This window comes from Caretta caretta, chromosome 13 (genome assembly GCF_965140235.1).
Source record: "Caretta caretta isolate rCarCar2 chromosome 13, rCarCar1.hap1, whole genome shotgun sequence".
NCBI classification, from domain to species: domain Eukaryota; kingdom Metazoa; phylum Chordata; order Testudines; family Cheloniidae; genus Caretta; species Caretta caretta.
The window spans coordinates 33747665-33819582 of NC_134218.1; the positions used below are offsets into that span (position 1 = coordinate 33747665).

The 71918-nt window shown below is 42.9% G+C and overlaps 4 protein-coding genes and 3 pseudogenes across 4 annotated transcripts in view; 6 read left to right on the plus strand and 1 right to left on the minus strand.

The window, feature by feature from the left end:
* The first annotated feature begins 7654 nt into the window (after positions 1-7654).
* LOC125622489 (olfactory receptor 226-like) lies at positions 7655-11711 on the plus strand (annotated as a pseudogene).
* A 6395-nt stretch (positions 11712-18106) lies between these two features.
* Positions 18107-19053, plus strand: LOC125622490 (olfactory receptor 6Y1-like; annotated as a pseudogene).
* Positions 19054-36149: 17096 nt separating this feature from the next.
* LOC125622623 (olfactory receptor 9S13-like) lies at positions 36150-37082 on the plus strand. Its single transcript, XM_048820749.2, has one exon. It carries the CDS (start codon positions 36150-36152, stop codon positions 37080-37082), a length of 933 nt encoding a protein of 310 aa, XP_048676706.2.
* Positions 37083-42412: 5330 nt separating this feature from the next.
* On the minus strand, positions 42413-43360 carry LOC125622613 (olfactory receptor OR9H1-like; annotated as a pseudogene).
* Positions 43361-51078: 7718 nt separating this feature from the next.
* Positions 51079-52023, plus strand: LOC125622619 (olfactory receptor OR9H1). Its single transcript, XM_048820743.2, has one exon. It carries the CDS (start codon positions 51079-51081, stop codon positions 52021-52023), a length of 945 nt encoding a protein of 314 aa, XP_048676700.2.
* An 8206-nt stretch (positions 52024-60229) lies between these two features.
* On the plus strand, positions 60230-61174 carry LOC125622617 (olfactory receptor OR9H1-like). Its single transcript, XM_048820741.2, has one exon. It carries the CDS (start codon positions 60230-60232, stop codon positions 61172-61174), a length of 945 nt encoding a protein of 314 aa, XP_048676698.2.
* Positions 61175-70346: 9172 nt separating this feature from the next.
* Positions 70347-71918, plus strand: part of LOC125622491 (olfactory receptor 6B1-like) — a 2276-nt gene continuing 704 nt past the window's right edge. Inside the window, 2 exon segments of the mRNA XM_075119005.1 lie at positions 70347-70395; positions 71654-71918. The exon segment at positions 71654-71918 is cut by the window's right edge and continues 236 nt beyond it. Of these exon segments, the coding sequence (XP_074975106.1) occupies positions 70347-70395; positions 71654-71918 (314 nt within the window).

The following is a 71918-nucleotide window of genomic DNA, read 5'->3' on the forward strand; positions in this document are numbered from 1 at the left end:
AAAAAGAGGCGAAATCAGGACTTTTGACTAAAACTGTGTTACTCTGGATTTAAAACTGTTTAAAGGAAAGCAGAATCAAGTCCTTTGTCCATACTCTGCTTATGCTTGTTTACACCATGGTGTGTGAAAGCAGACTCAAGCCCACTGATTGTTGTTTACATCCCTGACTGTCCCTCTTCGTATGCCTTGTTTTTGTATGTTGCACACCTTTCTGTGTCTTGCTCTGTGTTTGGGCAATGCATAATTTTGGATGCTACCATAATGTAAGACTGGGATTTTCAAAGGTGCCTATGGGAGTTAGGTGCTGAAACCCTTTGAAATTCAATGGTAGTAGGATACCTGTCTTCAATAGACTACTTTAAAAGTTCCAGCATAAATATTTATAGTAGTTTCTCATGCAGTGTCTCTCTACAGGAATGTGGAAATGTCACCATTGCCAGATGCTCTGGAGGAAAACATAAGAATAACAGTTGCTTAGGGATTTGCAAAGGAAGTTAAGGAAATTAGATGCCCAATTCCATCTGGGTGCCTAACTCCCTTAAGCTCCTTTGAAATTCCCAGCCTTTTAAAGTTGGACTCATTTCAGAGTTGAACATAGAATCATAGAATATCAGGGTTGGAAGGGACCTCAGAAGGTCATCTAGTCCAACCCCCTGCTCAAAGCAGGACCAATCCCCAACTAAATCATCCCAGCCAGGGCTTTGTCAAGCCTGACCTTATATCTAAGGGAGGAGATTCCACCACCTCCCAAGGTAACGCATTCCAGTGTTTCACCACCCTCCTAGTGAAAAAGATTTTCCTAATATCCAACCTAAACCTCCCCCACTGCAACTTGAGACCATTACTCCTTGTTCTGTCATCAGCTACCACTGAGAACAGTCTAGATCCATCCTCTTTGGAACCCCCTTTCAGGTAGTTGAAAGCAGATATCAAATCCCCCCTCATTCTTCTCTTCCACAGACTAAACAATCCCAGTTCCCTCAGCCTCTCCTCATAAGTCATGTGTTCCAGTCCCCTCATAATTTTTGTTGCCCTCTGCTGGACTCTTTCCAATTTTTCCACATCCTTCTTGTAGTGTGGGGCCCAAAACTGGACACAGTACTCTGGATGAGGCCTCACCAATGTCGAATAGAGGGGAATGATCACGTCCCTTGATCTGCTGGCAATGCCCCTACATATACATCCCAAAATGCCATTGGCCTTTTTGTCAACAAGGGCACACTGTTGACTCATATCCAGCTTCTCATCCACTGTAACCCCTAGGTCCTTTTCTGCAGAACTGCTGCCGAGCCATTCGGTCCCCTGTCTGTAGCGGTGCATGGGATTCTTGCGTCCTAAGTGCAGGACTCTGCACTTGTCCTTGTTGAACCTCATCAGATTTCTTTTGGCCCAATCCTCTAATTTGTCTAGGTCCCTCTGTATCCTATCCCTACCCTCCAGCATATCTACCTCTCCTCCCAGTTTAGTGTCATCTACAAACCTGCTGAGGGTGCAATCCACACCATGCTCCAGATCATTAATGAATATATTGAACAAAACCGGCCCCAGGACCGACCCTTGGGGCACTCCACTTGATACCGGCTGCCAACTAGACATGGAGCCATTGATCACTAAAACATGGGACCTGTTGTAATAATTAGGCTTACAAATTTACCCTAATTGTGAGCCCAACTGTAAAATGTATGTGAAAAATCATAAGATGTCACAATAATCTCTAATAACGATGGGAAAAGGTATAAATATGGGAATCAGAAAAACCGAATTAGTCCAAACAAAGTTTTCCTGTTATAACTAAAAAAACAAAACAAAAAAGAGTTGTCCATCAGATGCAACTGATGAAGTGGATTATATCCCATGAAATCTTATGTTCAAATAAATTTGTTAGTCTCTAAGGTGAAACAGGACCATGCTTTAATAATAGCAGAAAAAACAACAACAGCTCCAACCCATCTCAACTCATTTCTTCTCTTCCCTCCCCTCAGCAAGGACAGTTATCTCTATCTTTTGATACCACCTGGAGTCTGTCAAACAAGGGTTTTTTTTCAGCTTCTAAAAGCTCTCTCCAGCTCAAGGGAAAGGGAACAAGGGATTGTGTTTCAATTAAAGGTTTATTTAATACTTTACATGTCAAAGGCTTTAACTGTTTCTCCTCCTTTTCTGTACCTTTCATAAAAGGTCAAAGTAGTTTTTAATGACATGTTTGACATGTCACTGAGCAGGCTGAGGTCTCTGTGTATCAAACCTTGTTTAACATGTTTAATGTTGGACAGTGACTGAGTTATGTTAACACCTTTGGCCCATTTATTCCATTTAAATTAATACAGCAGACTCCTTAAGATCCAAAATGAGGCTCATACACCTACATCATGTTGCCATTTAGACACAACAAGAAAACAGAAAAAAATCCATCAGTAGATGACCTTGGTGTTGTGACTTCTTGGGAAGGATATCCATCTATCAATCCACCACCCCAAGGTTTTAAGGCTGAGATTTTCAAAGGAGTGGAAGGGAGGGAGGGCCCAACTCAACAATGAAATAGACTTAGGCACCTAGGGCCAGATATATAAAGGTATTTAGCTGCCTGACTCCCAAATTCATGGGAGTTAGGCACCTAGGGCTAGATTCACAAAGGGACTTAGTCACCTAACAGCCACTTTAGGTGCCTAATTCCCATATTTAGGCACCATTGGTATTCACAAAACCCCTGCTCAGATGCCACTGAACTCTGTAGATGCCTAACATCACTTGATGCATAAATGTTTGCAGTAAAATTTCCCAAGTACCTACATTTCTGCCTCTGGACATGCTCATTGCTGCATGCTAGTTGTCCAAGTGCCTGGAGGCCCAGTGTGTTACATGACCAGGGGAGAACACAGGTTTCCTCTACCCATCTTGCCCTGATGTTCTAGGTGTGCTCTGAGGATGCCTAAGTCCACACCTAGCAGCAGCCTTGCCTCATAAGTTTTAGCCCAGTGGCCAGGGTGCTCCCCGTGACAGATATTACAATCACATGCAATATCTTTGGGGGAACATATGGCATTACGTTTATGTGTCACAGCAGGGCAGAGATTGTATGGACATTGGGTTCTACCCCATGGGGGTGGGTTACTGAAGCTGCTTCAGGGAGTGGGTAAGGAGAATCACGCACATTGTAAACACCTCCAGAGAGATGCCACCAAGAGAGGTGATTGCATATGCTGGTTTGAGCTGTATTTCCAGACATGAGGAAACCAAACAAAAAGCTATTAACTTTAAAAGGCTGCATTTAAACTGACTCAGGGCCTTCTTTCTGGTCCAGCAAATGGACAGGACCCTTTGTCCTACCCAGTGCCCAACAGTTGCAGAAGGATTGGAAAGACTTTGGTCTGCTAGGGCCCAATAAAAGTGATGGATGACTCCTGGTATGTTTCATGTGGGTTTATTTTTTATTGTAGTCTCTCTGTAATGCTTTTGCCTTCAGAATAAAGGTGCTTGCTTAGAAAAAGCTGTGTGGTAACTGGCAATACACCATTCAGAGCCCTCAGAGAGAAAGCAAATCACTGGCTATGGCAGCTTGGAAGACTGGGGATATCACAGGGGAAGGCAGGGAGCTGTTCAGCCTTAAAAACTCCTGGTCAGAAGGTAGAGGGACAAGGGTCATGACCAGAGACAGTGGGCAGATGGGGCCTGACTGGGAACTTGTGGAGGGGACAATACCGTTGCAGTTCCCCTGAAACTGACATTCATCTGGGAGACCACTGGTTCAAGGTTCACCTCTTCTTGATGGAGAGAAGGGATTTGTTGGTGGCTCAGCCACCTACTAGATGAGTGTGCTAAGCACTAGGCTAAGGGATAATCTGACGTGCAGCTCCCTCAATTGCAACTGTTGAAACTGTTCCACTTTGGCTAAATAATTTGTCACTGTGCCAGCAAGCGAGCGAGAGAGAGACTGCAAACATGAGATCAACTCTGTAGCCTGGTGGTTGGAGCACTCTCCTGGGCTGTGGGAGACCAAGGATCCAGTCCTTCTGCTGTTAATTATCCACAGTGGAACAGCTTCCACAGAAGGGACTGGTGGCCCCATGTCAGAATAGCCCCTAGCCCAAAGGTTAGTGCCCTTTATTCTCCTCCTGACTTCATGTAAAAATGGCACAGGTGCCTAACTCCGGGAGATGGTTCACAGCTGAGAATCCCAAGCAGAGAGAGGTGCCTCCCTGCAGCCCGGATTTAGACATCACAATTCCTGAGTGGTGCAGGGCTTAGCACCCACCCCACTCCTTGGCATCTCCCATAGGCTAGGTTAGACGGCTCCCTGCCTAGCATACCGGCTTTTGTGGATCCCATTCTGAGTTGCTTCTCTCTCCCCCTTTGTTGTAGAGGGAAGCTGGGTACCCAACTCAGTCTTTCTGCATCCCAGTAATTTTCAAGGCATCTACATTCCTTTGTGAATCTAGCTGCAGGTGCCTATTTCCAGCTTTTGGGATCTAAATCCTTTGAAAACCTGGCCATTAGGCATTTTTGAAAATTTTGCCTTAAGTCTACAGGATACTCTCTCTCTGTGTACAGTCAGATTTTCAAGGAACGTAAATTTCAATGGGAGTTGGGCACCTAAATCCCTTAATCACCTTTGAAATTCCCAGACCTAATCATGGAGCCATCCTTTCAACCACAACATCTATTTACCCTTCCTCCTTGGTTTCTCTTTTTTTTATACTTCTCTCATTGTTGCGAGGCGGGTGACTCGCTAGCATGGCGCCTCCTGTCGGTCATCCTGGGAATTAGCTCTGCTGCCCCGGAGCACCCTCTGTAGGCCAATGTTCCACTTGCCACTAGCTCCCATGTCCCTACCGGGCCCTGGTGCCCCTCTACAGCAGGGTTCTGCCCCCTGCAGTAACCTCTCAGCTCTGGGTCTCCCCTCCCCGGGGAACCCCCAACCCCCTATCCCCACCTCACCTCAATCTGTGCCTACTGCCAGTCACCATATAGCCCCCGCTCACTGGGGACAGACTGCAGTGTACAAGCCATTCATCATAGGCAAAGGGGGGTTTGGACCTGCTGCCTTTGCCTAACCCCTGGGCTGCAGCCTCTGCAACCCCAGTACCCGGTTTGGCCTTTGACAAGACCTGCAAGCTAGGGACTTGCCAGGTGGGAGCTCCCCTGCTCCTCTCACCTTTCCTTAGCTCTGCTCGGTTGTCTGCACCCTCAGCTCCCAGGCAGCTAGGTCCTTCTCCCTCTGAAACTAGAGGGAGAGTGTGTCTAGCTCCTGGCTCATAGCCCTTTTATCAGGGCCAGATGAGGTCTGATTGGGGAGTGGCCCAGCTGTGGCTTCTTCCCCAATCAGCCTAGCTTTTAGTCTACAGCTCCAGCCCTCTTCCGGGGGTTAGCTGTAATGCTTTCCAGACCAGGGAGTGGGTGACCACCCCGCTACACTCATCTAATTGTCTGTCCACACTTCTGTTATCCAACTGGTATTCATTTGTCTGCCCACTGTCCGTCTACCTCTGTATTGCACACCTGCCCACAATCACATTATTCTTTCTTGAATTCATTTCAACTGCTACTCATCAGTTCTCTCATAAGCTGTTTTTCCCCTCATTATTCCCTAAAGTAGTACCTAGATGCTCCACGCAAGATCAACTCACAATTTTCCAGGTGCTGTATATACAGAACAAGAGTTCGTGGAGAGTATATAATCTAAATAGACAAGGCAGACAAAGGGTCAGAGGGAAAAAAAACCTGCTGACGGTAACACAGCAGATCAGTGAGAGAACCTAGGATAGAACATCAGTCTTCCAATACGTGACCTCATCCACTAGATCACACTAGCCATCAGAGGCTGATTTCTCTGGACTGATTAACATTATGGCTAGGAGGGTGAGATGATATTTGTTTATCTCGTGTGATTGCTTCCATTGGGAGAGTGATGACAATTTACAGACCAAGTCTCACAGGACAGAGAAGGGATGATAATGTGCCAGTTACACCTGCATCAGAATGAGGCAAAGAACACAGCCAGTTCTTTACATTTTCTCTGCACTTTAAACACACCAAGGTATGCAAAGCCATTGGGAAGAAGAGTCATATCTGTAAGGGCAAGTCAATTTTTATTCTAATTGTTATCTTTATAAGCCAGGTGGTGTTTTCCCATAGAATACTGAGTAGTGTTTTACAGAATAAGTAGTGGAGCTGATGAAAAGTATTTAATCAAAATGTGTCTTCTTTCTCGACACTTCTCTATTTATGGGAACTCTTTATGGGAAAGTTGCCAACTTTGATAGCCTTCTTACAAAACTTTCCAAAAGATATCACATTCCAGGAGGTGTAAGGGAAGCATTTTAGAAAAGTATAAATAGATTACATGTATACACGGAGAATGCCTAGTTACTAGGATGCTGAGTGCATTAAAATAGAGATTAGACAGTGCGAGGAATAATGGGGAGAGAGATAGAGATTTTGATGATGATGACTGTACAGTCTGTAGATCTATATCTATCTATCTTATAGAGGTCTTTCTTAAATTTCTTATTTTGTATAAATTAGTTAAGAGATGCAATTAAAAGATCAGTTAAAATACAGTTAGCTCAGATTCTTCAAATGAAATCAAATGAATTTTGATAGTTTATTTGAGAAGTTTCATAGCGATCACAGCAAGACAATCCACTCTTTTCAGTACATGTCACATAACGGCGGTCCAGCCCAAGCCCAAACATCTACACAGCTATTTTTAGTGCCATAGCATGATCCAGTGTCTGCAGTTCCAAACTCTGAAACTCGCTGCTGCAGGTTTGGTGGGGGGGAGGAGGTTTGGGTTTTTTTTTTTTTTTGCTATGTAAACATACCTACTGAATCCAACTAGCAACTTGATTGACTGAATAATGACTGAGTAGAAGGTTGGTACAGGTATCCAATGCAAGGTAATATTTTGGCTCCTTGCATTCCTTTACTCCCTCATTCCCTGGATGCAAATCTGTCTTGTATATTAATTTTAGTAACTCCTAGAGTACAGCTTGTTCTGGTCTCCATTGTAGTAGGCTCTGTACAAACACATAGGCAATTATCATTGTTGTTTTTAATCAAACATTTATGCTACAATAGTTTCTAGAGACTATCCCTTTTTTCAGTTCAAATCTTTAAGTAATGACCTGTGTACTGATTTCATCATTATTACATACTGAAGTCATGTATTCTTCACCAGTGTCAACATAAGCACAGAGGACACCCAGTATTATTAGTAGAGTTGCTTTTCAAATATGCATAAGGGCCAGATTCTCAAAGGTATTTAGGGACCTAAAGATGCAGGTAGGCACCGAGTGGGGTTTTAAAAACCACGTAAGCAGGTTAGGTGCCAAACTCACTTTGGTAATTTAGGAACGCAAATGCTATTGAATGTCAATGAAATTTTAAATAGTAGTCACTGAACCACTTTTGAAAATATCACTGATTAGCATTAACATTATCTGTAGTGTGAAAAGGATTGCCAATAAAATTAAAAAAAGACTGAGAGAGAGAGAGAGATAAGTACGGAATTAGATCGGCAGATAGATTGATCGGTTGATAGATGTGTGTGTAAGGGGATAGATTGATCGATCAATAGATAACATACCGATAATCACTAGTAGTATATATGTTGTTGTTCTGATTATACGTTTATTTATTACCGAGCTGGCTGTCAGACATGGAGATGAGAAATCAAACCCGTGCCACAGAATTCATTCTCCTAAGGTTCCCCGTAGCCCCTCATCTGCAGCTCCTCTTCTTCATGAGCTTTCTCATTGCCTACGCCTTAGTAGTGCTGGAAAATGGCATCATCATTGTGATGATCCGGGTGAACTGACAACTCCACTGCCCTATGTACTTCTTTTTGAGTAACCTGTCCTTCCTGGAAATCTGGTATGTCACAGTCACCATGCCCAAGACTATGGTCAGCTTCATGTCGGAGAGCAAGGGCATTTCCTTCATAGGCTATATGATGCAGCTCTATTTCTTCCTTGGCTTGGGGAACACTGAGTTCATCCTCCTGGCCGTCATGGCCTATGACTGATATGTTGCCATCTGCAACCCACTTCGTTACCCTGCCATTGTGAGCCAGGCTCTATGTATCCGCATGGCAGCTGGGTCCTGGCTGTGTGGCTTCTTCATCTGTGCATGGAAGGTGTTTCTTATATCTCAGCTGACATACTGTGGTCCCAATGTCATCAACCATTTCTTCTGTGACGTGTCCCTCTCTTGAACTTAGCCTGCATAGACATGACCTGGGCAGCACTGGCAGATTTTGTCGCTGCCCTGTTTATCTTGCTGATTCTCCTTTCTGTAATAATCCTTTCCTATGCTTGTATCATCTCCACTATTCTCCACATCCCCTCCACATGGGGCTGCCAGAAAGCATTCTCCACTTGTGCATCGCACCTCATTGTGGTCGTTATCTTCTATGCTGCCAGCATTTTCATCTACGTCCAGCCCCAGGCCCTTCCATCCTACAACACCAACAACATTGTTTCTGCTCTCTATGCCATTGTTGTCCCACTCTTCAACCCCATCACCTACTGTCTGAGGAACAAGGAGGTCAAAGAGGCCCTGAAGAAGACTTTGATCAGCAAAGGAGTTCCTCTGCAGAAACATCCGCACACTTAGTTAGAAATGGAGGGCGTGGGAAAGGAAGAAAATGGAAAAAACAAAATTGAACTTGACACAGGAATCGCTGAGTGAAAATCTCTGGCCAGTGTTATGCCACAGGTCAAACTAGATGACCATGATGGTCCCTTCTGGCCTTAAAATCTCAGAATATATTAAAGCCTATTCGTATGAGCAGAACTTCAACTTGAGCATGGAGTGGCACAATCAAGTCTTTGTGCTCTCTTGGGACAAAACAACCAGAACCCATGTGCTATTCCTGTGTTGCTAGCCTACAATTACGATATAGATTGTTCCAACACCCTCTCCCCTTCCCAGCATCTCACAGTCTCTTAACCTCAGCTTCATTCTGCACCTGCCCCTTATATTTTCCTCCCAGACATTTTCCCTGCTCCATCCACCTCTTCCTTCTCCCTTCCCTTGTCTTTCCATTTCACTAATACCCTCCTAATTCAACCCACCCAACGGAGAAAGAAATGGTGGCACTCACATGGCGTTTGCCACCATCCCATTGATTTTTTTGCTTGTGTGTTCTTCAGATTCCAAGGGATTGGCTGCTATTCTGTGTTTGTGCAGAGCTGAGCACAATGGGGCCTTGATCTTGGCTGATCCCTGGATGCTACCATAATAAACACGATTAATGATAAGTAACAAAACAAAGCTTTTCTATTTTGGTCTAAATTTTCCAGTTTTTCAGCAAAAAACTCTGAAACTGGAAAATGTGTTTTGTTTGTTTTTTTAATATAAAAAACCTAGTTTTTCAGTTAAAAATAAGGTTTTTCCAAAAACAAATGGAAATTTTACCAGCTAAGTGATTTTACTGCAAATAATTGTAGAAAACTGAACATTTTCCAGTTTTTGGTTCTTTTTTCTTCAGCAAAGTCCACAAAATTTCACTATTTAAAAAAAATTCCAGTGAAAAATAACTGGCATTTCTCAACCACCTATAACAAGCAACATCATGCGGCCTGTATCATCAATCAGAGCTACCAAAGATGTCTCGTGCTTCAATATAAAATTTTCGCATTGTCTGCAGAGCACAAATTACCCATGGGAATTATTTTGTGAAACATGAATACGTACAAGCAAATGGCAAGCTGAAATCATATATAAATGTATTACGTAAATAATTCTTTGAAAAAATGGTTAATCTTTGTCATGGGTGCACAGGTTTGGTGCTCTGAAACAGCTGCCAATCAGTCTCAGTCAGGACCCTTTTCAGTGTGACAACCCCACAGGGTGCACTTTCACTAGGGTAAGCCTCCTTGGCTTCAGTGCCTCCTGGGACAGACCTTGGAGTGTTCAGCACCCCTGTTTCTTGCCATGGGCTCCTGCCAGTCAGTCCACCTGGGTAAGACACCTGGGGAAGACTTACATACCCCGAAAAAGGGCCATGCACCCCCAACTTCCAGTCAGCAATGAACCCCAGCCAGTACTGTAAAACAGAAGGTTTATTAGTTATCTGGAAAACAGTGTAGGGAAGTTCTTTGTTAGCACAAAAGCCACAAAGTTACAGTAAAGCCCATCTTGGGTAGACCCAGTGCCCTCTGGCTCCCCCCTAGAGCTCCCAAAACCAGGAGATGGATCCACTTCCAACAGCCCACCCTCAGTCATGTCCTTTGTTCCCAGGCAAAACTTGTCACCTGGCCTCCACCTCTCTCTCTCTCTTTGTTCTCCAACTCATTGTACCTGGCTGGCTTCTTGCAGAGGTTACCCCTTCCTCCCCGGCCATCAGTTGCTAAGTTACAGAATATGCGGCCATTGTCTGGGGTCCTGGCAGCTAGCCACACTCAGACCCAATCCTCGAGAGGTCTCTGCAAAGATCAAACACTGTTATCCCACTGCCTGGTTAATCGTGCAACACATGCATGAGGCATGCACACAATATTCATACAAATCATTAAGAAGATCCCCCCTCCCCTCCCCGCACTTCATCACAATCTCTAATTAATATTGGGACTTATTTTTCTGTTTATTTAAAAGTACCATCTGGACACATGAGAGACTTTATAATCAGTCTAGATGTGAGGTTTCATGGAGGTATTCTGGTTTTCAGGATAAGGCACTGCACTAAGAGTAGGAAAGTTAATGAAAATTGAGTTCCTATTCCTCTTGGGGATGCAAGGTTGCTATAGCCATGTCAGTCCCAGGATATTAGAAAGAAAAGGTGTGTGAGGTAATAGCTTTTAATGAACGAACTCCTTGTCTCTATCACCAACAGAAGTTGGTCAAATAAAATATATTACCCCCACCTTATTTCTCTTGGGCTCTTTTTAGAAAATTCCAGTCACTGTATTAAGTGGAATATTTTGTCTGGACCTCTAAGCAGAGGCAGGTGGATTTCAGAACCAGTTTACTTCAGTTGGGACCAGATAGGAAACAATATTTCATCTATGCAACCTGAGGGAATGATGGAGATCATCCAGCCTCAGGTTTTCCTCCCTGGATCACATCAGGAGGGGATTTATGAAGGTGTTCAGTGGTGGCCTAACACTCTTTCAATGGTAAAGCCTTCATTGTCCTTGATGGGAGCCAAGTTGGGCACATTTGAAATGCCATCTTTAGGCATGTGTCAAGGTTCCTTCCCCACTCTGAACTCTAGAGTACAGATGTGGGGACCTGCATGAAAAGCCCGCTCAGCTTATTTTTACCAGCTTAGCTTAAAACTTCCCCAAAGTACAAACTATTTTCCCTTTTTCCCTTGGACTTTATTGCTGCCACCACCAAGCGTCTAACAAATATATAACAGGGAAAGAGCCCACTTGGAAACGTCGTTCCCCCCAAAATCCTCCCCAAACCCTACACCCCCTTTCCTGGGGAAGGCTTGATAAAAATCCTCACCAATTTGCATAGGTGAACACAGACCCAAACCCTTGGATCTTAAGAACAATGAAAAGCATTCAGTTTCTGAAAAGAAGGATTTTAATAGAAGTAAAAAGTAAAAAAGAATCACCTCTGTAAAATCAGGATGGTAAATACCTTACAGGGTAATCAGATTCAAAACATAGAGAATCCCTCTAGGCAAAACCTTAAGTTACAAAAAGACACAAAACCAGGAATATACATTCCATTCAGCACAACTTATTTTATCAGCCATTTAAACAAAACAGAACCTAATGCATATCTAACTAGATTGCTTATTAAGTTCTAAGACTCCATTCCTTTTCTGTTCCCAGCAAAAGCATCACACAGAGAGAACCTTTGTTTCTCCCCCCCGCCTCCCGCTTTGAAAGTATCTTGTCTCCTCATTGGTCATTTTGGTCAGGTGCCAGCGAGGTTATCCTAGCTTCTTAACCCTTTACAGGTGAAAGGGTTTTTCCTCTGGCCAGGAGGGATTTAAAGGTGTTTACCCTTCTGTGGGCTTTGATGTGAGTGAGTCACGCACTGCAGCATTGTGGCAGTTATGGGAACAGAGCAACTCAATGATACCCAGTCAAATTTACTCACCAGGATAGGACATAACCAGTAGTGCAAAGGGAAATGTAGAGTTGCAGGACTCTGTCTCTCTGTCTGGCTGTCTGTTGTCATATATACTGCCCTGTCTATCCATGTAGGCTGAGATTTCAGTGCTACTGAAGGTATTAGATTGGCCTATTCTCACTAATTTAAATAAGAATTGGGTGTCTAAATGACCATGGTGGATTGACAATCTTCTCCTTAATGTGTCTATGAAGTCTATGCTTTGAGCAGGGGGTTGGACTAGATGACCTCTTCAGGTCTCTTCCAACCCTAATATTCTATGATTCTATCAGCTATTATTCATCTGTCTAACCATGTCATTCATTTTTCTGCCTCTCCTTCTGTCCACTAACTTTTCTAATAAACTCTAGCTAGCATCAGTATATTGGTCAAGGTATGCGTCTGTAATGTGTCCAGTCACTCTGTTTTCTAGGCACTGATTCCCTTCTCACTTACCTTGGTATAAATTAGGAATAACTCCATATGAGTCAATGAGTCTGAAACTTCTCTTGTTCACCTCAGAGTAAAGCAGGAGTAAATTCTTTGAAATAACTGGGGGTCCTTTTCCTCTCCCTCTGTAAATCAGGGGTAAGCTGTAGTGGAGTTAGAGCTGACTAAACATTTTTCATATTTTTTTCCACCAAGAAATGGGGTTTCATCAAAAATAAACTTTTTCAAATGAAAATGTCATTTCTGAATTTGTTTTTTTAAGTTTTTGTACAGGATATTCCTACATGAAACAATATTTGTTCAATTTCATTATGAACTGAACATTTTCATTTTGTTTCAATTTTGTACATTTTGGATTTTTTAATACCTACCTTTTTTTCTTTTTTAACTACTAGATCTATTTTTAGGTTTTGTTTTGTTTGTTTGTTACTTTTTCCTTTTATTTTTCTTCCCTTTTTCCACTTTGTAACTTATCAAAACTTCTGAAACTTTGGAAAAGTTTGGAAAAGCAATAGGAACCATGAGACTAGATAATGCCACCACTCTGTAACTTTTGCAAAGCTGAGGAAATTTTGAAGTCAGTGTAGTTACAGCATTGTGAAACTGAGTGAGCAGAGAGACAAGGTGGGTGGGGTAATATCTTTTATAGGACCAACTTCTGTAGGTGAAAGAGACAAACTTTTGTCTCTTTCACCAACAGAAGTTGGTCCAACAAAAGATATTACCTCACCCACCTTTTCTTTCTCATATCCTGGGACCAATATGGCTACAGCAACACTGCAAATGTTTGAGGAGAATCAGATCTTACTTATTTGATTTTAAGCTTATCACAGAAGCCTTCAGTGGTCCCTATTCTTGAGCTCATTGAGAAAACGCATAGAAAAAATGTGTTTGTTCTTTGGGTGTTTGCTTCCATTGGGATGCAGGTGTAATTTTCAGACCAGTTCTCAAGGGACACTGAAGGTAAATAAAGAGCCACATAAATACCTGTACCAGAATGCTTCCTGTAGGCGGAACTAAACTCTGCTCTTCATATCTTCTCTGCTATCCAGCTACTCCAAGTTCTATTAGGGCTGCGTACACAGAAGTGGTTTGAACTTTGCTCTGATAATATACAAGGTTAAGGCAAGGTTTCCTTCTATTGCAAAAGTGTATTTCTGAAGTGTTCCCCATTTTGTTTCTGAAATGTAAATCTGGATTAAACCTATACTGAAGTTATGTACGGATGTATTTATCCATACATAACTTTAAATAGGCTGGGATTCTCTAAAGGACCTCGGGAATTAAAGGCCTGCAAGCTGAGGAAAGCCTACGGAAGTTAGATGCCTAACTCACTTATATGTAGTGTTGTTGTAGCCATGTCGGTCACAAGGTATTAGAGAGACAAGGTGGGCGAGGTAATATTTTTATTAGACCAACTTCTATTGGGGAGAGAGACAAGCTTTTGAGTTTACACAGAGCTCTTCTGCAGGTCTGGAAAAGGTACTCTGAGCATTACAGCTAAATGCAAAGTGGAACAGATTGTTGGACATAAGTAATTAACATGTATTTCAAGGGACCCTTCAAGATGAAGTGGCCTGTTAACACCCCTCCAGTCATAGGGGGAGAAGGAAGTGGAAGCAGGAAAGGCCACCTGGGCAGGGTGGGGGGAGAGGGGGGCGCGCGTTGTTAGTTGGTTATAGATTGTTGTAAATCCAGTATCTGTATTCCGCCAATGATTTTCACTGTGTAGCATAGTTATGAGTTTAAGCTTCCGCTCATCTTTTGAAAAGACTGAATAGAGACACTAAATTTATGGCTTATTACATCAATCTATAACCCAGTAACCCCCCTTCCAGCTACTTTTTCCCTCCTCCTTACTTCCCCTCAATGACTAGAGGGGTGTTAACAGGCCACTTCACCTTGAATGGTCCCTTGAAATACATGTTAACTACTTATGCTAAACAATCTGTTTCACTTTGCATTTAGCTGTGACATTCAGAGTATCTTTCTCAGACCTGAAGAAGGGCTCCCTGTAAATTCAAAAGCTTGTCTCTCTTACCAACAGGCGCTAGTCCAGTAAAAGATATTACCTCACCTACCTTGTCTCTCTAACTCATTCCTATTCCTGTGAAAGTCACATATGTTCCTCTCTATACATGCACTTAGTTAAGATATCTTTAGGATTATAGTCCGTATATATTTAGGCTTGGAATGATTAGATTTTTATTGTTCAGTATTGGAAAATAAAGATTCCACCACACACACACATAAAATAACAAAAAATATTTCCATCGGAAGTAATTGAAATTTACAGATAAGCAAAGTAAAAAAAAAAGCTACTTGAGAGCTTATGAGTGTGGTTTAAGGATATTTACTTTGTATATTTTGACATGTGATGTTGACCACTTGTGTTTCAATGGTTATAAAACTTTCACTTTTTGAATCTCAGCGTCTTCTGCCATTAAATAATTATTGCCTGACCCTTATTGATTGATCCAACTCACAATTTCCTGGAATTGTGAACAGCTTAATTAATAAATATAAAACAAAGAAATGCTTAAAATCCACAATTTTGTGTAACTGTGAACATTTAAATTGATAAAATTTAAATTGATAAACATTGGAAAAATACTTAAAAATAAACATTGACATTATTTCTCAAAGTGATAAAAAATAAAAGTTGAAGTCAGAGACACTGGATTTATGGCTCATTACAAGAATCTGTAAACCACTAATGTTGAATGGCCCCTTACCGTCTGTGCTTACTACTTATGCAGAACAATCTGTTCCACCTTGAATGTTGCTGTGATACTGGGAACATCTTTCCCAGACCTGAAGAAGAGCTCTGAGTGGCACAAAAGCTTGTCTGTCTCTCACCAACAGAAGTTGGTCCAATAAAAGACATTACCTCCCACACCTTATCTATGTAATGGAGAAAGAGAGGGAAAGTGTCAGGCTTTGTCTGGGATCTTTAAAGGAGCCCAAGGGAATTATTTTTATATTATCCATTTTTTCTAATAGCAGCAGAAATTAGTAGTTAATGACCAGATTCTCCTTTCAGCCACCACAGTGTAAACCAGGAGTTGCTCCATGGGTGTCACTGTATCTGATTGGCCTCTCATTCACTCCAATGTAAATCAGAAGTAAGTCTATTGCAATCAGTGGTGGCCAAGATGAGCAGTAGCTGACTGTGCATAGTAGAAGTCGTAACTGTGTTTAAAATGAGTTGCATTGCCGTTGGTCCCCATTCTGAAATCTACTTGTTGCACTTTTGCAACTGGGGTTTGTGTTGTGGAGACCTGCCCCCCAGCAATGAGAAGGAAGCACACCAATCTATTTCACGCACACCACTGGTTGCAAATCATAGACAAGTAGAGAGATGGAACAGTACTGGAGATAAGAAAGGCAGTGGTTGTTTTTTTTTTAAAAAAAAGAACATGGAGCTCTCTCTCTCTCTTTCTCTCTCTCTCTCTCTCTCTCTCTCCCTAAGAGAAAACAATGACTGGACAGATTGATGTATGAGGGATTAGTCTGCTAGCAAATGAACCAATCTCCCCATGACTCTTTGTATATAAGACCCCATGGACCTCTGTGCACAAGCCCAAAGTATTTTGTCTCTATCAGTCTAGTTTTTGTTTCTCTAATTCTAGGGACTCCATACTTAGGTTGAATTTAGCATGTGATCAAATGATGGTATGTGTATAAGATTTTTCTTTCGCCTGATTGACCGGTGGAAAATGTTTCCAGATGTCCAGGAAGGGATTATTTGTGATTGCTGAGGGACACTTGGTATTGCAAATGTCTTCAGTGATTGATGAGATAATGACCCATTAAGACATGAGGTTAGACTTGGTTAAAGATATCTTTAGCTTATTGTTTAGATACTAGTGCATGGGATGGTGCATCCATCCAGTTTCCCATATGCAAGTATTCTAATAATGAATCCTCTCCTTTAAACATTCACAGATTCAAGTTTTAGATACAGCTCACCTGAAATAAATGTCTCACCTTACTGCATTTTGACACCACATTGGAATGTAAGTGCAGTCATTATGGGTGTTTGGGATTTTCAAAGGAGTCTAAAGGAGGAGGTATCCATTATCATGGCAATCATCCTACCTAGCCAAATGACTCACATTGCTTAGGTGGGAGAGCAGAATGGCTCCAGGCATAGAAGTCTGGCCCCGTGACTTTGCTGACCTGGCACCTAAGGAGCGGGTAACATATCAGAAATGAGGGACCTCAGCAAAAAAATGAGAAAAAAATGGCCTAACATTTTAGAAACTTTTGTTTAATCCCTAGTGCATGGAAACTGAGATGTTCCTTTCCTGTCACACACACACATTGAATCCACCAAGGTGACCAGGGGTGATGGCACTGTGGATGGAAACTGAGATGTTCCTCTCTTGTCTCACACACACACACACATTGAACCCACAAAGGTGACCGAGGTGATGGCACACTATCTGGAGTCAGGTAGTGAAGTTTCTAGATCTTGCTCAATCCTATGAATCTTTGAATCTCTGAGACAGGACTCAGGGGGGCACCAGGCAGGGTCAGATCATGCACCCCTTTGCACATCAATGCAAAATTTGAGAGCGCAGCATGCTGGGTTCTCTGTTCATCCTTGCAACATGACCAACATTTCCCTCCCTTTCCATTTCTTTATGTTTTTTGTTCTTTTGTCTTTTTTTCACCCCTTATTTTTGAAAGAAAAAAAAATCAATTATATATAACTCCTTGAGAAGCCTTTCTAACTCCTTTAGGCTCCTCTGAGATAGACAGATAGACAGATAGATAGATAGATAGATAATCAAAGGAGCCCAAAGGAGTTGTATATATAAAGTTTGTATATGTAAAGGGAGCCCAGCATGGGAGTTAGGCAGCTGAACATCTGTCTTCCCCTGGTTTGTGAATCGCTCTAGGGCTTCAGTGGGAGATAAGTGCCCGGATACCTAGAATGAGGCAGCAGTGTGCATGGCCAGAGGTAGATACATCAGCACCCAGGGAAATTGTACTGCAAAAGCTCAGGTGCTGAGTGCATTTAGGCACCTACTGGGTGCAGTGGGAGTTTTGTGAATTGCACTGTAGCCTAAAACTAGGATTTTGGCACCCAAACCCAGATTTAGGCACCTAAATATGCACTTTAGGTGCTTAATTCATTTGTGAATCTAGGCTTTGGGTGCTTGACTTTCAATGAAACTTTGGCTCCTATGGGACAGATTTGCAAAGGCCTTTAAGTATGTAAAGAAGCAGATAGATGCTTAGTGGTGTTTTCAAAAGCACCTTGTTGCCTAACTCCCATTGAAATCCCACTGTGTTAGGTGCTGTACAAACACAGAACAAAAAGATGGTCTCTGGCATGAAGAATCTACAATATGAGTCCCTCTTGTCTATTCAAATTCTAAAGGTCTTTGGTACAGCGACTGTTCTCATACAATATGTCTGTACAGAGTCCTGCACAATGGGGCCCTGCTCTTGGGTTGGGCTGCTTGTTGCTACTATCAAGCAAATAATGAACAGCCATGGATCTAGACTGATCGGAATCTGGCTAATCATGATTAAATTAATCACAGGTGGAGAAGGAAGGTACTGCATGTAAGGAATGGATGAAGGAAATCAAACCAATGTCAGCCACTTCATCCTACTAGGATTCCCCACTTCTGCTGAGCTGTATCTGCTCCTCTTCTCCGTCTTCTTCCTGGCCTATTTGCTAACGCTGATGGAAAACATCATCATCATCCTTGTCATCTGGGCTAACCACCAGCTGCACAAGCCCATGAATTTCTTCCTGGGCAACCTGTCATTCCTGGAGATCTGGTACGTGACAGTCATTGTGCCCAAGATGCTGGCAGATTTCATGACCCAGGATAAACGCATTTCCTTCCAAGAGTGCATGGCACAGCTGTATTTCTTTGTGACTTTTGTGTGCACTGAGTACATCCTCTTGGCTGCCATGGCCTATGACCGTTACTTAGCCATATGCAATCCTTTGCAGTACCCATCCATCATGAGCAATAGGTTCTGCACCCAGCTGGCTGCAAGCTGCTGGCTTTGTGGCTTGATCACCGCTGCCATCAAGCTCAGCTTCATTGCCCAGCTCAGGTTCTGCAGCATTGACACCATCAACCACTACTTCTACGACATCTCTCCCTATTGAACATCTCCTGCACTGACTCATCCCTGGCCGAGCTGGTGGACTTCATCTTGGCCCTGATGGTCATCATGGTGCCTCTGTGCATTGTGGTCACCTCGTACATCTGCATCCTGTTCACTGTGCTCAAGATCCCCTTGTCGTAGGGCAGGCAAAAGGCCTTCTCTACCTGCGGCTCCCACCTGGCAGTGGTGGTCTAGTTCTACTCCACCACCCTCTTCACCTATGCCCAACCCAAGGCCATGTACGCTTACAACTCCAACAAACTGGTGTCAGTGCTCTACACTGTGGTGGTGCCGCTCCTGAACCCCCTCATCTACTGCCTTAGGAACAAAGAGATCAGGGATGCCCTAAGGAAGGCAAAGCTTGGCACAAGCAGCACTGGGGAACGTAGTTAAAGACTGCTGGAGAAGAGGGTTACTGATGAGTCTCGGATGGATGGCATGCTACACTAGGAACAAGTAAACCTGTGTTCTTATCCTATATCTAGGTGAAATTGGGCAAGCCACGCTGCTGGGGAAGGATGGGCTTGTGGGTAAGACAGTGGGCTGTTGCTAAGCAGATTTCTGTTCAATTCTTCTCTCTGCCTCACACCTTGAATTCAGGGAGATTTGGGTCCCGAGCTCTAGCAGGCCTTTTCAAAAATCCCAACCTAGGTTCCCAGCTCCCTCTGAATATCAATGAGTAGCTAGCTTCTTTTGTCATCTTTGAAAATCTCAGCCTAAGTTTACTCAAAAGTTTACCAAAAGTTTTTGGCCATGCTGGGGCAGCGTTTGGGACCACAAGGCCATTTTTCTCCCATGAAATTTGTGTTGGAAGTATATTGATTCTGGTACTGCTGAGCATGGAGAGCAAACCAACCATTAATACACAGCCATGTCTCTCTTGTCCACATATATATGTATACCCCAACCCATTGTCTCTGGGCTTTACTACCTTTACACACATCCCACCTGTTCTGTCTCTCTCTACTCCTCCCTCTGCTGACTTCTCCACCATTCTATCCCTATTCCGGGATCCCCCATTCAAAAATTTCCTATCCTATTGGAGTACACCTCAATTCTTGTCCTCCTTCTAACCCCCCAGTGCTGTCTCTGTTCACCAGTCCTTTGCTCTTCTCATTATCATTTTCCTCCCCCCACAATCTTCTGAAGTACAGGGGTGCTGTGACTTCTCAGCACTCAGGCTGGTCAAAAATTTTCCACAAAAGTGTGTTGTGATAGAAAATTGGTGTTTTGACTAAACAATTTTTTTCACAAGTGCCTACATTCTGTGGAAAAAATAAATTTTTCATTAAAAAAACACAAATGCTTGAAAAAAACAACTTATTGAAAATATTTTTGGTAGTCATAGAATATCAGGGTGGGAAGGGACCTCAGGAGGTCATCTAGTGCAACCCTTTGCACAAAGCAGGGCCAATCCCTAATTTTTGCCCCAGAGCCCTAAATGCCCCCCTCAAAGATTGAGCTCACAACCCTGGGTTTAGGAGACCAATGCTCAAATCATTGAGCTATCTCTCCCCCTCACAGGAGTTTAGTTCTGTTTCTTCACATCCCCATTGTCCTCTTTAGGTTGCTCTCATCAACCAAACTACATCTCCCATAATGCACCACAAGTGGGGACTCACATGATGCAACTACTTCCTATGTCCATGACAGGAAACTATGTTAGGTGTAGTCCAATCAGGGAGCTTGTACTTAGAGGTGTTTAATGCATGAGGCAATTGAACTGCAACTGCAATGTGGCACTATGGTTGCATTTGAAAACTGAAATTGATTTTCAATATTTTCCCCAAAAGACAAACTTTTCTGTGGAAAACTTAGATGAAATGAATTTTTATCATTGAAAAATTCCCATATTCTGATGAGTTCTACTCAGTATCAAAAAAGTCTGAAAAAGCAGGCCCATGGTGTCTGCAGTCATCCTCTCGTAACCCAAGGAACCAACAATTTATGAACAGGTTGATCTAACCCCCTCTGTTCTTCAAATTCACATCTATAGAATGGCAAAGATCCTACAGTTAGCTATGGCATCAAAGAAAGGACCAGCCATAAGATGCAGGATGGCTGGATACAGTTGGGACAGTGGGTTCTTCCATTGTTGAAACTGTCTTTGAAGCATGACTTATTTGTGCATTAATTATTAGAAAATAAATTGAATTACTTTTATTTTGAGTCCATGCTAAGAGGATGCTCAGGTAATGACGGAAGCTGGTCTTAAGGGCGAGCAGAAATGTAATGAACAAGTGCAACACACCCAGTATATTTTTTTCTGGGAGAAGAAAGATGGTCTTGATTTACTGGAACAGATCTCAGGATACTGGGGGTCAATTCTCAGAGACAGGGATTTTTAAAATTGCCCAAGGAAATTAGGGACCCAGGGCGGTATTTTTCGAATGCCAGTGAGACTTGTGCTCCTAAGTCACTTAGGCATTTAAAAAAAAATAATTCCATCCCAATTTCCATTGGTTCTCAATGGTATTTGGGTACCTAATTCTCTTTTTTGCATTTAAAATCTCCATCGAAGTCCTTTGTAGATCCCAACTAAATGTCTCTATGCCTCAGTTCTCTATCTGTCAAACAGGAATAATAACAATTCCTTCACCTACCCTGTTTATTAGAAATGCAAACTCTTTGAGGCATGGATAACCTATCACTGTGTGGCTGTGCAGTGCTGAGAGCAACGGGACTCTAATCTCACATTGAGTCTATTGGAGCTATGGTACTGGAATAATAAATCTTTCTTTGTCAACTTAATAAAAATGCCTTTGGTCATGACCTCTAACAGCAATTACAGTTATCAATATGGAACAAATAATCAAAATCAGTGCTAAAACACCTCTCATAAAATGCTTGCAGGATCCTAGGGGCTGGGCCACAGAGAAAATAACAGCCTATTACTCTGCCACCAGATAGATTTCCTCCTTTAGTTCAAGTGTCAAATGGCTGTGCTTTATGCCTGATGATCCACAGTTCCAACTTTACTGAAGATGGTGAGGGAGGAGTTATTACATTGAGCTCCTGCACCAGACTTAGACTAGAGAAAAATATCTGGTCAAGAATTTTCCATTTAAATTGTTTGCCAATGGAAAATTGGATTTTCAACTAAACAACATTTTCTCAAACAGTTCTGATAGTTGTAGTTTGGCTGCCCTATGCTGTTATTTTCCACTATGGGCTGGGGTCTCTGGCCAGAATACATCTCCCATGGTGCACGCTCACTCCATACAACAAGGAAAAAAGCTGGTGCATCGTTGGAGATGTAGTCCAGCCGGAGATTGCAGCTCCAAGAGAAACAGGGGTGCATAAGGCATTGAAACTACCATGATGCTCCACGGCCCCATTTTGAATATTTTGCTTTTTTGATATTTCACCAAAAAATCATTTTTGTCAAAATTTCCCAGGGAGGCGGGGACAACACCCAACAGGGTACTGCACAGTAGAACGTCTGCAGTCCCAATCTCCACAGCAATAGGCCTTGTCCTATTCCTGTTGCAATGAATGGAAGCTGTAACAATGGGAGTGGGTTGGAGCCCTAGTCAATCAACAAAGTTACGGGACTTTTCATCCACTAAAACTACTCAAGCCAGAGCCTCTCCTTGGGAGAAGCCAAACTTACAAGATAAACCTGTTGGATCATGTATGTGAGCTGGAGCTAAAGAAAGGAAGGATGATCCAGTGGTTAGGGTCTGTGCTGGGGCTGGTTCAAGGCCCTCTTCTGCTACAGGCTTCCTGTGTCACTTAGGGTCAGATTTGTAAAGGTATTAAGGTATTTGAGGGGGAGGGATAGCTCAGTGGTTTGAGCATTGGCCTGCTAAATTCAGGGTTGTGAGTTCAATCCTTGAGGGGGCCATTTGGGGATCTGGGCCAAAAATGGGGGATTGTTTCTCCTTTGAGCAGGGGGTTGGACTAGATGATCTCCTGAGGTCCCTTCCCACCTTCTATGTGTCTAAAGATGCTGACAAGAACCTAGTGAGATTTTCAGAAGCACATACTTACCTAACTCCTGGTGACTTTAAGTTGATTTTAGTGTGCATTAGGCACCTCTCTGCATCAGTAGGCATCTTAATCCCTTTTAAAATCTGGCCTAAGTGACAGAGGAAGTCTATGACAGAGTAGGGACCCAAACCTAGGTGTCCAAATTCCAAGTCGATAGACCTAACCATGGACACATCCTGCCACTCAAACAGTTGTTTACAAAACATTCTGAAATTTAGCAGTCAGTGAGCAAATTCTCCAGTGGGATCTATTCTTTCTATTGCACCAGCCAGGGATTTCTCCCTCTCCCTGCCCCGAATTTCCCCAACACCCCCCCCCTCCCAGTTTTGTGAACTAGTTATGTGCAGTGTTGCCTGTTTAGTGACTGTTTGGAAATTTGAATTGAAATTGAAACATTAATACACACTTTAAAAGCATATACAGTGTATGATAAAATACCTGTATCTGAAAAAGTATAATAGATTTTAAAAGTATAAACATAGACTAGCTTCCTTATACAGCTGTTGTTTTTATGACCATGTCAGTGCATTCATTTTGGTGATGTTGACCAACCTAATAATTTCAAATTATGATTTGTAAACAAAGTCTAAATGAGATCTCCCTGACAGCTATAGTGATGAGCTAGGGGCTGTGGGGAAAGGCTTCAGGACCAGATTGCATTTACATTCACACCTAATCTACCTAGGTATCCAGCAAGCAGAACTGCATTGCCCAAGTGATAGATTTTGGCTGAGGTTGGGTTACAAATCACTTGAATTCAGGGGGAGGGTGGGTAATGAAATGTTGTTCTTATTGTATGAGTAAAGGGCAGTAGAACTGTACTTAGCCTGTGCTGATTGAGGGCACCAAGAGAGAGGGTGGGGACAGGTGTTTTGCTTGATGGTCTTCCCGAGTCACAAGTACTATTTGACCTGCCCCTCTCCACTGTTAAAGACAGAGCTGATTAGGCTCCATAGATAGTCTTTTGTTTTGTTTAGTGACCACTACAGCTGAAATCAGGTCTAAGTGCTTAGACCTGCTGTGGGACAGTGTTTCTGTGGAAGAGACGGCCCAGTCTGCACGAGCAGTGAGGTTCCTCCACTGAGAGCTCAGCTGAAATCACTGAGAGCTGGTGGAACCTCAAGAGACCCACTCGCAGAGATCACAGTGGCAGGTGGCAGCAGAAGGTGACGGCGCAGGGCCATTGGCAACAGAGCAATGGAGTGAACAGTGGCACAACGAACAGCAGTGGCCAAAGCGAACAGTGAGCAGCTGGAGGAACGAGCAAAGTGCCTTCTTGCCCCCCACCTGGGAGGTGAACTCATGTGAAAGCGCCTCTGAGCTCTGAGTCTCCACTGACCAAGGACAACACCGGTGAGTGTTCATGAGGCTGTTAAGCATGCTGGAGACACAACACAGTTCATGCGAACAAACATGGCTGTGGCATCATACGTTCTATTTAAGCAAGAGATACCGCACACTACAAACTGGAGGCCAATGTTAAGTGCATTGTCACTTGTTCATCCTGAAGATGAACACTGGTTCCGAACAAGACCAGCAAATGCTCACTATCTTTCTGCAAGAAACTCAACTGACTGGCTAGAAGCATGTGGTGCAACAGTGAAAGACTCAACAGTTGAAAACGTGAAGAACTCTCTCACCATAAAAAAATTTGCATACATGGCTGATGAATGCACCGATGCAAATGGGCATCAAGTATTAAGTCATTGTGTACATTATCTTGATGTCAGTGGTAGGCCAGTAGATGCATTTCTAGATGTTTAAGTTATAGAAGACACATCGGCTGCATCTGTGACAACACATCTTAGAAGAGTTAAATGCTTGTCAGCTGGACCCCAAACAGATGGCTGCTTGTGCATTTGATGGAGCTGCAAACTTCTCTAGAAGACATGGTGGAGTACAAGCTTTGCTCAGAGAAAAGTGTAACCCTAATCTCTCCTATACACACTGCAGAGGCCATCTACTCCAACTAGCGCTAGTACGAGCTGCAGACTCTTCAAAAGACATTAAAAAAGCTATAAATTTAATGTCTTCATTATATTCTTTTTTCAGTAAGAGTCCAAAAAGACTGAATATCTTAGAAAATAAAGTAGATACACTGGGACTGAAGTTCAAATTAGTCCAACCTGGGAAAACCCTCTGGCTTTTTCATGAGCGATCCTTGGTTGTTGTCTTAAAATTACTCCAGCTGTTATTACTGGCTTTGGAAAGTATTTATCAAGATGGCACGGATCTAAGTAGTGAGGCTGGTGGATTACTTTTGCTACTATGTTCAGAGAAGACTATTGCCATTCTCTCCCTTGTAAGTCTACTGTTGAAACCACTTGGATCATTAAACAATGCCATCCAGGCATCTGCTACAACAGTAGTAGATCTTTGTCCAGCAATAAAAGCTACATTTGGATCAGTCAGAGAGCTATCCATTGAAAAAGTACTGGAAGAAGCAAAGACTTCAGTCCAGAAGTTGAGTAATGAAGGCATTTATATTGAATCCTTAAGTGAAGAGGACAATAAGTGTTTAAGACAACTGAAAAAGTACACAGACTTGATTCTTAAAAATCTACAACAGCGACTTATAGATTCTACTAAACCTCTACGTAGCTTTTACGGATCCCTGTCCTGTAAAACACCAACAGTTGAGTGGAGTTAGGCACTACCAGCAATGGGACTGCCATAGGCTCAGGACAGAATAGAGAATTTGAACACACAGTGGAATATCATACGACGAATGAATGAAGATTTGACTTTAACTTCTTTTTTATCATCACTAGTGGTTTGACCCAATCTTTGTGCTATGTTTCCTGGGATGAAAGAAGTAGGAATTCATCTCTTGTTACTCCCAGTCACAACAGCTACAGTTGAGCATTCTTTTGCCTCAATTGAATAGAATGTTGTGTTCTGAAAGAAGTCGCCTTCTGCCTGATCATGTGAATGATCTAATGAGCATATCAATTGAAGGAATGGTAGTATCGGACACACGAGAAGCCACCAAATATGAATGTATTGCATTCAAGAAGTTCATTAACAGAGTTGTGCAAAATTGTAACAAGAAACCAAGAAGGATGAAGATGTAGTGCTTCATAGAAGGCTTGAGTAGCCAACTTTAATTTTTGTGATGATTTTAAAACATGAGTTAAATCTAATTAAATGGTCATGAAATATTTTTCAGTTTTTACTATGGTGCCATAGACCCACCTTCACCCTCACGGTCTCACCCCTCATCGGCCCTGACCTCCCCGCCCTGTAAATTCGAACACCCCCCCTAATTTCAATTCCTGGTGAAAACACTAAGAGCAATTCTTATTATTTTAGTTCTTAAAAAGATTGCGTCCTTATCCACATGTGGAAAACAAAGTTAATTGACTGCTTAAAGAATGTGTCCTAAGGGAAAAGGAAAGTCACTTTAAAAAGCAGACCAAGGATGAGTTAACGAAACACACAGTGTTACTCATTCAATGTATGCAGATGAAAAACTCATATTTTTTTCTCTTCTGAAAGAAATCAGTGAAATCAAGGAAGCACTTTCATCATTACTTTCCTTCCATAAGACTTCTGGATGTTTCAAAGCTCAGGGTTTCATGTTTTTATTTTTTCTTTATCACATTTCTGAAGATCCACTTTTTTTGAATGAAATAAACCCAAAGGATTATCTGTTAATCTCTGTGGACGTGGATATACCTGAAGAGTGAGTAATTCTATTATCATCTGACCGTGTCATGTTTCCAACAGCTACCCTGATTTGTTTTCAGTGACAAAATATTAGTCCTTCTTGGGCGGGAAGACAAGTAAGTTAGAAAAGGCAGAGAGTTCATTTAAAATAATTACTAGTTTATAATGGGGGAAAAGAGAGAGAGAAACTGGCTCTGTGGTGGAGTCAGATGATTAGACAGAAGTACACATGAGATCTGATTCTGTTGTCTCCTAAGCCAACTTTACAACATAGCTGTACTTTGACCATTCTCGGGATACACTAGAATAACATTGGAGTGAGTGAGAGCAGAATCAGTCCTGCTGATGCCAATGGAGGTACTCCTGATTTACATCAGAGTGGGGGAGAGGAGAAAACTATTGATCTCAACACATATTTTCATATTCTATTCTATTATTTTCTATTCTATTCTACATAGTTTTTATACTGCAGTCCCCATGCTAGTATCCAAGCACTTTCTAGTAGAGCATTAAGCAGTGTGACTTCACATCTATTCCTGATTTACACTGGTCTCAGCAAAAGTAAAATTTGGACCCCTTTTCTCCTCTTTCAAGTGAGGGTTAAGGAAGTGATCTTTGGACATGAATTGGGCAAACAGTTTTCTACTTAGAACACAAATTGGCTTGGATTGGTTTGGGCTGAACTCTTGTGATGTGAAAGCCTGAGTTTTTTGCCACCATGAATGGTGAAACTGTCATGAGATTGACTATTGTAAAAATGTAGGGCTTAGTTGTTATCTAACGGATTCCCACCTAACGCCCCCAAAATTTTAAATACTTAAGTTTTCACATCTATCTATCTATCTATCTATCTCACACATTTTTCCTCTGTTTTCCCTTTCTAATCTCTTTCTCTACTTCTGCTCACTTTGATCTTTTTTCTCACTATTTTTATAATACATATATTTATAATATATCTATTTAGGTCTGTGACGTTATTGACTTGAACTGGGACCATATAGAACATTGTTGCATCCAAGGTCCTGTAGTGACAACAAATCTTGTATAGAGGGGGTCAAATAAGGTGTCTAAGACAAGGTTATGGTTTGCTGGCTATGATTATGCTATCATAGAATCATAGAATATCAGGGTTGGAAGGGACCTCAGGAGATCATCTAGTCCAATCCCCTGCTTAAAGCAGGACCAATCCCCAACTAAATCATCCCAGCCAGGGCTTTGTCAAGCCTGACCTTAAGAACTTCTAAGGAAGGAGATTCCACCACCTCCCTAGGTAAAGCATTCCAGTGCTTCACCACCCTCCTAGTGAAAAAGTTTTTCCTAATATCCAACCTAAACCTCCCCACTGCAACTTGAGACCATTACTCCTTGTTCTGTCATCTGCTACCACTGAGAACAGTCTAGATCCATCCTCTTTGGAACCCCCTTTCAGGTAGTTGAAAGCAGCTATCAAATCCCCCCTCATTCTTCTCTTCCACACACTAAACAATCCCAGTTCCCTCAGCCTCTCCTCATAAATCATGTGTTCCAGTCCCCTAATCATTTTTGTTGCCCTCCGCTGGACGTTTTCCAAATTTTTCACATCCTTCTTGTAGTGTGGGGCCCAAAACTGGACACAGTACTCCAGATGAAGCCTCACCAATGTCAAATAGAGGGGAACGATCACTCCCTCAATCCGCTGGAAGTGCCCCTACTTATACATCCCAAAATGCCATTGGCCTTCTTGGCAACAAGGGCATACTGTTGACTCATATCCAGCTTCTTGTCCACTGTAACCCCTAGGTCCTTTTCTGCAGAACTGCTGCTGAGCCACGGTCCCTAGTCTGTAGTGGTGCATGGGATTCTTGCGTCCTAAGTGCAGGACTCTACACTTGTCCTTGTTGAACCTCATCAGATTTCTTTTGGCCCAATCCTCTAATTTGTCTAGGGTCCTCTGTATCCTATCCCTACCCTCCAGTGTATCTACCTCTCCTCCCAGTTTAGGGTCATCTGCAAACTTGCTGAAGGTGCAATCCACGCCATCCTCCAGATCATTAATGAAGATATTGAACAAAACCGGCCCCAGGACCGACCCTTGGGGCACTCCACTTGATACCGGCTGCCAACTAGACATGGAGCCTTTGATCACTACCCATTGAGCCCGACAATCTAGCCAGCTTTCTATCCACCTTATAGTCCATTTCTATCTATATGCATGTATCATTTTTGTATTTAAAGTTATAAGTATTGGCTCTATACTGTCTGTAGTTCAAACTTGTGCTCTGCTTCTGGGTGACACCCCAGACAAGTTGGTGTCAGCTCTGCATAGCCTGCTTGATGGCCCATTAAGGACCATCAGCTATACAACTGACCCATTGAGAGAAGGCAGACACGCCTTGTGACTCAGCAAGGTATGCGGGGACATGCCTATGGACAGAACTCTGAGGTTTTTCCGGGCCATGTGAGGGACAGCTTGTCTTTGGAACAAAGAAAGAAAGACCACATGGCAAGAGAATATAAAAAGCTGCTGCAGCTCCTCCATCTGGTCTTCAATCCTACTTCGTACATCTGGAGGAACCTTGGCACATTGAAGCTTTGAACCAGGGACTGAAAGACCCATCCCAGATGTGGATGTACTCCAGAGACTTGATTTGAACCTACAGTTTATTCTATCACTGCTGCAAGCCTGAACCAAGAACTTTGCCGTTACTGTATGTAATTGATTCCATTTAACCAATTTTTGCTCTCATCTCTAGCTTTTCCTTTTATGAATAAACCTTTAGATTTTAGATTCTAAAGGATTGGCAACAGAGTGATTTGTGGGTAAGATCTGCTTTTTATATTGACCTGGGTCTGGGGCTTGGTCCTTTGGGATCGAGAGAACCTTTTTTCTTTTACTGGGGTATTGGTTTTCATAACCATTCATCCCCGTAACGAGTGGCACTGGTGGAGATACTGGGAAACTGGAGTATCTAAGGGAATTGCTTGTGTGACTTGTGGTTAGCCAGTGGGGTGAGACCAAAGTCTGCTCTGTTTGGTTGTTTTGGTTTGCCTTAAAGGTGGAAAAACCCGAGCTTTGGGTTGTAACTCCCCTGCTTTAAGCAGTTTATCCTGAATTGGCACTCTCAGTTGGGTCTCGCCAGAACCAGCATCGTTACAGTGGCATAGTTTTGCTTGGATCCACAGAACCAGGTCAATTAAACTTTGGGTCAGAACCCCATGCTATCCAAATTTGAATTTTGATATTGAGATATTGAATTTTGGTATTGGTTAAAAAGCAGTTGCAATGGGTGAGCAAAAGAACATAGGAGAGCCTTGACAAAAAAGCCCTGAACGTTTTGTGTTCAGAAAAGGGGATAAGCTTTCGAAAGAAAGTTACAAATTAAGAACTGAGAGACCTGTTAATGGCCAGTGATCAGAAGGCTGGAGCACAGCCCTTACCTGATACTACAGAAGCAATGAAACTGCAAGCCCTGAGAGACGGCCTGCAGTTGGAACATGAACAAAAACTGGCAGAAATTCGAATGAGAGAGAAGCAAGCCTTGGCCCAGCTGGAGAAGGAGGCTGATGAAAGGAAGGAAAGGGCTCGCAAGCAGTGCCTGGAGCAGCTGGCTGCAAAGAAGGGGGTTTGCCAGATGCAACAAGAAACTACCAGACTTCAGCTCCAAGTCAAAAAAGCAATGGAAAAACAGCAGAAATTTTATTCTCTTGAAAGTCCAATATATAACAATGTTGGTATGTTGTATAACTCTGAGCAGTTGTCTGGGTGTAACCAAATGTACCCCAACACTGCCACCTTTTACGTAAATACTGTTACTGTGAGTTCAGTAGAGGGTGACTCCATAAATTGTGTCAATGCTATGTATGGAAGTGGTAGTGGAAACTTCATAAAGAGTGTAAAAGTTAATGGTAAAAGTTGGTTAGGGCAAATTATGGCTTCTAATATCACTCTTGTTAAAGCAGATCTTGTCAAAGAGGAAGATTACTTACCAAATCAGAGTGTGACTGTTGTAGTCCTCTATGAGTTTACTGTAAGCGTGTCTTTAGCCAGAATCTACCTTGAATGGAATGGTACTAAACATGAAATTATAGCTGGTGTAAGGAAGTTATTGCCTAAGGATCTTTTGATTGGGGAAAACCTTTGTTCAGTCCAGGTAACCGGTCACAAGAAAGGAATGATCTTAAACCTGTGTCTATTATGGGCAATTATTTGCTTGGGGAGGGTTTCTCCAAATGTTTGTCTGTGAATGAAGTTTCTGAATGTCTGTCTAATGTCTCAGAAGTGAATCTGGAATTAGATCAAGCACAGAAAGAACTCATAGGTCAGGAAAATGTTTCTCAGGAGCAGACTGAATTGGATAGTCAGGTTAAAGCCCTAATTGAGGAAGGAAAGGGTAGATTTTTAATGGGTGATGGATTGTTGGCTAGTACAGCTTCTAACAGTGAACATGGAAAAGGTAACTGTGATTTGCTGGAAGTAGCTCAGTGTCATGAAGAGAGCAGCAGTTTATCTGTGGGGAGTGGCAATGTGCCTGGTAAGGAAAGTTTGGATGAGCCTAGGCAGCCTTGTGAGCTGAAGGCTTTGTCTAGTCAGCAGTTTGGGAAGGTGAGGATAGTGGAAGATGAGTGTCCCTATACCTTATCTGTTACTTGTGTGGAGAATTGTGACAGTGAAGGAAATGTGCCTGTGTCTGTCAGGGGTATTGACTTGCCTATGGAGGGAGCTACCCCAGTCTCCACGCAGTTGTCTGTGAACAGCCCTGTGTGCTGGGACAAGGGAAATGAAATCCAAAGCTGTGTGTCTGGTAAAGGAGAATGTGTCTATGCCTCTTTTTTGTCTGTGGAGCAGACAGAAGGTGCCTTTCAGCCTGTGATGGTTGAGGGTCGTGCAGTTGTCTCAGAGTTGGTTCTGGATTCAACTAAAGCCCAGGAAGGGAATGGTCCTAAGTTTGTGTCTGCTAGGGAGAATGGCCCTGCAACTCTGTTGCATCCAGTTAGTGTCATGGCAAAATCCCAGAGACCAAACAATTCTGGTGCTTGTATTTTTCCTGTTGCTAATGTGTGGCTGGGAAAGGGTGTAGCAACTCTGTCTAATCAGGGTGATTCCTTGTGCCCTGGCTAAGGTGAGCAGAAAGGTGATTTAATTGTGTTACCTACTGATGGTGTGGAAACTTGTAGCAAGAAGGAAAAGATTCCTGAACTTCTATGTGGCAAAGGGAAGGAGAATGCTTCTAACCTTTTAATTAGGAAGTCTATAAGTTTACCTGAAAGGGGATTGAGTAGGAATCTGCCTGATGGGCCAGAGGTGATTCTGGATGTAAGTGAGAGCCAGAAAGAGTCTGTTGTTGCTCAGAGAAGTGTTCCTTTAGAGCAAGCCTTAGGTGAAGAAGGTAAAGGCAGAATTTCTGTGAGGGGTGAATTGCTGCTTAGAAAAGCTCCTGGGGAAAGGAATCCTCATCATAGTCTTTGCAAGCAGTTTACTGCAACTGAAGGCTGTGAAAGTGATTTAACCAAGAAAGTTTCAGTTCCTAACAGCCAGAAATTTTCTGTGGTGAATGGATCCACTGACTTTCCTGTTGAAAGATCCAGTGTGGTTAGCTTTGAGAAGGTCTCAGATGGAGTGAAAGCTGTTAAGAAAGTTGAACGGTCCTATAAGCAAGTGGCTGTGTTTGGCCAGCTTGTTGGGGAGACAAGGTTGTTGAGAGAAGAATGTCTCCACGCTGATTTTGTAAGTGAACAGACTGTGTCTCAGGTTCTGAGTGAAGACTGGGTAGCTGAGTCTGCAGAGCAGAACAGCTGTGCAGTTAATCTCTCGAGAATGCTGGGGATGGCAGGTATACTCTCATCTCTAGACACTGTGCATATGACTTGTATTCTCTCAGTGAACTTCACATCTGATTTCATGTGGAAGCGGAGGTTGGTAAGGGAAGGACAACAGAACTTTGAGTCTAGCTTGTTAGTGAAAATGGATGGTATCTCTTTAAGACAGAGTCCAGCCTTGGAATTCTTAGCAGTGAAGCATCTGAACACTGGTGAATAGGCTCCTGTCTGTTTGAATGCAAATTACCTGACTGACTGGGAGAAGAAAGAGTTGCTAATAGCTCTTAGCAGAGAGAGCACACCCAATCAGCCAGTGAATTCTGTTAAGCAAGGGAAATCAGGGTTTGATCCTTCAGGACAAGGAGGAAACAGAGACATTAATTTTGCAATGGAAGCCACAGGCTGACCCTAAAAGGCCCAAACCCCAATGGTATTGACCCAGAGGTGTGGCAAGACAAACATAATTGTAGATGGACACTTGTAATGAATTTGTTGCTATTGCTCATGGTAATTTTTGTGACTAATGTGTTGCTGTTACCAAAAACTGTAAAAATGTACAATGTGCATAATCTTGGAAAATGTTAAAAGGAATACATGAGAACACAATTTATGTTAAAAGGCCTTGTTATACTGATGTTTCAGTTAATGCCTGTAAACAATTGTAAAGGTACCTTCCCCACTCTGAACTCTAGGGTACAGATGTGGGGACCTGCACAAAAGACCCCCTAAGCTTATCCTTACTTAGGTACAAACTTTGCCTTGTCCTTGAACTGTATGCTGCCACCACCAAGAGTTTTAAACAAAGAACAGGGAAAGAGACCACTTGGAGATGTCGTCCCCCAAAACATCCCCCCAAGCCCTACACCCCCTTTTCTGGGGAAGGCTTGATAATAAGATACTCACCAATTGGTACAGGTGACCACAGACCCAAACCCTTGGATCTTAAGAACAATGAACAATCAATCAGGTTCTTAAAAGAAGAATTTTATTTAAAGAAAAGGTAAAAGAATCACCTCTGTAAAATCAGGATGGTAAATACTTTACAGGGTATTCAGATTCAAAACATGGAGAATCCCTCTAGGCAAAACCTTAAGTTACAAAAAGACACAAAACCAGGACTATACATTCCCTCCAGCACAGCGAATTTTACAAGCCATTAAACAAAAGAAAATCTAACACATTTTCTAGCGAGATTACTTACTAACTTTATGGGAGTGATAAGGCTTCTATTCCTGGTCTGTTCCCGGCAAAAGCATCACACAGACAGACAGAACACTTTGTTCCCTCCCGTTCCAGATTTGAAAGTATCTTGTTCCCTCATTGGTCATTTTGGGTCAGGTGCCAGCAAGGTTACCTTAGCTTCTTAACCCTTTACAGGTGAAAGGGTTTTGCCTCTGGCCAGGAGGGATTTTATAGCACTGTATACAGAAAGGTGGTTACCCTTCCCTTTATATTTATGACAGCAGTATTAAAACTTTTCACAGGGGAAAAGACATTCCAAACCTGATGTGCTGTATGACAAGGGAAACTGAGGCACACTACCATATTGCTTTCATGGCTAAAGGCCAAGATTCCTATACTATGGACAACATTAATATCTACATTGATTTGATGTTAACTGGGTTCCAAACATTTGCCAGAGCTTGTATACGTAAAGTAGCTTTAGTTTTAGCTCTTGGCAAGATCACATGAGACATACAGGAACCATGCTGCAAGAGCAGATCCAATCCCCTTTTGTTCTAACAAAGTTTTACCTTGAGTTTGTAAAGAGATTCAGTCATGTTATTGAACATGACTTTGATAAACCATTTCTGTTATAAAACAATACTTGCTGTAGTAAGACAGAACCAAGGAGGGAAGCTCTTGGGATTCAGTCAGTGATGTTTGTGTCATCCCTTCCTCCATCAATTTTGCGTTGGGGGTGTGACGTTATTGACTTGAACTGGGACTATATAGAACATTGTTGCAACCAAGATCCTGTAATGGCACCAAATCTTGCATAGAGGGGGTCAAATAAGGTGTCTAAGACAAGGATATGGTTTGCTGGTTATGATTATGCTATCTATATGCATGTATAATTTTTGTATTTAAAGATATAAGTATTGGCTCTATACTGTCTGTAGTTCAAACTTGTACTCTGCTTCTGGGTGACACCCCAGACAAGTTGGTGTCAGCTCTGCCTAGACTGCTTGATGGCCCATTAAGGACCATCAGCTAAACATCTGACCCATTGAAAGAAGGCAGACACACCTTGTGACTCAGCAAGGTATGCGGGGACATGCCTATGGACAGAACTCCGAGGTTTTTCCATGCCATGTGATGGACAGCTTGTCTTTGGAACAAAGAAAGAAAGACAACAAAAACACTAACCCAGAAACCTATCCTTGCAACAAAGCCCAGTGCCAACTCTGTCCACATACTTATTCAAGTGACACCATCACAGGAATTAATCACATTAGCCACACCATCAGGGACGCGTTCACTTACCCATCTACCAATGTGATATATGCCATCATGTGCAAGCAATGCCCCTCTGCCATGTACATTGGCCAAACCGGACAGTCTCTACGCAAAAGAATAAATGGACACAAATCTGACATCAGGAATCATAAAATTCAAAAACCAGTAGGAGAACACTTCAACCACTCTGGCCACTCAGTAAAAGATTTAAGGGTGGCAATTTTGCAACAGAAAAGCTTAAAAAATAGACTCCAATGAGAAACTGCTGAGCTTGAATTTATATGCAAACTAGATACCATTAACTTGGGTTTGAATAGAGACTGGGAGTGGCTGGGTCATTGCACATATTGAATCTATTTCCTTAAGTTAAGTATCCTCACACCTTCTTGTCAACTGTCTAAATGGGCCATCTTGATTATCACTACAAAAGGTTTTTTTTCCTTCTCCTGATAATAGCTCATCTTAACTAATTAGCCTCTCACAGTTTGTATGGTAACTTCCAATTTATCTATATGTATATATACATCTTCTTACTATCTGTTCCATTCTATGCATCCAATGAAGTGAGCTGTAGCCCACAAAAGCTTATGGCTCTAATAAATTTGTTACTCTCTTTTTAGAAAAAGCTGCTGCAGCTCCTCCATCTGATTGTCAATCCTGCTTCATACCTCTGGAGGAACTTTGCGACACTGAAGCTTTGAACCAAGGACAGAAAGACCCCTCCCAGCGGTGGATGTGCTCCAGAGACTTGATTTGAACCTGCAGTTTATTCTATCACTGTTGCAAGCCTGAACCAAGAACTTTGCCGTTACTGTATATAATTGATTCCATTTAACCAATTCTTGCTCTCGTCTACATCTTTTCCTTTTATGAATAAAACTTTAGATTTTAGATTCTAAAGGATTGGCAACAGAGTAATTTGTGGGTAAGATCTGCTTTGTATATTGTCCTGGGTCTGGGGCTTTTTCCTTTGGGATTAAGAGAACCTTTTTCCTTTTACTGGGGTATTGGTTTTCATAACCATTCATCCCCATAACAAGTGGCACTGGTGGAGATATTGGGAAACTGGAGTATCTAAGGGAATTGCTTGTGTGACTTGTGGTTAGCCAGTGGGGTGAGACCAAAGTCTGCTCTGTATGGTTGTTTTGGTTTGCCTTAGAGGTGGAAAAAACCCAGCCTTGGGCTGTAACTGTCCTGCTTTAAGCAGTTGGTCCTGAATTGCACTCTCAGTTTGGTCCCACCAGAACCAGCATTGTTACAAGGTCTACATTTTTATTACAATTTTCCTGGCTTGTTAAAGTTCTCTCATTCATTCTCAACCTTCTTTCAACTTTCAGGACCAGTCTATTTCCAACATGATAAACTACACATGTTGATGTTTGCTTATAATGAAGAAGAATGATACCTGTTGCAAGCAAGCGTGATTCTTATGTATTGTCTTCTCTGTCCCATGTCCAGAGTTGTGATGGATCATTCCACGGCATGTGTTCACTGACACGTATACCAATGTGGTGATTGGAGCTCACTGAGGGAACAACTGTCTCTTCTTTCCTCCATATACAAAAAGAACCATGGAAAACCACACCACAGTGGCTGAGTTCATCCTCGTAGGGTTCGGAGGCCATCCCGAACTGCAAGTCTTCCTCTCTGTCCTCTTCTTGGTTCTGTACACTGTCACCCTGCTGGGGAATGTCAGCATGATCACCATCATCAGCTCTGACTCCAAGCTCCACACCCCCATGTACTTCTTCCTGAAGAACCTGTCCTTCCTGGACCTCTGCTACTCCTCCGTCATTGCCCCTAAAGCCCTACTGTGCTTCTCAACGGGGCACAGAGCCATCTCCTACAATAGCTGTGCTGCCCAAATGTTCTTCTTCTCTCTCTTTGGGACCACTGAGGCATTCTTCCTAGCCGTGATGGCTTATGACCGCTTCGTCGCCATCTGTAAGCCGCTGCGCTATCCAATCACAATGTCCAAGAGGGCTTGTATTTTCCTGGTGGCGGGCTCCTATCTCTCAGGCTGCCTCAACTGCAGCATCCAGACAGGCTTTACATTCACCTTGTCCTTCTGCGGGCTGGGGAAAATTGACCACTTCTTCTGCGACGTCCCCGCAGTGATGCAAGCCTCCTGCTCTGACACCTTTGCCAGTGAAATGGCAATGCTGGTCGTGTGTGGGTTCATCATAGTGAGCACTGGCCTGGTCGTCCTTATCTCCTATGGCTACATCATTACCACTGTCATGCGGATACCCTCCGCCGAGGGAAGACGCAGAGCCTTCTCCACCTGCACTTCCCACCTGGTGGCTGTGAGCTTGTTCTTTGGGACAGTCTTCTTTATGTATGCCCAGCCTGGGGCCATAACCTCCCCAGGTCAAAGTAAAGTAGTCTCTGTGTTCTACACCATTGTCATCCCCATGCTGAACCCTTTGATCTACAGCCTGAGGAACAAGGAGGTGAAAGAGGCCCTGAGAAGACAACTAAAAAAGAAAGGCTTTTTCCACTGAGTTCCCTGAAGTAGCAAGGCTATTGAAGAGTGGATAGGTATTTGGGACGGATGACAATGGGTGCCAAAGACAGCGGAATTCCAACAAGGCTCTTCCATGGAACAATGGTCTCTGCTGGTGAATATTATGGGGAAAGGCAGGGACTTTCAATTGCCTAAGGAAATTAGGCACCTTACTGAATATCTAACTCCCTTTGACTCCTTTGAAAATCCCAGACGAAATGTAAGGGTGATGAATCGGAGGCTAAGTCTATATCCCTTGGAAGGGGAACTCTCTCTAACATGGGGGTGGATGGTTTTGTGGTAAAGATGTTGGACTGTGACTTGGTAAATCTGGGATCTATTTCTAGCTCCCCATGTGAACATGGGCAGGCTGCTTAAGCTGAGATGCTAACAGATTTGAGCACCCAACTCTCATTAACTTTAATAGGATTTTAGTGTCCAAAGTGCTTAGGCAGCTTTGAAAATCTCAACCTTAATCCCACTGTTTCTCAGGTCCTCATCTGTAAAATGTGGATATTGATACTTCGTTTCTCTGGCTCTATCTGTTTACATGCTGACTTTTTTGGGAGCACAGACTTTTTCTGACCATGTATTGTGCAGCATCTGGTAAAATGGGACCCTGAATGTAAGTGGAATCTATAGTCATTGCTAATACGATAACTTTGAACCCTGGAGATGCATTGGCAGGGACAGCTGACAGCCACCCCTATGTGAAGAAAACCAGCCTCTTGATTCTACTTTGCATGGTTGCTTACCCTTTCCTCTGAACATTGTCAAACTGTATGTACTCCTTTCAGTGGATGCTAATGTAAAAGTCTCAGAGAAATAAACTATGGGACTTAGGCTCCCAAGTCACTTAGGGACATATTTTCAAAGGTATTTTGGCACCTAAAGAGGCAGATAGGCACCTGGAGGGACTTTAGTAAGCACCTAAACAGAATTGTATCAAATCAAATGGGACAGAATAGATTATGATGCTTAAAGGAAAAGATCCACAAAATGTCTCTCATTAAGAGGCCCAGTTCAGCTCCACGCGAAGCTGATAGTCATTCCATTGACTACAGTCAAAACCCCAGATACCCCAGCTGGTGTCAGTTGGAAAAGATCCATTGAGCTCAACTCACTGAAACCCCAGTTGGTGTGAAGCAGTCGTAGCTCCACTGTAGTCAATGAAGCCAGATACCTAGCTGGTGTAAATCATCCCCTTTGCCATCAGTGGGCCAGATATGAAGCTAGTGTAGATCATCACACCTCCACTGAGTCACTGACTTCAGTGGACCTCTGCTGGTTTCCACCAGCCGGACCCCTTGTGTGAGAGTGAGGACCTGATCCCCTGTCCTTTGAAGTCAATGGAAGGACTCCCATTGATTTCAATGGCCTTTGGATCAGGCCATGAGATCAGAATCTGTCCCACTATCTCTTGGCTCAGAGAGTAGAGCATGGAGTTGGCACATGTGAGGACAATAGCCAGTGTCAAGATTTGGTCAGCAATATGTTCTCCTTCCCATTGGAATCAGCAGTAGAACTCCCATTGATTTCAGTGGCACCATGATTGTGCCCAGTCAGCAAACTGATTAGCAAATGTAAAGTCACATGCTCGTAATCCCCCTCCATAAAGTAAAAGACCAATTGTTATCCCCTTAACATTATACCCCTGAACAATATCTTAGTGTCATTGTTTAGCAGTTACTGACTTTCACAATCGTGCTGATGAAAATGGATATGCAGCATGCAGAGGGATTTTCAATGGCACCACGGGCCACATTCACAAAGGAATTTAGGCTTTGCACAGCTCAGTGTCATCGCAGCTCAGTTTTAAGTGCCTATAAAATTACTGGGATTCACAAAGCCTGAGTTAGGTGCCCAGGCTCCCTGTGCAAGGAGCAGAGAGAGCTAGGTGCCTTAGAATGGCATTGACAAAAGTCAGCATGCTAGGTGGGTCCCAGCCAATGGGAGATGCTAATGCTCAGGGGTTCGCTGCCTAAATCCGGGATTGAGGGAGCCCCATATCTGAGTATCCCATAACCCAGAGGTAAGGGCACTCACCTGAGAGGTGGCAGATCCCTGTTCAAATCACTTCTCCCCCTCTGAGCACATTTACCACGTGGGGACCTTCAGGCGAGTTAGGCCCGAATTCCCTTGGTCCGTGCATCACTCTGAGGCTTACGTGTCCAGACATCTAGAGGGAAGCAGTAGTGCATTGGCCACATGAGTGCTGACTCCGTGGGTGCACCAGGGCTCAAGCACTCCTGGAAAAAAATAGGGAGTGCTCAGCACCCACCGGCCACAGTGCTTCCGGGCCCCAGGGCTGGCCTCCGATCAGCTGTTCAGCAGGCCCTGGGGTGGCCAGAGGAGCAGTGAGTGGCTGGCGGGAGGCGCTCGGGGAAGGCAGAGAGTCATGAGCAGCAGGCTCACAGGCCGCGGGTGGGGAGTCTCGAGGGAGAGGGCAGAGTAGGGGCAGGAAGAGTCAGAGTGAAGGCAGGGCCTTGGGGGGAAGAGGCGGAGCAGGGCCTCGGGCAGAGCAGCAGTGGAGTACCCACTGGGGGGAAGAAAAGGACAGTGCCTGTGTCATGCCTAAAAGCAGAAACATAGGCGCCCAGGGAGCTTTTACTGCAAAAACTTAGGTGCCAAGTTAGTTTAGGTAGCTACTGGATTCCAGTCCTGGGTTTACAATGGCTTCAGTTGCTCCATGGAGCCAGGCCCATGCTCAGAAGGGGCCCCGGCCTGCTCCGCTTGCACTGCGCCCTGAGACCCCACTGGCTCCCCCCGCCCACTCGCTCCTCTTGGCCTGCCCCCCGCTGCCTCCTCAGCCCTACCCCCTGCTCCTCTCTGCCCCCTGGCCGCACCCCAGTGCACCTCCCGCTCTGGGCAGTCTCTGCTTCCCACCACCTGTGGGGCCCTGCCTGTCTCCCCGGAGCTGAACTGCCTGGGACTGGTGCAGCCTGGCCTGTATCAGATCAGGGGTGGGGGAATGGGACAGTGCAGGGAGCTTGTGGGGGCAGTGCTGGGCTGTGAGGGGGTAGGGAAGATGTGTATGTTGGGGCACTGGGAACTGGGGGTTCTGTGTTGGGTGCTGGGCAGTTGTGGTGAGGTTTTGGGCAGGGGAGCGCTGGGCAGGGATGGTGTTGTGCAGGGCGCTGTGCATTTGTGAAAAGGTTTGGGGTGGGTGCTGAGCACAGTGGATCTGGGGGGGCTCTAGACATAGGGAGTCAGGAGGATGTTGGGTGGGGGGGCTTTGTGGCATGGCATGGGCCCACTCCCCGAGGGGAAGGGGCATGCTGGCAGCACAAGGCCAGGTGGGCCACTGTGTGTCTGTCAACTGCTGGTTTGTAAATAGTGCCCTTGCCCTGGGCTGGGTAGAGCTGGGCTGCCCCTGCCATGCCATGACTCATTGCCCCTGTCTGGCCCCACACTCTGGGGACTGACCTCCCCAGGCCATGCTCCATTGCTCCCATGGGGAACCACAAAAAAGTTTGGCACTGGGCCCACAAAAGGTTCATCCAGCCCTGCTGGGTTTGATAGCAGCTGAGCAGGGATTTTGTGAATCCCAGCAGGTGGGATTTAGGCCCCTAAATTGGCAGTTGGATGCCAAAGTCCCTTTGTGCATCTATTCCATAGGCACCTAACACTGAATGATTACAATGGGTGTTAGGTGCCAAGATACTGTTGAGAATCCCACTAGGTGTCAGAATAAATCTGGCTCAAGAAGACTACTCAAATGAGTAAGGGCCAGATTTTCAATATATTCAAGTGCCTAACTCCCACTGGAATTTAAAATAACTTTAAAATCTGTCCCCGTGTTAAAAGAAAGAAAGTTTCAGCTTTTCCACACAACAATGTAGAGAGGCTGTCATTTACACATTGAAAACAGACAGAATGTATGTCCCTTTATAATTTTATTTTTATGTTTTAAAATTGGTACATTCTGAGACTCATTCACCATATTTACAGGAGACTGATATTCAGTGATTAAGATCCTGGGATTTCCATGGTAAATGATCAGAGTGAGTCTGATACAGCGACCTATAGTCCACCTAAATCTCATCTGAGTTCAAAGAGATTTTATCCTCTAAAAAGCCTGCAGAATTGGGCCATTGTTGTGTCCATTTCACCTCCAAAAGAAACAGGAAGCGGGTTTTGATGTGATTCTTTTACTAAGTTAATGAAACTTTAAATGTGGAGAGAATGGTCTTGACCTTTCCTTCATTTATGCAAGTTTTACAACAATGCAACTACATTGATATCAGTGGAGTTACTCTGGTTTTACAATGAGCAGATGAAAGGAAAATCCATCCCCTTGGCACCAGCAGATTTTCTCTAGACTTACACTTGGGAGAGTGAGAAGAGAATGAGCACCACTGGCTGCAACGGAGTTACTAATGATTTACACCAGGGTGTGTGATAGTGGAACCAAGCCCAGTGGTATAAACGCAGCTACTAGTGATCTATACCAGGATGAGTGAATACTCCTAATTTACATTGATAGGAATGAGATTTGAATCAAAACCACTGACTTTACTGAGGTGTGTTACAGACACAACACAGGAGTATTGCACATAGATGAACCAGTCTAACATAGACTCTATCTGTTTCCATTACCTGATACAGATGTCACATTTTTCACCATTTTCCAACAGCTACCTCACCATGACATCAGAGATACTTCAAGGGCCAGATTCTGAGCAGGCTTAAATCCATGTAGCTCCACTGAAGTCAGATTGGCTAAACCAAATTTATATTACCCAATGATTTGGACTGAGGTAATTCCTATTATCAATATACGGAAATATACAAATAAATATGGAAATACTTTATTGTCACAAATATGTTGTATAGTCAATGATCTGGAATGTTATAGGAGCAGAAGAATTGCCATGCATCATCATCCTATCTCCAGTAGTGCCCAGTGTCAGCTGTTTCAAAGACAACAGTATTATAATCTGAATCATGGAGAAAAATTCTTCCTAAATGAGAGAGTAACAGTTGGTTCATACCCCAAAGCAGGAGGTCCCTATAAACAATGAAGCCATTTTAGAATTCTGCAAATTTATTTGATTACATAATATCCAGTGGTAATGAGTTCCACAGCTTAGATGGCTAGATAGATATTTTGAGGTAGTCCCCTACTCTCCCGTGTTGTCCCCCCCCACCATTCATACACTGATCCCAAATATTCATTAGTTTATAGCTGGAGAAAAATGACAAAGAAAAGCAATTACATATTTTGTCAGAAATTTGTATTTCTTCTTGTTGTTTTTTTGTTCACATTTCAGAAGTTCACAAAAGCCCTGCACAGGCAGATCTGGTCTCTATGTTCATAAGCAAGGTTCAACTTTTCAAAGATTTCTTCCCCATAGTTCTGCCCCAAGCTTCTTTCACCTCTTTGTTCCTTAGACTGTAGATGAGGGGATTCATCATGGGGATGACAAAGGTGTAAAACACAGACACCGCTTTCCTTGGGTACAGAGAAGTTAACTAGGTGGGCTGTGCATACATGAAAGCTGTGGACCCATAAAATAAACTCACCGCTATTATATGAGAGGTGTAGGTGGAGAAAGGTTTGTGTCTGCCCTCAGCAGAGTGAATCCTGAGGATGGTGGAGATGATATAAGCATAGGAGATGAGCACAAACAGGGAGGTTCTCCCTATGACAAGGCCAAATAAGGTAAACATCACCAGGTTATTGACATACGTATCACTGGTGACGACACTAATCAGGGGAGGGCCGTCACAAAAGAAATGATCAATCTCATTCAATCCACAATAGTGCAGTGAAAAGGTGAAGCCAGTCTGTACCTTGGAGTTCACGCAGCCACCAAAATATGACCCCGCCACCAGCTGAACACAAACCCACTTGGACATGATTACAGGGTACAAGAGTGGGTTGCAGATGGCAGTGTACCGATCATGCGCCATGGCTGCCAGCAGGAACGCTTCAACAGTGAGGAAGACAGAAAAGAAGAAGAATTGGGTGGCACATCCATTGTAGGAAATGGCTTTTCTCCCTGCTAGGAAGCTCACCATGGCTATGGGGGCGATGGTGGAGGTGAAGCAGAGGTCTAAGACTGACAGGTTCATGAGGAAGAAGTACATGGGCATGTGCAGGCGAGAGTTGGCTCTAATGAGGAGGATCATGCCGGCATTCCCAAGCACAGTGGTAATGTAAATCACCAGAAACACCACAAAGGGGACGATGTGAGGTGCTGGACCACTTCCAAACCCTAGCAGGATGAATTCTGTCAATGCTGTGCAGTTGTCCTCTCTCGCTGTCTCCATCACCTGAAATTCCGTATCCCAGAGGATGTTGAGAAGATACATTCATGAATGTTTTGGAAGTGCTCAAATCCCATGGGGAGGGATAGAAACATACCTTTGGAGTGATTTTCAGAATTAGTCAGCTGACTCCTTAATTCACTGCCGTTCTGTGGCAATCCCAGCCTTGAGAGATGAACTTGATGGCAAAACAGCCTTTGGCTTCACTGTAAGAAGATCAAGACCTAGTAATCCAAGTTCAACCAATTCATAATAAAATTGGAGTTTATTTATGTATTTATTTTGGGAGGTGAATCTTTTTGAGATTCTAGCCAATTTTTAATCAACTTTTCTGTATGGTTGCAATACAAGGCATGATGATAGAATCTCTCCTTCCCTGAGTAATCCCACTGATTTATAAAAAGGGTGGAAGAATTGGTGCCTTAAATATGAATTTTATCAGTCTATGGATGAATATATATATGAATTATGTCTTCATAATTTCTTTTCCTGGAAGATTGCAGGGGTTCCATTTGAGAGCTTTTACCTTTAGATAGAATATTGTCTGTCTTAAACCAGGTCAAATTAAAGGGATTTTTGCCTGAATAAGAATGGAGTAAAGTCTTAGTAAGAAATTTAGGAGTAGGTATTTTCTTTAAGCTAAAAGCTATTTTGACAGTAGTTACATATACACATTTAGTACTGGATTCCTTACTCACATCATGGAACACCTTATTCCCAGTCTTACTGTTAGCGGTGGATTTTTTCTTTTCAACTGTATTATGCTTAAAATTGTAAGCGCATTTACAGATTGTCACCACAGATAAGAATCTGTTCCATGAGAGGAAAGGTAGCTGGGGTTTGGTCACTGGAATCCCAGACAACACCTAATGATATTTGGGTAATTCTGTGATGATGGAGAAATTACTGCAGTTCTCTGGTTCCACTTACGAGTTAATTCTGCATCAGACTACATTATCAAAGCTGTGACTTCCACTGGTGGCCAAATCCCATTGAAGCGACTGAGCTAGCAATTCTCAGTCTCTGCCAAGTCCTGGAGGGTCTTATGAGATGCAAAATCTTTCGATTTTATCCTTGAATTCTGTCTTTCCTCCATTTCAGCTCCAAGCTGCCCAGTCCAACGTCTCTCCTAAAAGACCTCAGAGCGATTAATGAATTTGCTGTTGTGAACACGGTAAATAGGAGGTTGTATTCAATGGCTAGCTCTGAATAGGGAAGTTAATTACCTCTGTATATGGCACTGGAGAGACCTCTAATATCTGCATCTGGTGCATACTTTAAAAAGGATATTTTTTTAAAAATGAAAATGGTGCAGAGAAGAGATAAAAGATTGATTTCAGGTTTCACTGTGAAATAATAAGGGAGACCAGTGTATTTAGTTTATTCGAGAGAAAGTTAAGAGATGATTTGATCATGTCTGTAACCCCCTGGTAGCAGAGGTCATTAACCTTTTTGGCGACATCACACTAAGAGTTCGTGACCCCCACAGTTACCCTCAATTCATGTTGAAAAGTTGGAGACATGGCAAAAAAGAACGACAAAAAACATTTCAGAACTGGAAGAAATGTCTGTGTGCGCCAGATGTAGAGAACACAATCTGGTTATCTTACCAAAAAGAAAAGAGAGAGAGAGAGAGAAAGAGAGAGTATGTGTGTGTGTGTGGTGGGGTGACTTGATCATAGAGTATAAGCCCAGAGAGAATATTCTGGATATTAAAGGCATCTATATTTTTGCAGAGAAAAGCATAACAAGAGCCAGTGTCTCCAAGAGAAACCAGAGAAATTCAAGTTAAAAATCAGCCACACACTTTTGACAGTGAGAGAGTGCTTAATCATCGGGACGAAGCACCAAGGGGAATGGTGGCATCTGTCTAAATAAAGACAGAGTGCCTTTCTCGAAAATGCTTTAATAAAACATAAGTTTTTGGGGACAGACCAGGGTTAACAGGGTGAAATTCTCTGGCTGGCATTATACAGGAGGTCAGGTTAGAAGATCAAATGGTCCATTCTGGCCTTAAAATCTGTGAATCTCGGTGGTTTTGTTACAGTAGAGGGTTATTTAATGTAATAGATTCCCAGATTCCAAGGGCAGAAGGGACCACTGTAACCATCTAGCCTGATCTCCTGTAGAACACAAGTCAAATGACTGCCCCCAAATAATTCCTAGAGCACATCTTTTAGAAAAACATCTGATCTTGATTTAAAAAAATTGCCAGAGAATCCACCACACCCCAGGGCAAATTACTCCAATATTTAATCCCACTGGCAGAGAATTAAGAACTAAGTGAAAGAAAGGTTTGCCACGTAAGAAGGTCTTTCTAACTTCTTGACTCTTATAGTGTTTCTGAATGTTATTTGCCATCAATGGTGTTGGTTTCAGCGCTGCTGCTTCTTTCACTAGCTGGCTTGTCTCCTGAGTGACAATCCGCTAGGTTGTGGGAACTCTTAGCTGTTGCTGATGTCTCTGGGTTCCGTCAGTCCCATTGGTGGCTGGCTGCTGGGGAGGGAGAAGTGCTCTTTCATCCAGTCCCGTGGCTTCTGCAGACAAAGGTGTAGTACCATAGGGCGGTGACTCATCGCTAACAAGGCTTCATAAAATCCATGGTCTTTGCTTTCCCCTCCCTCCCATGTCTCCACCCATGAGCCCCAGGACAAATTAGAACTAAGCATCCCCCCCAGAGTCACTGGGCTTTTCAATCAACAAGGTTAGATTCAGACATCTGTAGCAAAATCAGGAGGGTTGGAGAGTGGTTTATACCCATGAGAGGAAACTCAGACACACAGTCTGCGGCCTTAACCTAAGACATTCTCTCACGGTGTTTGTCCAATTAGAGGAATTGGACTATGTTTTTTCTATTCCCGGAATGGATGAATTTAACTCTGAGAATTAGGTGTTAGGTTTGACCACTTGTCTTCCTTGTCTCCCTTGAGCATGATCTCATATTCACTAAAAATCGGGAGCAATTAAAAAAATATTTTTCATGGAAAATTGGAAGATTTTTTAAAAAATACATTTTTCTCTTCAGTAGTCTTAGCTGAAAAATTTCGCTTTCAGGTTTTCAATGAACATTCACCATTTTCTTGGTGGTGAGGGGGACACCTTTTATGTCCAGCTTTAATTGTCCAGAGAAGATTATGTGTAGGATTGTCTTGTTTGGCAAATTTCTTTCAAAGTGTGATTTGCATTTCTATAAGAATACAGAAATGGCCATACTGGATCAGACCAATGGTCCCTGTAGCCCAATGTCCTGCCTTCAGACAATGGCCCGTGCCAGATCTTCAGCGGAAATGAACACAACAGAGCAGTTATCGAGTGATCCATCCTCTTTGTTGTCCGCTCCCAGCTATATTTCAGTCTATGCCTTCTTTCACAATAGTTCCTCTCCCCCAACAGCATGACCTATTCTGTCAATCCTATATATTCTGTGCCTGGTATTACCATGTCCCATTGATTATCATCATTCCACCAAGTTTCTGTGATGCTTATTATGGCAATGTCCTCCTTTAATACCAGCCCCTCAAGCTCACCCATCTTAGTATTTCAACTTCAAGCATTTGTGTACAAACACTTAAAAATTGATCAATACAGAGTTGTCTGCCTTCATGTGATGTAATTGAATGGGACTTTTTTCATTTGACCATTTCTCTTCAGCTCCGAACTGTACTTTATCAACTTCTACCATTTCTTCTCTTGCCATTGAACAGAACGGGAATGCTACTGCAACTGTAGGCCTAAGACAAGAAACATATTTACAGCTCCAGTCTGTGCTCCTCACTCATCCAGCCCAGTAGTTGGGTCTCACTGTTGGTCTCGCCGATATTATGCACTGCACAGCATGCATCAGAGGCTGCTGGAATGTTTTCCTCCACAGAGATTGATCCTTTTCATGAGACGCTTTCACCTGCCTTTCAAAGTCCACTCCCTAGGCATCCTGAACCTGCCCAGGTGATCACTAAACCTCTCCTTGATTTTCTCTAGGTTGTTGATGTTCGACTTCCAGAGAAGGAAAGGGTGGGCCGAGTCACCAAGAGAGAGGCAGAGCTGGCACAGAAACCCTGTTAAAGTCAGTTGGACAGTCTGGGGAGAACGCCCTAGCTTTCAGTCTGTCAAAAAGCCCTGCATTTCTAAAGCTTTGAGGACTGTGGACTTTTCCCAACTAGCCAACATTCATTTCAGTAAATCACCCACTAGAGTTCACCAAGGCCTCTGTACTATGGAACAGTAACCCTTGTGTTTTATGTACTCAAAGTCTAGCTGGGGAAAGGGGCTCCCATTAAAGACTCAGCATTGTTAGGGAATTCATTGAATTCATCTATTATTTCCTGCACATTGCCCAGGTTTTCTACCCAGAATAGCAAGACACTATTTTTCACCTTGTATACCTGCACGATGATGTACCCACAAACTGATTTTCCAGCATCAAATTGATTCCCCACTGACTGATAGAAATATGCGGTTGCACAATTTCACATGGCAACATGCATTCCTTTCTCAAAGGTCTGGACAGTGCTCGTCTCGATGTCTGTGCACTGAAGGGTTTGAATGAGCTTGGCCCTTAACTCCAGGAATGTGGCCTTCTGCATCTGAAAGTCCTGGAGCCACTGCTGGTCATCCCAGGTTGGCATCATAATTCAGTCCCTCCACTCAGTGCTCATTGAACGGACCCCAAACCACCTCTCTGCTGGGTGCACCTGGTCTTGGGAAGTTGTAAGGGTGTATCTGCAGGACTATCAGTTCACTCATCCTCTGTTGACTCTATCTGAGCACTGGGGCATTGCAAATAAAACAGAATCGTATGCTATATGTATGCATAAAATGGGGAAGAATGCTGTGTTTCTCTGCGCTACATGCATCTTTGCAGTGGACAATTCATTCACGAGGCATGAGAGCAGCAGGCTATTGGATGGCACAGAGGGAATTATCAACATTTCCCCCTGGATTCCCTCAAGTCTCTGAGAGACATAAGGGTATTCCACAATGCACTGTGAAAATCTCCCACAAGGTAACATGCTAAAAGGTGGCATGGGAGACACTTGAGTTCCTATCCAGAGTACAACACATCTTTTCCTGATATACCCTAATGCTGTGTGGACACAAGGAACCAGCACAATTGATCGAATATGAATGCAGTCTGTTGAATTAGTTTTGCCCATGGTAGAGCTGGTTTAGAACTCAAATTACCATTCTGTAAGAAATTCTTTTTTTTTTTAAGAAAAAAAGAAAAAAGGAACTGTTACTCACATGGGGGCCAATTCCACACCCCTTACTCAGCAGAACTAGTTGCATCAGTAAGCTCTACTCAATGAGAGTAAGGGTTGTGGAACTAGTCACACAGTTGGCTTCATCAGGCATGTTCATTTGCGGAGAGTAACCAGCATCTTTATGGAAAGAAGACTAAAAACACACTCAGTTCATATGAGCCCAATATTTCAGTCTGGGAAATCACTGTAATCCCAAAACAAAGCAACATTAAAAAAAAATAGCTTGCTTGAAGTTTTGAACCGTTTGAAGCACCCAGGGACCATGTCCCAGCAGGTCCTGGAACGAAGCAGAAAGACACTTCAATGAAGTTAGTGCTCACTGTTGAGAGATCAGTGAGGAGGATATATTGCTGCGGGTAAAAGTGACTTTTCTAGCTGTTGATAGAACGCTAACAGCCACAATAGTCTAGGCCCTTGAGTCTGGGGCAACATTTTCAAATTCCAGCTCTTAGGAACATTAAAGCAGATGAACTTTGTAAGTACTTGAGCTGTGTGTTACGCACCCATGCTGATTCATTGAGAGAAGAGAGCATGAGGGCACTATTAAAGTTCTGCAAGTTGAATGAAGATGGGGTATGTATTGATTTCAGTCTTCTGTTGGAGATCAATCTGAAAGCCTTATGGAATGTCATAATGAATTATCAACAGTGTTGTCTGTAATGTGATGGTGGCAAGGAATACAGAAGACTTTTCTTTCAATTCTGATTTCAATGCTTTTAGGTTCTGGTTGGTGGGGAGTGTCCTGACGCAACCTGAAGTGTCACTAAACCTAATTTTTTATTGTATTTGTTATTATAAGAACTGCTCTGAACCTTTTTTCCCTACCGAAAGTTTTCATTTTTACTGAAGAACTGAAAATATTCAGTTGAAAACTTAATTGCAAACTGGGGGAGGAAGAATGATTTTCCAATGAAAAATGGAATTGTTTTGAGGAAAGCAGAAAATATTTTTGTGAATATTTTCATTTAATTGAAAGTCCACTATTCTGCTGATAAAAAAAATATGACTGGCCTTAATTATTACAATTGTTACAATAACACCAGAATCAAGGATCAGGGTCACATTGTGCTAGGCTCTGCGTGAAAATAAGAAAGAAAGGAGAGGGGACTTAAACTGGCTCGATGAGGAGAATAGGATGAAACAAGGAGCCAGGCTTGGGGAAGAGCAAGGACTGGGAAAAGGAAAGGTTGGGGATAGAATAAAAATCCGTCATCTCCAGTGCTGTGAAAACAAATTCATTGATGTTTGTGAAGCACTCAGACACTATAGTGATGGGCACTGCAGGAAAGCCCATGGAGGAATTAATAATTGTCTCTCCAGAGCAGGGTTTGAATAGTGTGGAGTAAGTGGCCACTCACTGAACAATTAAGACAAAACAAAATATTGAATAACGGTCCAGTAAGTGAGCCCCATCCATCCTGTGCACTGGATGAGGGAGAGGTACTGCGAAAATAATAATATGTGATCAGGTTATTAAAGACTCTACCATAATTAGGCTTGGCAGAAAATTCAATTTTTTAATATAATTTCATTGGCTAATATCGTTTATTTATAAGCCTTTTTTTTCAATTTTTATCTATTTAAATTTTCACAGTTATGGGAAATCACAGGGGCTCAAAGAAAGAGGGTTAGACACTAATTATTTAATGACAGTAAACATTCAGATATAAAAAGTTAAAGCTTTATAACTGCTACAACACAAATTGTGAGTGTCACATGTCAAAGTATAAAAAAAAATCCTTAAATCAAACTCTAGTAGGTTCTCAAGCAGTGTTTTTCTGACTTTTCCTGTCTGTAAATTTCAGTGGTTATTGATGGAAATGTTTTTTCATCAATGTGTGTGTTTACTGTCAAGTACCTCTAAAAATCCAACCTGTCCAAGTCTAATCATAATGTATACGTACAGGGAAGTGAATGAAAGTTGCACGGGCAACTTTAATCCTGGCATTTCCTAACTTTGAGAGAGACAGAGTTATGCTCTACTTCAGTCACAAACTATTGGGTTTGCTGCATACTAAATGCTCATCTTGCTGTCTTCTAGACTTAAAATAAAGGACTGTGTGCACTGAGGGCCACATTTCACCACACTACCTCATGTTGAGTACTCCTTCACTCCAAGGGGAGTCCCATGGATCTCAGTGTGTAATATTATAATAAGAGTATCAGAATCCTGTCTTCTAGGGGCAAATTTTCCTCTTGTAAATAACTGTTATATGGGAAAGTTAATAAATTGGTGCTCTATGGTAGAAAAGTCAAAATTTCTAACAGAACTTCTGGAGATTTATTAAGAAGAAATTTAATGACATTTCTAAGGGTTCAGTCCACTTTTATGAAAGCCAAGGGGAGACTTGCCTTCATTTTCAATGGGAGAGAGCTACAAATTGGGCCTGTAACCTGTGGTATTCTCCTTAGCCCTTTGCTTCTATTTTTAATGCTTATCTCATTCCTTTTCCCAAGAAAATGGAGACCGTGAAAGAGAGAAACCACACAGCACTGACGGAATTCATCCTGCTGGGGTTTGGAAGTGGTCTGGGGCTCAAGGTGGGCCCCTTTGTGGTGTTTCTGGGGATTTACATGACAACTGTGCTGGGGAACACCATCATGGTCTTCCTTATTAAAGCCCATTCTCGCCTGCACACCCCAATGTACTTCTTCCTCATGAACCTGTCGCTCTTAGACCTTTGCTACTCCTCCACCATCGCCCCCAAAGCCATGGCGAGCTTCCTAGCAGGCAGCAAAACCATTTCCTTCAACGGATGTGCCACCCAATTCTTCTTAGTCGCTGTCTTTGTCACCACTGAGGCATTCATCCTGGCAGCCATGGCATATGATCGATACACCGCCATCTGCAACCCGCTCCTGTATCCCATCGCCATGTCCAAGCAGGTTTGCGTTCAGCTGCTGGTGGGTTCCTATGTTTGCGGCGGTGTAAACTCCATGATGCAAACAGCCTTCACCTTTACACTGTATTTCTGTGGGTCCAATGAGATAGATCACTTCTTCTGTGACGTTCCACCCCTGCTAGGCCTCTCATGCACCAACACAGACATCAATGAACTGGTGCTGTTCACTTTATCCAGCCTCATCATCGTGAGCACTTCCATGGTCATTTTTGTCTCCTATGCCTACATCATCTCCGCCATCCTCAGGATTCGCTCTGCTGAGGGCAGATGCAGAGCCTTCTCCACCTGCACCTCCCACATGATGTCCGTGAATTTATTTTACGGCACTGTTACCTTCATGTACACCCAGCCCAGTTCGCTAGCATCTCCAGCTCAGAGCAAAGTGGTGTCTGTGTTTTATACCCTGGTCATCCCTATGTTGAATCCCCTCATCTACAGCCTGAGGAACAAGGATGTGAAAGAAGCTTTGGGAAGAACCATCAGCTCAATGTTTCTAAAATGAACCTTCTCTATGAACATTGAAATAAATAATCCTTTATGGAAAGACCAGTACCGTAATAGTCATAATCTAATCTAAACTAATCTATCTATCTATCTATCCCCATACACCCCCTCTATCTATCAATTTATCTATATGTCTTTCTAAACTAGCAGTTCCCATTTGTTCTTGTCTCTTTCTAAATTTGTATGCCAGTCTCAACACTGGAGTATGCCATAACAAAAGTGATTTAAAAAATAAATCAATCAACCCTCTGTGTATCTATGTTACACTTTTCCACATTGTTATCTATTCATGTACCTTAGAAATGCATCTGTTCTGGAAATATGGATTAAAATGCCCCTGAACCTTGGGGAGTGTTTGAGATCTGTATCGGAATTTCACCACTGGTCTATCAATGCTGATCCACTCACTGGAACTCAAAAAATAGTCCCTTGGCTTAATGTGTGTGTGTGTTTATGTCACACTTTACTGACTGGCTCCTACTTTTCTGGTAGGATTTTCAGAAGCACTCAGTGTTGCAGTCAATGGCACTTTTATCTCTGGTTTCAATGGGTGGGGGGGTGACACCATTAAGCCAACAATGAGCACTTCTAAACAGCCCCCTTTTATTTTCAGTTCAAATGACAGGGGTATGTGCTACTGGTGCCCAGTTCCCATTGTCATTCAATGGGAGATGGGTGATAAAATACCATTGGTCCCTTTGAAAACCTTAGCCTTGGTGCTGAAATACCAGGACTTGTTACATTAATACTGGTCTCTCTCTCCTTTACCAGCTTGTGGTGTGTGTATTGTTTGGATGGCCAAGTGAAAGTTATTATTACAGAAAAAGTCGCCTCATCATCAACATCATCATCTAAAAAATAATTTTGTGTCAACCCAAAACACATTCTTTCTTTTTCTTCAAGTTTTCAGTTCAGCCAGAGATTAGGAAAGTTGGTTATTTTCACAACTACATACGTGGGTATTTCAGACACAGGAGGCATAGTACAAGTGTGAACTACTGTTCTCACTCTCAGTGGTTCTGAACACCATTTCCTCTCACTGAAGTCAGTAGCCATTACACCTGCAGAAGAAGAGACATGATAACAGTTGAACGGGTGACAGCCTGGCTCTGTCGGAGCGCCTCTGTAGCTAGCCACTCGGACGGTCCCGCAGCCAGCCGCACCAGCCATTGTTCTGGCATCTCCAGGCAGCTGGCCCCTGGCCCCTGCCCAAGCAGTGACCGATGCAGAGGGCACCAGGGACTGCCTGAGTAGCAGTCCTGGGGGCGGCGGGAACAGCCACAGCTCAGCGATGCCCAGCAGTTGTCCTGGGGCGGCTGGAGGAATGCCTGGCACCCTGGGGCTTCCCTCCAGCCGAGGCAAGAACAGCCACTGCCCCCAGGGCTTCCCTACCCCGCCTCCAGCAGCAGTCGGAGCGACAGCCACCCCCCGGAGCTCCCCTCCCCGGTGGTGGTGGGAGCAGCAGCGTGACCCCCAGGCTCCTCCCCGCAGATGGTACCAGGGTCTTCCCCCCCCACACAGTGCCCCCCATCACAGCATCCCCCCATGAGTCAATCAGAGATATTTATGGTATAACTCATGGAAAGGCACAGGCCCCTGATTTTTTGTTTCTTGCCTGTGACCTGTCCATGACTTTTATTAAAAATACCCATGATTAAATCTTAGCCTTAATTATCATCATTCCACCATGTTTCTGATATGCTTATTAAGTCAATATCCTTGTCAGGGTTCCTTCCCCACTCTGAACTCTACGGTACAGATGTGGGGACCCGCATGAAAGACCCCCTAAGCTTATTCTTACCAGCTTAGGTTTAAAACTTCTGCAAGGTACAAACTTTGCTTTGTACTTGAACAGTACGCTGCCACCACCAAGTGTTTTAAACAAAGAACAGGGAAAGAGCCCACTTGGAGACATCTTCCCCCAAAATATCCCCCCAAGCCCTACACATCCCCTTTCCTGGGGAAGGCTTGAGAATAATATCCTAACCAATTGGTTACAAAATCATCAAAGACCCAAACCCCTGGATCTTGGAACAATGGGAAAATCAGTCAGCTTCTTAAAAGAAGGATTTTATTAAAAAAAAGAAAGGTAAAAATCAGGATGGAAAATACTTTACAGGGTAATCAGATTCAAAACACAGAGGATACCCCTCTGGCCAAAACCTTAAAGTTACAGAAAACAGGAATAAACCTCCCTTGTAACACAGGGAAAATTCACATAAAACAAAAGATAAACTAATCCGCCTTGCCTGGCTCATCTATACTGGTTGCAGTATTGGAAACTTGGATTAGGATGGGTTGGAGAAGATGGATTTCTGTCTGGCCTCTCTCAGATCCAAGAGAGAACAAACATGTAAACAAAGAGCACAAAACAAAAGCCTTCCTTCCCCCACGATTTGAAAGTATCTTGTCCCCTTATTGGTCCTTTAGGTCAGGTGCCAGCCAGGTTAGCTGAGCTTCTTAACCCTTCACAGGTAACAGGATGTTGCCTCTGGCCAGGAGGAATTTTATAGCACTGTATACAGAAAGGTGGTTACCCTTCCCTTTATATTTATGACAATCCTCCTTTAATACCAGCCCCTCAAGCTCACCCATCTTAGTATTTCGACTTTTAGTATTTGTGTACAAGCACTTATAAAATGGGTCAATATTGAGTTGTCTGCCTTCATGTGACATAATTGAATGGGACTTTTTTCATTTGACCATTTCTCTTCAGCTCCGAACTGTACTTTATCAACTTCTACCATCTCTTCTCTTGCCATTGAACAAAATAGGAATCCTACTGCAACTGTAGGCCTAAGACAAGAAACACTTTTACAGCTCTAGTCTGTCCACCTCACTCATCCAGCCTAGTAGCTGGGTCTCACCATTGATTTCACCAATATTATGCACTACATAGCATGCATCAGAGGCTGCTGGAATGTTTTCCTCCACAGAGATTGATCCTTTTCATGAGACGCTTTCACCTGCCCTTCAAAGTCCACTCCCTAGGCATCCTGAACCTGCCCAGGTGATCACTAAACCTCTCCTTGATTTTCTCTAGGTTGTTGATGTTCGACCTCCAGAGAAGGAAAGGGTGGGCCGAGTCACCAAGAGAGAGGCAGAGCTGGCACAGAAACCCTGTTAAAGTCAGTTGGACAGTCTGGGGAGAACGCCCTAGCTTTCAGTCTGTCAAAAAGCCCTGCATTTCTAAAGCTTTGAGGACTATGGACTTTTCCCAGCCAGCCAACATTCATTTCAGTAAATCACCCACTAGGGTTCACCAAGGCCTCTGTACTATGGAACAGTAACCCTTGTGCTTTATGTACTCAAAGTCTAGCTGGGGAAAGGGGCACCCAATAAGGACTCAGCAAGATTAGGGAAGTCATTGAATTCATCTGTTATTCCCTGCACATTGCCCAGGTTTTCTACTCAGAACAGCAAGACATTATTTCTCACCTTGCATATCTGCATGATGATGTACCCTGTCATAAATATAAGGGGAATGGTAAACACCTTTAAAATCCCTCCTGGCCAGAGGAAAAACTCTTTCACCTGTAAAGGGTTAAGAAGCTAGGATAACCTCGCTGGCACCTGACCAAAATGACCAATGAGGAGACAAGATACTTTCAAAAGCTGGGGGGGATGGAGAAACAAAGCCTCTCTCTCTGTCTGTGTGATGCTTTAGCCGGGGACAGAACAGGAATGGAGTCTTAGAACTTAGTACGTAATCTAGCTAGGTATGCATTAGATTCTGATTTCTTTAAATGGCTGAGAGAATACGCTGTGCTGGAGGGAATGGATATTCCAGGTTTTGTGTCTTTTTGTAACTTAAGGTTTTGCCTAGAGGGATTCTCTTTATGTTTTGAATCTGATTACCCTGTAAGGTATTTACCATCCTGATTTTACAGAGGTGATTCTTTTTACTTTTTCTTCTATTAAAATTCTTCTTTTAAGAAACTGAATGCTTTTTCATTGTTCTCAAGATCCAAGAGTTTGAGTCTGTGGTCACCTATGCGAATTGGTGAGGATTTTTATCAAACCTTCCCCAGAAAGGGGGTGGTAATGCTTGGGAGGATTTTTTGGGGGGGAAAGGCATTTCCAAACGGAATCTTTCCTAATAATAATAATAATAATAATACCAGTTAGACGTTTGGTGGTGGCAGCGAAAGTCCAAGGGCAAAGGGTAAAATAGTTTGTTCCTTGGGGAAGTTTTAACCTAAGCTGGTAAAAGTAAGTTTAGGAGGTTTTCATGCAGGTCCCCACATCTGTACCCTAGAGTTCAGAGTGGGGAAGGAACCTTGACATACCCCAAAACTGATTTTCCAGCATCAAATTGATTCCCCACTGACTTGTAGAAATATGAGGTTGCACGATTTCACATGGCAACATGCATTCCGTTCTCCAAGGTCTGGACAGTGCTTATCTCAATGTCTGTGCACTTCAGGGTTTGAATGAGCTTGACCCTCAACTCCAGGCATGTGGCTTTTTGCATCTGAAAGTCCTGGAGCCACTGCTGGTCATCCCAGGTTTGCATCACAACCCAGTCCCTGCACTTGATGCTCATTGGATGGGCCCCAAACCACCTCTCTTGCACATGCACCTGGTCTTGGGAAGCTGTACAGGTGTATCCTCACGACTGTCTGTTCACTCATCCTCAGGTGACTCTACCTAAGCACAAGGGCCTTGAAAATAAAACATAATTTTTTGTTTTGTACATAAAATGGAGAAGAGTGCTGTGTTTCTCGCACTGCATGCATCTTTGCAGTGGACAATTCATATATAAGAGCCGCAGGCTATTGGATGGAATGGAGGGATTTGTCAACATTTCACCCTAGATTCCCACCCTAGATTCCCATTTCAACCTAGATTCCTAGAGGTATAAGGGAGAGGCACAATGCACTGTGAAAATGTTCAACAAGGTAACATGCTAGGAGGTGCCAATAGGGGACACTGGAATTCCTACCCAGAGTACAAACACATCTTTTCCCGATACAACCTGATGCTGTGTGGACACAGCGCACCTGCACAATTGACCAGATATGAATGCTCTCTGTTGAATTAGTTTTGTCTGTGTTAGAGCTGGCTTAGAACTCAAATTCCCATTCCATGGGAAATTCTGAAATAAAAAAAAAAGAAGAAGAAAGAAAGAATTGTTATTCAGATTGGTCCAATTCCACACCCCTTACTCAGTGGAACTAGTTGCATCAGTAAGCACTACTCAATGAGAGTAAGCATTGTGGAACTAGTCACACAGTTGGCTTCACTGAGTGTGTTCTTTTGAGGAGGGTAACCAGTGTCTTTATAGAAAGAAGACTAAAAACACACTCAGTTCATGTGAGCCCAATATTTCAATCTGGGAAATTACTGCAATCCCAAAACAAAGCAACATTAAAACAAATATCTTGCTTGAAGTTTTGAACCATTTGAAGCACCTGGGGACCATTTCCCAGCAGGTTCTGGAACAAAGCAGAAAGACTCATCAGTGAAGTTAGTGCTCATTGTTGAGAGATCAGTGAGGAGGAGATATTGCCGGGGGTAAAAGTGACATTTCTGGCTGTTGATAGAACCCTAACTGCTGCAATTGTTTTGGCCCTTTGGTCTGGAGTGACATTTTCAAATTCCAGCTCTTAGGAACATTAAAGCAGATGAATATGGCAAGTACTTAAGCTGTGTGACAGGCAGATACGCTGATCCATTGACAGAAGAGAGCATGAGGTTGCTATTAAGGTTTTGCAAGTTGAATGAGACTGTGGTATGTATTGATTTCAGGCTTCTGTTGGAGATCAATCTGAAAGCCTTATGGAATTTCATAGTGAATTATCAACAGTGCTGCCTATAATATGATGGTGGCAAGGAATACAGAAAACTTTTCTTTCAATTCTGGTTTCAATGTTTTTAGATTTTGGTTGGTGGAGAGTGCCTGATGCAACCTGAAGTGTCACTAAACCTATTTTTTGTTTGTGTTTGTTATCATAAGAACTGCTCTGAATTTTTTCCCCTACCAAAAGTTTTCAGTTTTCACTGAAAAACTGAAAATGTTCAGTTGAAAACTTAATTACACACTGAGGGAGGGAGAATGATTTTCCAATAAAAAATGGAATTGTTTTGAGGAAAACAGACATTTTATGTGAATACTTTCATTTAATTGAGAGTCCACTATTGTGCTGAAAAAAAAAATTATGACTGGTCTTTACTATTACAATTGCTACAGTAGCACCAGAATCAAGGACCAGGGTCACAATGTGTTAGGCTTTGGGTGAAAATAAGAAAGAAAGGTCTCCAGATTAAGTCAAGATTTTTTTTGTTTTTGTTTTTTTACTAAGGTGATGGGAGAAAAACTGGAAGCTGGCATGGAGGGGAGACACAACATGGAAACTGGGAGCTGGGAGGTAAACTGGGGCTAACTGGGCAATAAAACTAGTGCTGAGAGCTGGGAGGGAGACTACAGGGGGAAGGAGACTGGAGGCCAGGAAGGAACATGAAGGAGGGGAGAGCGAGTGTTGATAGCAAGTAGGTGAGGGGGAGACTAAAATCAGAAGGTGTGGGGGGGATACTGGGACTGGCTGAGCAGGGGCTGAGAACTAGTAGAAAAGCGTGGAAGAGGTGAGGAGGCATGGTAGACAAATCCAATGAGACTCTAGTGTGAAATGGCAGAACCAGCCCTGGCTGGGCAAAGAGACTAGGAGAAAGAACTGACATGGGGATGGGGGGAAGATAGCAAGATTGGATGAGGAGCCTGGAGAGGGAGATTGGGTCTGGGAGCTTGTGGGAAAGAGGAACTTAGACAAAGTGATGAGTGAAACTGGATGTGGAAGGAGACTGTGACTGGTATGAGAAGCCTGAGGAGAGGGGACTTGGACTAGCTCGGCGTGGAAAACAGAATGATACAAGGAATCAGGCTTGAGGAAGAGCCAGGACTGGGAAAGGGAAAGTTTGGGGGCAGATTAAAAATCTCTCATCTCCAGTGCTGTGAAAACAAATTCACTCTTGTTTGCGAAGAGCTCAGATACTATAGTGATGGGCACTATGGGAAAGCCCCTGGGGATATTAATCATTCTCTCTCCAGATCAGGGTTTGAATAGCATGAAGTAAGTAAGTCTTGGGGTCATCCATTGAACAACGAAGACACAAAAAATATACTGAATAGCTGTCCAGTAGGTGAGCCCCATCCATCCTGTGCACTGGATGAGGCAGGGGTACTGTGGAAACAATAATATCTGATCAGGTAATTAAAGACTCTATCATAATTAGCCTTGGAATAATTCAATGTTTTAATAACATTTCAACAAAAAATATCAATGTTTATTTTTAAGCCTTTTTTCAATTTTTATCAATTGAAATTTTCACAGTTTTGGGAAATTATGCGAGGGGGTCAAACAAAGGGGGTTAGATGCTAATTATTTAATGACTGTACACATTGAGCTATAAAAAGTTAAAGCTTTATAACCAATAAAACACAAATTGTAAGCCTCACATGTCAACGTGTACAAAATAAATATCCTTATATCAAACTCCAGTAGGTTCTCAAGTAGCGTTTTTTGACTGTCTGTCTGTAAATTTCAGTGGTTACTGATCGAAATGTTTTTTCATCAATGTGTGTGTTTGCTGTCAAGTACCTCTAAAAATCCAACCTGTCCAAGTCTAATCATAATGTATACGTACAGGGAAGTGAATGAAAGTTGCACGGGCAACTTTAATCCTGGCATTTCCTAACTTTGAGAGAGACAGAGTTATACTCTAGTTCAGTCACAAACTATTGGGCTTGCTGCATACTAAATGCTCATCTTGCTCCTTCTAGCCTTAAAATAAAGGATTGTGTGGATTGAGGGCCACATTTCACCACACACCTCGTGTCGAGTACGTCTTCACTCCAAAGGGAGTCCCATGGATCTCAGTGTGTAATATTATAATAAGAGTATCAGAATCCTGTCTTCTAGGGGCAAATTTTCCTCTTGTAAATAACTGTTATATGGGAAAGTTAATAAATTGGTGCTGTATTGTAGAAAAGTCAAAATTTCTAACAGAACTTCTGGAGATTTATTAAGAAGAAATTTAATGACATTTCTAAGGGTTCAGTCCACTTTTATGAAAACCAAGAGGAGACTTGCCTTCATTTTCAATGGGAGAGAGCTATAAATGGGGCCTTTAACCTGTGGTATTCTCCTTAGCCCTAGCCCTTTGCTTCTATTTTTAATGCTTATCTCATTCCTTTTCCCAAGAAAATGGAGACCGCGAAAGAGAGAAACCACACAGCACTGACGGAATTCATCCTGCTGGGGTTTGGAAGTGGTCTGGGGCTCAAGGTGGGCCCTTTTGTGGTGTTTCTGGGGATTTACATGACAACTGTGCTGGGGAACACCATCATGGTCTTCCTTATTAAAGCCCGCTCTTGCCTGCACACCCCAATGTACTTCTTCCTCATGAACCTGTCGCTCTTAGACCTTTGCTACTCCTCCACCATCGCCCCCAAAGCCATGGCGAGCTTCCTAGCAGGCAGCAAAACCATTTCCTTCAATGGATGTGCCACCCAATTCTTCTTAGTCGCTGTCTTTGTCACCACTGAGACATTCATCCTGGCAGCCATGGCATATGATCGATACACCGCCATCTGCAACCCACTCCTATATCCCATCGCCATGTCCAAGCAGGTTTGCGTTCAGCTGCTGGTGGGTTCCTATGTTTGCGGCGGTGTAAACTCCATGGTGCAAACAGTCTTCACCTTTACACTGTATTTCTGTGGGTCCAATGAGATAGATCACTTCTTCTGTGACGTTCCACCCCTGCTAGGCCTCTCATGTACCAACACAGACATCAATGAACTGGTGCTGTTCACTTTATCCAGCCTCATCATTGTGAGCACTTCCATGGTCATTTTCATCTCCTATGCCTACATCATCTCCGCCATCCTCAGGATTCGCTCTGCTGAGGGCAGACGCAGAGCCTTCTCCACCTGCACCTCCCACATGATGTCCGTGAGTTTATTTTACGGGACTCTTACCTTCATGTATACTCAGCCCAGTTCGCTAGCATCTCCAGCTCAGAGCAAAGTGGTGTCTGTGTTTTATACCCTGGTCATCCCTATGTTGAATCCCCTCATCTACAGCCTGAGGAACAAGGATGTGAAAGAAGCTTTGGGAAGAACCATCAGCTCAGTATTTCTAAAATGAACCTTCTCTATGAAAATTGAACTAGATAATCCTTTGGGTTATGGTAAAACTAGTACAGTAACAGTCGTAATTTCTATCTATCTAATCTATCTATCTAAACTAGCAGTTCCCATTTGTAATAATTTCTCACTCTAAATTTGTATGCCACCCCCAGCACTGGAGTATGCCATTATAAGAATGATTTAAAAATAAATCAAGCAACCCTCTGTGTATCTATGTTACATTTTTTTGCATTGTTATCTATTCATGTAACTTAGTAATGCATCTGATCTGGAAATATGGATTCAAACATCTCTGAACCTTGGGGAGTGTTCAAGATTGGTGTTGGAATCTCACAACTGCTCTATTAATGATGATCCAAACACTGGAACTCAAGAATAATCCCTTGTCTTAATGTGTGTGTGTTATATCACAGTTTACTGCCTGGCCCCCCGTGACTAATTGACCAAAGGAGGTAAATTACGATTTTCCGAAGCACTCAGTGTTGCTGTCAGTGACAAAATGTTTTATGGATGAAAAGTTCAGATTTAGGTTGACCAAAACCGTTGGCAAATTTGAGTTGAGTTTTCCAAATTTTTGTCAGTTGGAAAGAAAAAAAACAGATTTGTTTTTAAATCAAAACGTTTCCTTTCAACATTTAAAAAAGAAACATTTTAATTGTTTGATTAAAAAAATACTTTTTCATTTAGAATTTTATTGCAATTTTATTTTCTTAAGAATGGTTAAAAACTCCAAAATGAGAAAAGGAAAATATTGTGTTTGGGGAATCTGGCTAAACTTTTTGTTCAACCCAAAATAATTTTTTTCAACTTGTTTGGTTCACTGAATCATCATCATCATCATCTAAAATACTTTCTTTCAGATTTTTAGTTCAGCTAGTGACTAGAAAAGTCGGTTATTTTCACAGCTACATATGTGGGTATTTCAGACACAGGAGGCATAGTACAAGTGTGAACTACTGTTCTTGTCCTCAGTGGTTCTGAACACCATTTCTTCTCACTCAAGTCAAAAGCAATTGCGCCTGCCAAAGAAGAGGTGTGATAACAGTTGAATGGGAGATCAGCCACAGCATCTAACAGACATCTTGCTGCTTCTACAGTTGTTTATTTGGTGGGAATCCTAGGACATTAATAGGACAAATAACCATTCAGTTGGGCCTGTCCCAGTGCTTCTGTCATAGATCAACTTTTAAACAGTCCCTTGGTGGTTCAGAATTCAGACAGGCCAATGCCAGGGCTCTCCCCAGACCAAGCTGCTGGAGAATCTGTCTTGTCTCTGCCCCTGTCTCTTTGTCTGTCAGTCCTAGGTGACAGCTCCTGAATCTCTGTGAGCCCAGCTCTTATCACAGCCATCGTCAGACACCGTTCCCCAGCTCAGGGCCCTTGCTGTGGTAGGTGTTTCCATTACCTCTTTCACAACCGTCATTTACATATGTAGGCTTTATTCAATATGTTAGTGTCTCTGGGTCTCCAACCAGGCAGCTTTGTTAGTCCATCATCTCATAGAATATCAGGGTTGGAAGGGACCTCAGGAGGTTGTCTAGTTCAACCCCCTGCTCAAAGCAGGACCAATCCCCAATTTTTGCCCCAAATCCCTAAATGGCCCCCTCAAGGATTGAACTCACAACCCTGGGTTTAGCAAGCCAATGCTCAAACCACTGAGCTCTCTCTCCCCCCCTTCCTCCTTGTCCCTTCCCTTTAGACTTAGGGCACATCTACACTTCAGATGATGCAGCTGTGCTACTGTAGCACTTTAATGAAGATGCTCTATGGTGACTGGAAGGAGCGTAGTTAATCCACCTCCCTGAGAGGCGGTAGCTATGTTGGCGGAAGAAGCTCTCCTATCAACATAGCACTGTCTACATGGGGTATTAGGTTGGTGTAACTGGGTTTTTCACACCCCAGAGACATAGTTGTGCCGATATAAATCAGTACTATAGACCAGACCTAAGTGCATAGTGGTACAGAGCACAGAGGGAAACAGAAGTGTGCATAGGAATGATGAAATTATTACCAAAAACCTCACATTTGTCTCAGCATCTACTATTATTAGTTTTAAGAGTAGTACCTACAAGCCTTCCCTGAGTTTGGGGTTCCAATATGCTCATTGGAAGTCAAAGGACAGGGTAGAAAACTGTCCCTGCCCCTATCTGAATAAATGAGAGGCTGAAGATGACACAGAGACATGTAGAGAAGCGACTTGCCTGAGGACACAAGCCTATTGAAAAGTTCTGTACTTTTTAAAATCTGAACATCCCGACAGCCAAGATTAGTATCAGTAAATCACCAGCCTACCAGAGCAGTGCAAAGCAGTTCTCTTGGTTTATGCACCCAGAGGCAAGGTGAGTGTATGGGTGGCACAGATTGAGGATATAGGCCCCATCTACCACTCCAGCACAGATAGGAAAGCCCTGGTCACTGAGTCACAGTTAAGTACGTCAGTGAGGTTCTGCTGCTCGTCCTAGGCAGCAGCATCGTATCCATCATTACGGAGCAATTCATCAAATTCAACACAATGTCTGAACTATCTTATCGCAATTGCTCTTTCCCCCACATAGCCATTCTCAGATTCTAAGGCCAGGAGGGACCATTATGTAATGCTTGTTTGAAAAATATATAACCCCAATTCCTTTGGAACATTTCAATGAAAAGGATTTTTTTTTCATATTTGTAATTCTTGGCTTTTAATCAAAGTATCAGATACCCCAAAATGACCAAAGAAATTCTGTTTTCAATTTTCTGACATTAAAAAAATATTTTTTGAGGAAAACAGACACTTCTGCAAAATGTTTCATGTTGTTGAAAACCCAGTTTTCCAACAAAAAAAAAGAAAGAAAGAAAAAAAGTTTAAATGGAAAATTTCCAACCAGTTCTACCATTACTTCATCTAATCTTGACCTCCTGTATAACACAGTCTAGACAATTCTACTTAGCCATTCTTGAAGCAAGCTTACCACTTCTGGTTCAGAAATAGGTGTCCTGCTCTTATTTATCTTTAATAAGTTCTCTTCAGGACAATTGTCCTGTGTAAGGCTCCTTCTGAAATTCCTCTCCCACCTAAACAGTTTAGACCCATTAATTAACACCTGGGGAAAATACTCAGCATGCTTTAAAGATAACACAATGGAGATTAACACCAGGCTTTTTGCTTCTTCTCAGGAACTGATGGAGGACCAGCTCCAGGCAAGTATACGCTGAAGGAACACCCATGCTCAGAAACCCACAACAGCATGTCTTCTGAAGGGTAAACTTTCCCAGGGATTAGTGGAATTACATTTTGAGCATGGACATGTTCCCTGATATTTGCAAGGGTTTGAAGGCTACGTCCAGGTGTACTCTAGGATAGAAGAACCGAGTATAAGAAGAATGGAAGCATCATTAATTCTGTTTGCAGTGGGTGTGTTTGCAGGATTCCTCCCATTTTAAGTGACCTGAGCAACACTGAAATAGTTAGTAATATAGCCTAGGCATACACCCAGGGACCTAGGGGAAGAAATTCTCAACTGCAAGAGCAAGAATTTGGAACATCCTTCTGCAGTCACTCTGAAAAAGTCCTCCCTTGCCAACCTCAGGTCTCACTGGAGGACTCACAACATCACCAGAAGATCAGAAAATCTGCTCAGGGTGTGTGCGAAGGTTGAGAAACATGACTAATCTCCACACTTGGAATGGACTATTGACTGATCTTCCAGCCAGTTTGATTGTTTTTATAACTCCTGTGCAATACCTAGGTACCATGGTCACTAGAATTTGGGAAAATCTAATTATAAAGTAGACAGAAATGTCTTGATGATAGGTAGATAGATCTGGTTTAAGCTGCTAGACTGACTTCTTGAAAGCTGAAGACTTTTGAAAACTGTCCCACCTATCTGCACCTTCTCACCGTCCACACCGATGCTGCAGCACTTTTTGTAGCATTGAAAGGTGAGTTCAAAGTTTACCAAGCCTTCATATTATCTAGCTAGCTAGCTGTCACTTTCTACAGAATTTACTATCATGTGGAAAAAAAAATATTTTGCCTTCAGTAGGATGAGTACTGTGAATAAAGATTGCTCCCCTGAGTCAAGGTTTGTAACATCATCCCCCAGTCCCGCTTTTTATGGTTTTAAAAAAGATTAATATTTCTAATAGTATTAAATACCTGTCTATGTTTTTCAACTGGCACCCATAACCAGTGGTTACTTACCCTCATTGTTAAAAAAAACCTTGCTCCCCATTTCCAGTTAAGGTTAATCTAGCATGCTTCCAATCATTTGATGTCATTACACCTGGGGCTGCTCTATTAAAGAACACAGCCTTTTGAAAAAAAAAAGATAAGTATATTTCATGAAAGAAAACAGAAAATGTTTCACTAAAATTTTCTTTTACTTTTTTTTTTTTTTTTTTTGGGTGGGAAAAAAGAATACAATATCTTTCACTCTTTTCCTTTTTGGCCAAAGGAAAAGATATGGGGGAAAGAGCAGAAAGATGAGAGAGTGTTTTCCCCAACAACCACTATTTCTCACCCTTTTTAAAAAAATCTTTTCCCTACCATTTTTTTTTCCAGTGCAAAAGTGAAGCGAGACAAATTCAAATTAGAAAAAAGACACACACTTTTAACAGTGACGATGATTTAACATTGTGTAAGTGGGGGAATAGTCCCGCTATTGTGGGGAACTTTCCTGGATTCTGCACTACTCCAGTGAAGTGGGTTAGCGAAAGGATCTGAGTCCTCGCTCCCACTTCCTTTACCCAGTGGCCTCCCTTCCCTTGAGGACTCCCCTTCCACTCTCCTGTCTGGCAGAGTCCTTGTAACCCCAACAAGACTGGGACCAGGATTCCTGGGGGACTCGACCCCCAACCCTGCTGTGGTCACTTAGGACAGGGGCTAAGGTGTCCCCACTCCGGGGTACTCTCTCTGCACTGGGCACTTCTCTGACCCACTGATCATTACATACAGATTTGAAGCAAATGCAAGTTATTTAATCAACAATTAATTTTAAAAAGAATAAGGGAAAATGGGAAAGGTTAAAGGAAACACATCAGCCCACTCTGTGGCAGGGAACATCACAAACAGTGTCTCTGGAATATCAGGGCAGTTCACAGTCTGTCCCTTGTAAGTCCCAGGCCTTCTTCTCAGACCCTGGCTGTGCTGCAGGGATGCTGTGGGTTGGACACTTGCTCTGCACCGCTACAGACTAGGGACCGAATGGCTAGGCAGCTGTTCTGCAGAAAAGGACCTAGGGGTTACAGTGGACGAGAAGCTGGATATGAGTCAACAGTGTGCCCTTGTTGCCAAGAAGGCCAATGGCATTTTGGGATGTATAAGTAGGGGCATTGCCAGCAGATCGAGGGATGTGATCGTCCCCCTCTATTCGACACTGGTGAAGCCTCATCTGGAGTACTGTGTCCAGTTTTGGGCCCCACACTACAAGAAGGATGTGGAAAAATTGGAAAGAGTCCAGTGGAAGGCAACAAAAATGATGAGGGGACTGGAACACATGACTTATGAGGAGATACTGAGGGAACTGGGGATGTTTAGTCTACGGAAGAGAAGAATGAGGGGGGATTTGATAGCTGCTTTCAACTACCTGAAAGGGGGTTCCAAAGAGGATAGCTCTAGACTGTTCTCAGTGGTAGCTGATGACAGAACAAGGAGTAATGGTCTCAAGGTGCAGTGGGGGAGATTTAGGTTGGATATTAGGAAAAAACTTTTTCACGAGGAGGGTGGTGAAACACTGGAATGCATTACCTAGGGAGGTGGTGGAATCTCCTTCCTTAGAAGTTTTTAAGGTCAGGCTTGACAAAGCCCTGGTTGGGATGATTTAATTGGGGATCGGTCCTGCTTTGAGCAGGGGGCTGGACTAGATGACCTCCTGAGGTCCCTTCCAACCCTGATATTCTATGATTCTATGATTCTGGTGGTGGCCACACGCTCTCAGGCTCTAAGTGGTAGGACCCTTCTTCCCAGTGTCACCCCTGCCCTGTCAGGGTTACGATCCAAGCCTGGCCTGCAGAGCCTTTTGGCTGAGGCGTCCCCCTGTGCTGGGCCCACTGCCAAGGGTCCCCCCTCGCTCTTCGCAGCTGCTCACCACACCCAGCCATCCAGACTGCTCCAGCCCCAGCTCCACCACTCTGTCTCAGCACTGCTGCTGCTGCTCTGCCTCCAGCTCCCTGGGCTGCTTCTTTGCCCCCTCTGCCTCTGGTTGCTACAGCTCCGCTTCCAGGACAGGTCTGCTCTGCAGGCTGCTTCTGTGACTCTGCTCCCAGCACTGACCTGCTTCATGGGTTGCTTTTCTGGCCCCTCTGGCTCTGGTTGCTGCAGCTCTGCTCCCAGGGCAAGTCTGCTCTATCTGGGCCGTGCCTCTGGCTTTGGGCTGCAGCTCCGCTCCCAGGACAGGGTCTTCTCTCTCTGGGCTGCTTTTCTGATCCCTCTGGATCTGGCACAGCTCTGCTCCCCGGCTAAGCTTGGGTCCCTGCTTTTTCCTTAGCTCGGCCCCATTCTGTCTGACCCAGGTAATTCCAGCTCACACGGAGGACAGGACCTCCCTGGCCTCCTGACTCCCTGATTAGCCTGCCCGCCCTGTCATTCAGGCTGACCTGGAGCATTGGCCTCTTCCCATTGTTCCTGGGGGCTGTCAGTCTCAGGGTCCTGATTCCCCACCGACCCTTCCCCCTTTTTAGTATTTTTTAGCAATTAAAACACCCCCACTGAATGTTAGTAAGGGGACAACAGTCCCCTTACAATTGGAACAAACTACCAAGGGAAGTGGTAGATTTTCCATCTCTTGATGGCTTCAATTGAAGACTGATACCTTTCTGGAAGATATACTTTAGGCAAACACCAGTTATGCTTTAGTCTAATCCAATCCTATCCTCATAATGACTGGGTATGTGTCACCTTAGGAAGGGATGTAGAGTGAAGTTTCTAGATGCCATTCATGACTGCTTCTTGGAGCAGCTTGTCCTGGACCCCACAAGAGTCTGAAGTTGAACTGAGGATCTGGTCGAGGAAGTGAATACATCTGAACCGCTTGATAATATCAACCATAACACCCTGAAATGCCGGGGAGAGATAGCTCAGTGGTTTGCGCATTGGCTTGCTAAACCTAGTGTTGTGAGTTCAATCCTTAAGGGGGTCATTTAAAGTTCTGGAGCAAAAATTGGGGATTGATCCTGCTTTGAGCAGGGGGTTGGACTAGATGACCATGATCTCCTGAGGTCCCTTCCAGCCCTGATATTCTATGAAATGTAAATCATTGTACAAGGTAAAATGTCACAGAAACCCACCACAATAACATTTAACTTTACGAGGGGAACTACACAAAAATGAGGAAGCTAGTTAAACAGAAAATAAAAGAAACAGTCACAAGGGTGATTTGTCAGCAAATTTCATGGAAGCTACTTACAAACAGCATAATAGAGGCTAAAACTAACTGTATACCCCAATCAAACAAACAGTAAGAGGACTGAAAAACAACACATGGCTAAACAGCAAAGTGAAAAAGGTGGTTAGAGGCAAAAAGACATCCTTTAAAAACTGGAATTAAAATCCTAGATAGGAAAATAGAAAGGAGCATAAACTCTGGCAAATAAAGCATAAATTATAATAAAGTATGTCAGGAAAGAATTTGGAGAGCAATTAGCTACGGACAAAAAAACCACAACTAAGCACATTTTTTAAGCATATCAGAAGTGGGAAATCGGCAAAACAGTAGGGGGGACACTGGATGGTCAAGTTGCTAAACGAACACTCCAGGACAACAACGTCATTGCAATGAAGCTAAATTAATTCTTTGCATCAGTCTTCACTTCAGAGGATGTGAGGGAGATTTGTTCAAGAGTTCTGTAGTAACTTATATATGAAATTGCAGAAATACTAACTGTGGTATGTAATCTATCACTTAAATCAGTTTCTGTGCCAAATGACTTCAGGGTAGCTAATGTAACATTTTAAAAAAAAAAGTCTCCAGAGGTGATCCTGGCAGCTACAGGCTGGTAAGCCTGACTTCAGTACCAGGCAAATTGGTTGACTCTAAGAACAAAATTAGCCAATATATGTATAAACAGGATATTGTGGGAAAGAGTCAATATGGCTTTTGTAAAGGGAAATCATCCCTCACTAATCTATTAGAATTCTTTGAGGGGGGTCAACAAGCAGGGGGATTCGGTGAATATAGTGTATTTTGACTTTCAGAAAGTCTTTGACAAGGTCCCACAGCAAAGGCTCTTAAGCACCGTTAAGTTGTCATGGGATAAGAGGGAAGGTCCTCTTATGGATCAGTAACTGGGTAAAAGGTGGGAAACAAAGGGTAGGAAAAATGGTCAGTTTTAACAATGGAGACATAAATTGCAGGGTCCCTCAAGGATCTGTACTGAGAGTACTGTTGTTCAGCATCTTCATAAATGATCTGGAAAAGGGGGTGAACAGTGAGGTGGCAAAGTTTGCAGACAATACAAAATTACTCAAGATAAGTCCAAAAGCTGATTTTGAACAGTTACAAAGGGATCTGACAAAACTGGGTGACTGGGCAACAAATTCAGTGCTGATAAGTGAAAAGAAATGCACATTGGAAAATATAATCCCCTCTATATATACAAAATGATGGGATCTAAATTAGCTGTTACCTCACAAGAAAGAGATCTTGGAGTCATTGTGAATGTCAAGAACCATTAGGAAAAGGATAAATAATGGAACAGAAAATTTCATAATACTGCTATATAAATCCATGGTACACCCACACCTTGAGTATTGCTTGCAGTTCCAGTTGCCCCATCTCAAAAAAAAAAAAAAAGAACTGGAAAAAAGGTAGAGAGAATGGCAACAAAAATGGCTAAAGGGATGGAAAGGCTTCCAAATGAGGAGAGATTAAAAAGACTGGGGCTGTCCAACTTAGAAAAGAGACAACTCATGAGGGATATGATAGAAGTCTATAAAATCATGACTGGTGTGGAGAAAGTAAATAAGGAAGTGTTATTTATCCCTGCACATAACACAAGAACCAGGAGTCATCCAATGAAATGAATAGACAGCAGGTTTCAAACAAATATAAAGAAGTACTTTTTCACACAATGCACAGCCAACCTGCGGAACTCATAGCCAGGGGATGGTGTGAGGGCCAAAAGTATAACTGGGTTAAAAAAAAATTAGATACGTTCATGGTGAATAGGTACATCAATGGCTATTATCCAAGATGGTGAAGGACACAACCAAAATGGTACAGAAGTCCCTGAACCTCAACTGTCAGAAGCAACTGGCACTGACCAATGTCAGAGACAGGATATGGGGCTAGACAAGCCATTGGTCTGACCCGCTATGGCTGTTCTTAAGTTCTTAAGTTGTGGGCATCCAGGGACAACAACTAGTGAAATGTAAAAAGAAAAGGAGTACTTGTGGCACGTTAGAGACTAACCAATTTATTTGAGCATGAGCTTTCGTGAGCTACAGCTCACTTCATCAGATCTGATGAAGTGAGCTGTAGCTCACGAAAGCTCATGCTCAAATAAATGATACATCTGATGAAGTGAGCTGTAGCTCACGAAAGCTCATGCTCAAATAAATTGGTTAGTCTCTAAGGTGCCACAAGTACTCCTTTTCTTTTTGCGAATACAGACTAACACGGCTGTTAGTGAAATGTAACGTCCCATGTTATACTCAGAGTCAGACTGGATTATCCTTTATGGCTTAAATACTATGAATTTATGAAAAAAAAATGACTAGAATATATGGAATTGTTTCTGCCTAAACAAAACATTTGACAACTTTCAACATTTTTCATTTACAAAAATTTCCTCAAAAAACAAAATGTTTCAACAAAAGTGAACATTTTTTTGGTGATTTCCTTCTGTTTTGATCAAACAGTATGTTCAAGAATGTCTATAAAGGTCTTTTAAAGTTCTCTGGGGAAACACTCAGCTGTGAGAATAATGGATTTTCAGTGCACTGGCAGTTCCAAAAAATCATTTGGGGTTGAACCAAAAACTTTTTTTTTTCCAAAATTTTCAACAAATAAAACAAAAGTGGGTCAAAAAAAACTTTCATTTTAGCTTTGACCATTTTCAAATGGTTTTGTTTGTTAATAAAATCAGCGAAATTTTGAAACATAAGTCATTTTGAACCAAAGTATCAAAACAATTTGATTTTTTTTAATTAGGTCTTTTCACCCAAAATAACTTGGCAAAACTGACACAAATTTTCAAAATATTTTGGAGTTGAAGAATCTGCACTTTTTGCTGAAAAAACTTTTCAGACAAAAAATACCACCCAGGTCTGCCTACCACATGAGGGTCATAATGGCAATTGTGTGCATCATCATCCCCCACATAAGTACTTTCACACGATGATGAAGTAGCCTCTTAATACATGTATGATTGTGAGGTGGTCAGCTACTCTACTGATGTGACCCCTATAATTACTTAATGGATGGATTCACTTGTTCGATCCATTGCACACAAGCACAAGTTCACTGAGCTGCTTTTTCCATTCCTTTCACATCTGCAGATAAAGAATTTGAAACCCAAGCCAGGTTGGAGAACCAAACCGGCCTCAGGGAATTCATTCTCCTGGGATTTCCCACCAAACTGGAGGTCCAGGCCTTGCTCTTCCTGATCTTTTTGCTCACCCGCGTGCTGACAATCACAGAGAATGTGGTCATCATCTTGGTGGTGAAGCAGAACCACAAGCCCGTGTGCTACTTCCTGGGGAACCTGTCCTTCCTGGAGCTCTGGTTTGTCTCAGTCGTCCTGCCCAAGTTGCTGGTGGGCTT

Bases quoted from the DNA above. Each gene is read 5' to 3' on its own strand.
- LOC125622617 (XM_048820741.2), top strand. From the start codon at position 60,230: ATGGAGACCGCGAAAGAGAGAAACCACACAGCACTGACGGAATTCATC.
- LOC125622619 (XM_048820743.2), top strand. From the start codon at position 51,079: ATGGAGACCGTGAAAGAGAGAAACCACACAGCACTGACGGAATTCATC.
- LOC125622623 (XM_048820749.2), top strand. From the start codon at position 36,150: ATGGAAAACCACACCACAGTGGCTGAGTTCATCCTCGTAGGGTTCGGA.